The sequence below is a fragment of the Triticum urartu genome, chromosome 4A (genome assembly GCF_056163025.1).
Source record: "Triticum urartu cultivar PI428250 chromosome 4A, HENAU_Tu73, whole genome shotgun sequence".
NCBI lineage: Eukaryota > Viridiplantae > Streptophyta > Magnoliopsida > Poales > Poaceae > Triticum > Triticum urartu.
Window position 1 is genome coordinate 213,251,800 of NC_141876.1, and position 72,089 is coordinate 213,323,888.

A 72,089-nucleotide genomic window follows, 5' to 3' on the forward strand; every position below is an offset into this window, starting at 1 on the left:
AGTTATTCTTTTGCGAACTGCATACAGACGACAAATAGAACTGCATACAAATGACAAGGAGAGACCCATCGGCCTGCAACTATATTTTACTCAGTAGAAAGAATGACTTACTTTGGGTCACTGAGGAACTTGTCGAAGGCGATGCATCTCTTGCCCATTGTAGCGCATACTTGGAAAAGCAGCACTGAGCGATTTTTGTCGATGGAGAGTTGAAATACGGCGGCGGCCCTCTTGTCAGGGGTATACTCGAGGTCCATGCCGACGATCTTCTCGCAGCGCCCCCGGAGAACTTCCTTGTACTTGTCGACGTACCCAGCCATGGCATCCACGTCGTTGGTGTAGACCACCATGAGCACAGTCTTTCCGTGCGCCTCGACATCCTCGAAGACCTTGGTGAATAGCATGGCTGGAAAGAGGAGGAACAGGAGGAGGAAGTGCAATGTTGTGTGTTTTGTGAATGATCAGGGTGATGGAGCACGGAATTTAAAGGGGAGCGGTAGCAACATCTGCCGAGCGCACGATCTCGTCCTCCAACCGGCATGGCGATCGTGTTTGTGTTCGTGGGGATCGTGGGCTTCGCGCGTTTTCCAACCGGCCGGATAGAGGAGCGCTCGCGCGGCGCTTCGCTTTGTCAAGCGATCGTGGGCTCGTATATTTCGGGCAGTTTTAACAAGCATTCTAAAGTGAGGTTTGTTTCTTCGCAGGCGAACCGCTTCGTTGTTTGCAACCGAACTGCATCGTGTTAACCGAGCTGTTTTTTTTCTTTTTGTCTATGACCTGTGGTCCGTGCTCGTAGAGGTGGTTATTTTAATTTGTGCTGCTGACTCATGGGCCCAGTCTTTTAGTCATTAAGCTTCTCTTCTTCTTTGTTTCTCGCCGTCCCCTTCATTCCTCTCTCCCACACGAAAATCCCTTCCTCTCGTGGCAGAGAGCGACGACGCCCGCAACCGCCGCCGTCCGCAGGCGCGCCTCCTCCGCCGTCTCCGTCCGCAGCCTCCTCTTCCAGCTGTCACAGCATCTCACGGTGAGCCCCATATCTTCCCGTCTGCTCCGTCGATTTTGGCACCGGAAATCGCCATGGGCGTTCCCGATCGGGTGCTATGGTTTTTTTTGGAGCCAACATGCTTTTCTTAACTTCATTTTGTATGCTCGAATCGTAATGCCCTATGGATTGAAACTTTTGGTTGTGGTTTTTCGGCCTTCAAAATTTTAGCAATGTGCATCTAGGGTTTTTTTCTCTGTCTGTTTTTAGGTTGCTGTCTAGGGTTTAATTGTTATCCCTTTCTGTTTGCAGATACAACATGTCTTCTCCTACTAGAAGAAGTCCAAGATTTGGAGGGAAATGTAAGCGAACTGCTTTGGTAGTTCTATTATAATGCCGCTCTAGCCTGATACTTTTCTTTTTGTTTGTATCTCCGTTAGATAATACAGCTTCTTCCTCCCCAATTGATGCCTCACTAGTCAGCATGGCTCCCCCATCTGGTAATACATCAAAGTGCACTGCATTTTTTATACACGGTCAATTGCTTGTTGAACGAAATAGTGCACTGCATCATAGATTCCCTTACCAAGGCCCATTTTCAGACATGTGGCAAACTGATATGAACAGCCTCAAGTTAGTTTTTTTTTATTTTTTTGGCATGACATTAAGTTTCTTGTTATGTTTAATTGTTAAACATAAACTGCTAAGAGAGCACTGCATTTGTACATTGCTTTGTATTTTTTTGTCTATCCACATGTGGTTGCCAAATTGATATGAGCTGCATTAAGTTTAGTTTTTCCCTCTCACAGAACTGCATGAATTTGTTTTGTTTTGTATATCAAAGCGCACTTCATTTTATATGTGGTCAATTGCTTACTGAATGAATTAGTGCACTGCATCATATATCCCTTTACCAAGGTCCATTTGAGACACGCGGCAAATTGATATTCAAGTGACATGAACTGCATTAAGTTTTCTGTTATGTTTTAATTGTTAAACATAAACTGCTGAAGAGAGCACTAAATTTGTACATTGTGTGGCCAAATTGATATGAGCTGCATTAAGTTTAGGTCTCCCTCTCGCACACATATTTTCTTATATTTTTCTTACCTACAGTTTTATGTCCTGGTTGGTCCGGGGGTGGTGGTGTTAACTATTTGATTACACGTTATTTCACAGCCGATGTTGTCGGTGGCGGGACATCTGATCAGGGCAGCATTCTACCTGAATTGAGTGAAACCCAGTCGCAATCTGTTGATGGCACAGAACCAGTTACACAGGATTGGATGGTCCCTGATCAGATTGCAGCTGATGTTGAGAAGAAAAGGCAGAAAGCGATTGCGCTCGATAAGACTTTCGAGAAGGCTCATAAGGCGAAGCAAGTAAAGTTTGATGAGGGTAAGGAGATAAGAAGGAGGATTGCAGATTCAAAGAAGTCTGCTAAGTTTGCCTCCGCAAAGAATCCTGTGAAGAGAAAACTCAACACTGTTGCAGAGGAAGGTTTAAGTTCTCCACGGCGGAGCCCGTGTGTTGATTACTCAAACAGGCCTAATTATGCTGAGGTTGATGTGGATGGGATTCAAGGAAAGCGGACACGCGTGGATGATTACTCGGGTGTTGATTTTGAGCGTCCATCTAAGCTGGCACGGGAAAATGCAGTTGGAGAAGCGCTGGACAATGATTCTGATGAGGAGGATGTTGATGTTAGGAAGGTATACGCTATTTATTTATTTTTACTATTTTTTAAGTTGTTTCGCATGAGTTGCTGATGTGAACTGCATTTTTTATTCTTTTTTGTAGATTGCTAAGAGTACCAAGAGGAAGAGGTCTGAAGATGATGTTGCGCATGAATAGCGTTTTAACAAGACTGTTCGGCTGTCCATTCCAAACGTATGAAAAGCTGTTGCCTTGTTGGATGAGCCGCATAGAACTTTGGTGCGGCAAGCAGGTTTTGGCATTGTTTTCGACCTAAAAGTAAAGAAGAATGTTTCTCGTGTTCTCATGTGCAAGCTGATGGGAAAGATCGACCCTGATATGATGAGATTGGACTGCGGGTCAAACAAGGTTCTGGAAATCAATCATGAGGCTGTCCATCACATTTTTTATTTCCCTATGGGTTCTCACACTGCTCCCAGGCCTGCTGACAGCGGCCATGATGATTCGCTGGCTAATCTGAAGGATGAACTTGGTTTCAACCGTACTCGTAGCATAGATGTGAAGGACCTGCTTATTTTACTTCGCACGCTGGCTGCGGACCCTGCGAAGATTAATAAGACTGTGAAGGTTTTTTCTCATTGTTTTCCAGAGCTTGCTTTGCCCCAGCCCTGCAACTCGGTTGTCCAGGGTAGCTGCTATGGTTGAAAACTTGTATTTTGCATCTATGGCTAGCATGGACTTTTGTCAGCTTGTTGTCGACGAGCTGCAGGCTACAGTGTAAAGGTGGAATTCTGAAGGGAGCAAGCAGAGCTGCACTGAGGGTTGCACCATCGTGCCCCTGTTCATGTACCTCGATTCATTGAATCTTCGCACTGCATCGGTTATGCATACACGCACGCCACGTGCTGCAATACTTTCCCAAGAGCAGTTGAAGAAGATTCACAACGCCGACATTATTGTCAAGGGAAGGATACACCTGGACACTTACAAGTTTGGCAAGCTGCCGGTCAGTGCATAGCCAGCCTTTGTGTTTGTTTTATTCCTTTTTTTTTGCCATGCTAAATGTGAACCTCTTATGTACTTACTTGTGAACTGCATCTTTTTTTGTTAATTTGTTCAGTGGAAGGCGGAAGGGGACATTGTGTACAAGCGGACTCCAGCTACTGAACTGCATGCAAGGTTTTGTGAGCCTCTTGCTAGGGGTTCTCCAATTTGATGGTTTCATGGTTTTGCTAGGGCGGCTGCTGGAGGTTTTTATGGCGAGGCTTCTGCTGACGGCAATAAATTTGTTCAGGTCGATGAGCTTCTCGACAGGGTCATCAATTTAACTTCTGATTTCCCAACATCCGGTTCTAGGATGAGGAATATTGCTGGATTGTTTCCTGAAGGCAAAGGCCCTTCTGAAGCAGAAATCGAGGCCGCTCATAACTTTGACCGTGGGCAGCTTGAATTCCTTAAACAGACAGTTACGAATATCAGGTCTTCATTCGTTCAGTTTAAGCAGTCTCAGGATGACAAGTGTGCTAGGTATGAGTAGGAAGCTGAGGCAATTGTGAAGGAAATGAACAGGCATGAACATGTTGTCCGGCCTTCTTTGTCTGACCGCGCAACTGTGGATGTACGTCTTTTTTTCATATGTGAACAGTTTTTTTACCCATTTTGTTATTGACTTTTCTGTGTATTGTGGCATTGACTATTTGTTTTCGCATCCTTTTGTTCTTTTCGCAGTGTGGAGGAGAATCTTCTAATGCTAACGCTTGCCGTGATGATGACCACCACGACCACTACGGTGTTGATTCTGATTTTTTTGTTTGATAGGACATTGTCCCCTGTTGATGAAGCTGCCAAAGACAATCCTCTTGACGAAGGCGTCATCGACAAGGTTTGATTTCTTCCTATTTTTTATAGTGGACTTCATTGTTTAATTTTTTGTAGTGTCCAAAACAAAGAATCATAGTTGCACCAGCAGTGGCAGCGAACTACAGTTTTAACTTTTTTGTAGTGTGCACCAGTAGTGGTAGTGCACTGTAGTTGTTGTTTAGAGAAGAAGCAGCATTTAGCAGTGAACTGCATGATCTGGTGTTGGCTTTGTTATAGAACTGCATTTTGTATAATAGTTTTATTTATGTTTTTGTTTTTTAGGACGGCGAATCAAACGTCGAAATACATGGGAAGGAGGCAGAGGGTGACGCTGACAAGGACGACGAGGCTGACAAGTCTAAAGAGATGGAAGGCGATGCTTCTCTGGTGAGTATAGAGAATTTGCATTTTGTGTTTTATTTTTATTTTTCATGCGAGCCTCATGGTCCGTTTTCTTAGTGAACTGCATTCTCTCTTTGTGTAATGTGTTTTATTTTTAACTCATCAAAACTGCGGATTAAATGTTGAAATCCAAGCGGAGCGCACCATGGAGGATGATAATGTAGAAGGGAGAGAAGGAGAGGAGCCTAATGTGGAGGTTGATAAGGTAGAAGGTAGAGAAGGAGGGGAGTGTTCTATTGATGCTGATAAGGCACAAGAGACAGAAGGAAGGGAGGATATTATGGATGGTGATAAGCATGAAGAGAGAGAAGGAGCTCCTCGTTCTACAGTTGAAATGGCAGAAGAGAGAGAAGGATCTCCTAGAGTTGGATTTGATGCTGCGGGGACATCCGCTGGCATTGATGGTGTTGTTTGGCCTACTGTTTTGTTGCATGGCGATGAGGTGCCTGAGAAATTTTGTGTCGCCCCTCGCGCCCCTGAGCAATCTGATGGCAATCTGGCTTTCCCAGCCGAGACAACCAAAGTTCCAGCTGAGACAGTTTCGATTGGTTTTGAAGAGGAACAGCCAAGACTCTCTCAGGACATGAGCAATCAAGCGTCGCTTGACGATGATATTACCGGGCTGGATCACTTGAGGCTCAGTGAAGATGGATCTGAGCAGCCGCAGGAAGTGTATTCTGAAACAGAAGGTAAGCGAACTACATTATTTTTGTTCTTTCCCGGGCGAATGGATCGTGTTGTTTTATTCTTTGATATCGTTCCCACTCTGTATGCAGATGAGGAATTACCTGTTGTTACTCCTTCGAGCATTGATCCAGCTCTTCTGAGAAGATACAATGAGTTATATGACGCTGTTACGAGGGCTAGGAGGGATAATAAGAAGAAGTATGACATTTTTTATCTTATACCCCGGTTATTTAATATGTTATTTTTTCATGGACACCCATCTTGTCTGAAGGCATCTAGTTGCATTCAAGGACGAGTTTCGTGATATTACTATCGGTCAGGTTGGCGAGTCTTTTTGGTCGTATGGAACGCTGAGCACGCGCCTCGCAAATATTGGCGTCTCTATGTTAGCTGAGAGGTTCAAAGGATCTCAAACGATGATTGTCCCGTACAACCTATGTGTAAGCATTTTCATTAATTTATATTTATCCCTCATCCAAGTTTATTGTGCTATAAGCATTTTCATTAACTCTCTGGTTTTATCTTTTTGGCAGAATTCCATTTGGAACGGCGGTGCCACAAATAGGGCTTTGAAAAAGATGTTTTCTTCAAGCGCAGAGGAACTTGTGGACAAGAAAAACTTGGTAACGCATTTTGACCATTTTTGTCATCTTGAAATAATTTTTCTGTTTTTCTATTTTCTCATCTGGTTTGTTTTATTCTTTTTTAATTCAGATTATGTTTGCAACATTTGATCCTCCTCCCGCAACAATGAAGGACGCGATAGGCCACTAATGCTTGGTTACTTTGAACCTGCGAGAGAAGCGTTTTGAGTTTCTCGACTCATACAACGGCGCCGACAACACTCCTGCAAATCTTGTCTTTAGGAAAATGGTCAGGAACATCAAAAAAGTTTGGAAAGATGCCAGCGCAAGCTGCGATGAGCCGTTGAACCCTCCCACCCTTGACATCTTCGTGCCGACTCATGTTAATGTCCTGCAACAGGGAAACGGGTTTGTACTTGTTCTCCTTTCTTTTTCCTCATTCAGTTTTTTTGTGTAAGTGAGCTGCATTGTTTTTACTAAATTAGAAGCACCTTTCCCTTGAGCGAACTGCATTACTAATGTGTTATTAGTTGTTCTCCCTCGGTTTTGTGTGTAGGGAGCTGCATTGTTTTACTAACATCAGTAGCACTTCATTATTGAGTGAACTGCATTAGTAATGTGTTTATCTTGGTTTTCTTGCAGGCATGATTGTGAATTTTACATGTTCCAATTCATGCAGACCTGGGATGGTGAAACGATTGCCAAGTTTGGGAAGGAGCACATTGGCTACATGGGGAAGGCGATGCTCTATAGTTGGCTGATGACTCGTCGCATTGCTGTCTGGACCTGACATCACTTTTAATTTTTAAAGAAGGTTATTACATTTTTTCAGTCACACACCCTTTTATTAAGTGAACTTCATTGATACAGAAAGGGGAAGTCCACTACTTTTGTTAAGCTTTTAGTAGAACTCCATTTGCATGTTAAAATGACTTTCGTTAGTGAACTTGATGATTCTTTTCATTTTGCTCATTATCCATTTTTTTGTGCAGGCTTTGACGAAGGCGCACACCAAGGTGGTATTTCCTTGTTTGAAACTCAGGTTCACACTCCAACAATTCAGAATTTTCTCCTTGATGAACCCCCTGTTAAGCTTGGAAAAGAACCGGTGTGTAAGAAGTTGAGGAGTGGTGCCGGCCCTTCGAATGAAAAAGATCTTGAGAAATCTCCTGTCAAGGTCAAGCGTGGGAAGAAAGCAGTCAGCCCTCCAAATGCTGAAGATACTGATGATGATTTTGAGAGGCCACCACCAGTGCGTAGGAGGACCAGGAGCGCAGCTGTGGATCGCCCAACCGATAGTGAGGCACTAGTTCTGTCAAATAAGAGGCCTGTGCAGAAGCCATCAAAGTTTAGATCTCCGGTACAGAAGTTGAAGCCTGCGAGTTTCAGCTATCTTGCGGAGATGAGGAAAGTCTTGCAACTCATCATGAGCACACCATTCAGGCAGAAATACAGCGAGTCAGTTCTTTTTTCGTTAGTTTTTTCGCTTTGGTTTTTAATATGTGTAATGTTTGTGTGTTTTTCCTTTGTGTTCCTAATCCCCCCAGCCTCGCCGTTTGTTTTGTGCAGGTCCGCGCTTTTCATGCACAGGAATCCTGTCGAAGTCTACACTGTGAATGTGGACTACATGTTCTTAACTTTCACCAAAGCTAGTTTCATGAACTCGGAATTGATGGATCATATCATTAGGTACTGGAAGAATGACGAGCATATAAATGTGGTTTATCGATCTGGCGAACACGTTCTTCTGTCCCCTTTGTTTATCACGGTATTTCTCTTTTTCCCTTTTTTCTTTTTTCTGCTGGAGTGAACTGTAGTTAATAATGTCTAATAATTTGTTTTAGCAATGTACTGAACTGCATACATTATTGTGTTAACCCATGTATCTTAAATGAAACAAATTGGAGAAGTGTGAACTGCATACTGTTAGAGAAGTGTGATCTGTTATTCATTAAGCGCCAGAGTGAACTTTGAGGGGGAACTACATTAACGTTCTTTTGTGAATTACCCACTCGCAGTATGTGCTTCAAATGAATGATCACGCGGATAGAGATAAAGATGGAAACGTTGTGTTGCCTTTTGTCCACAGCAAGTTTAATGTTGACGATGCAGTAAAGCAGTTCAAAGTTTTTGTTCGTGATGATGAGAATCTTCTTGATTGCAAATTAGTAAGTTATCAGATTTGCTGGTTCAGCCTTATGTACTTATTTTCTCTCCCATTTTTTCCAGTAATCCTTTTTCACTCATCAAACCCATAACAATTTTGATGAAACAAAATCAGATTCTATTACCACGATTGAAAGACCAGCATTACTCGCTATACACGATGAATAGGCACCGCGAGACCCTTGATATTCATGACACTAGGAGGTACAGCGGACCATTTGATCAAACAACGAGGTGCCATAAGTCTGAATACCACAGCGACCGCACTGAAATGGTAAATTTTTTCATTTTTCACCTTCTTCTTCTTTTCATCTGTGCGCATGTCGAACAACAGTTTTGTGATGTGTATTTTTGGTTTTTTTATTTCACCAGATGATCAGGATGACTGCATTGTTGAAGAAGGTTTACGGAGAAAATGAGTACAAGAGAAAGGAGGTGGTAGACTGGGTTGATGTTTCAAAGAAAGCTAGCTTTTTGGGCGCCCCTGAACAGGGCCCCAACGAGTGCGGCTTCTTTGTTCTGAAGATGGCTCAGTTTTACGATGAAAAAAGCTTTGTTGTGAAATTCACAAAGCGTAATGTAAGTATCTTTTTTTAACCCAATAATAATCCCTCATTCTTTGATTTTTTTTGTTAGTTCTTTTTGTAGATGATCTTGTATTTTGTTTTTTTTGCTTCATCGCAGGAAGCTGCTGTTGAGGAATGGAAGGCTGAGTTCTTGTTCCAGATCCTGTTCCACCCTAATAACATGGTCGTAGTCACCGAGTTCCCGGAGGATCTAAGAAATCTCTGCATTTCTCTTGGCCTTCCTCCAAAACTGGATTCACAGGAGCAGGATGAGGCATAGAATGATAGCAGATCTTTTATGTGTGTTGATGTCTTTTTGTGTGTGCTCCAAAACATTCTGTAAACAGTATCTAGGTCGCTGTGTGTAGTTCTCGATCTGCAAAACTTTTTACACCTTGCTGTGTGCTTTTGTATATTCCGGTCTAGTTAGTTTTTTGTTTTTCTTTTGTGGCAGACAGTGACAATGTCAAATATGTACATAATGGAGCTTTCAGCCAATTCCTCCTGTGAATTGTAACATGTTCGTAGCGCACTGCATTCACTCATATGAGTAGCAGCCAAGTTTTTTTAAATATACGTATCCGCACTGCATCTCACCTTATCACATGGGACAGCAAAGAGGAATTCAACGTGTTTGTCGTCGAGGTTCAAAATTTTGGAAAAATTGTATTAGAAGACAAAAAATCAACTGTGTCTGCTAAGTGAGAGCTCAATTTTTACATTTTTGCACTAAGCCCATTGCACTGTATACTCGAAGTGGACTGCATTGTAAGCTTTAAACGCACCACACTGCACTGCACTGTACGTGAAGCCTAGTCTCACTCTATAGATTTTTCTTCTAAATGCATTCTATATTGTTTTTGTCATCTCAGATTCTATACGACGAAGAGAACTGCATTCTCAAAATGACATTCTGATCTCAGGGTTTTCATATAGAAGAGAACTGCATTCTGAGAATGACATTCTCATCTTATTTCTTTCATATAGAAGAGAACTGCATTATATCAAGCATACCCCCGCAGCACATTGATCACAAAGTATATCTGTTTTATGTTATATCTATTCATTTTGAACTTCAATATTACATGTTGAATTCTTTTTTTTGAAATCCACTGAACACAAGCTATATCTCATATACGATACGATATATAAAAGGATGAAGTTAATATATTTAAAAGGTAAAATTGTATATGTGTTGAGCTATGTCCTCTTCTTGTCAAATTCTGCACTACATTTGTTTCAATGGTGGTTGCTGCTTCTGTTTTGTTCTTGTTGTTCGCATTACCTCTCGTAACGCGACCGTGTGACTGTGATGCTTGCCTACGCACTGGATTCTGCATTCTTCCTCTCCCCCTCGATTTTGATGATGGTTCTTCGATGTCTTCATCTTCTTCTTCTTCCTCCTCATCTTCCTCTTCTGCTTCCTCATCTTCCTCTTCAGTTACATTAGCTTCGCTCCCTTCCTCGTTCTCTTCTTTGTCAGTATCTTCTTCGTCATCTTCTTCATCTTTTTCTTCGGTTCTATTTGGACAAGTTCTCGCGTTATGCTTCTCTCTCTTGTTGCAGACGCTACATAGTCTTCTCTTTGTCATATCATCTTGTTGGTCAGATTGGTGATCTGTGGCGGCATTTTCAGCCTGGATTTTTTTAGCCTCTCCTTACATGTTCTTGAGTTGTGTCCCGCAATCTTATTGCATGATTTTCACATCTTTACCCCTAGTGGTCTTCCTTCGCTGTCCAGTTCTGGCTCAGGCCTGCTATTTTTTTCAGGACCTTTTTCATTTGCTGCAGCTTTTTTATTGGCTGATTTGCTCTCTTTCTTTCTCCCTTTTGTGTTTAAAACAGGTGGGGGAAGAATTGTGTCATCCATATTATGAGCTGCACCATCAGCGGCATGTTCGCGCTCCTCTCCTTGTTCTTCACTCAGCGCATCCCTGATGTTCTCTGCTTCTTCTTCTTCGTTTAGTACGTCGACTTCTTGAATGAGTGCTCTCATCCCAGCTAAAGCTCTGTTGTACCCTCTATCCGATTTGACACCCCTGTTTGCCAGGTCCATCACTGTTTCTGCAAGTAGTCTCCTACGGCAGAACATCAAACTCCCATCTAGAGCAGTTTGCTCATAGTCTCTGCGGTCAAAAGTTGCATTTTGGCGCGCGTTCCGTGTGTATCTCTTCAGTATGTACTCTTCAGGTATCTTGTCCACCCGCAGCTGATCGAACATGCAAATGATGTGCACGCAGAACAGGCCTGCAACAAAGAATTTTTTCGGTTGTTCGTGTCAGCAAACTTCACATAAATATGCAACATTCAATTTTGGTTTGTGAACTGCATTATAAATACGTCCTGGTTTTTCTCTTCTAGTGAACTTCACTAAGGTTTTTTTTTGTTTTCATCTCTTGCTACTAGCAATAAGTGAACTTCATTATGTTTTTTGTGTGCTTATTTTTGTTTCTTGTCTCACTGACCTGTGTGTGTCCACAGCTTGCATTCGCATTCGTAGATACCGTTCGTCACATCAGCAACTACCTGGAACTCGTGTCTTGCCCAATCAAAATCATCAGACTGGTTGTAGTGGCGCACCAAATATTTCGTTGGGTTGTCAGGGGACTGCTCTGATCTGAATGCAGTGCTGCGGTAGTGCGTTTGCTTGAAGTCAGCAAAGACCGCCCTGGTGTAAATCTTGGAGAGCTGAACCTCGAAACCAAACTGAGTAGTAGTCTTTATTTTCGTCTATGAAACAAAGAAAACCAGTTAAGTAGTTGTTTTTCACAGAAAAAATCAAGGAAGTGAGTAGTGTTTATTAATTGCTCATCCAGCTTAAAAACTTTGCTCTGGTTATATACCTCGTTAGCTATGATCTCCACGTGCTCGACGCCCTTCCTTGTCTGGATGCACCTGTCCACCTGCGATGCAAAGATGTGTAGGTCATGTCTTTCCTTGACAAAGTTCCTCTTCAAGATCCGGTTCATGCTTTCACTTCTCTGTGTCGACGTCATCCGTGCACAGAACACCTCCTTGTAGTAAGCTGATATCCATTCTTTTTGGTCTGTCCAGAGCGCCTTCATAATTTCATAATTTTGTAGGTTATACTTCTCCATGGGCTCATGCCAAGCGCGATCAAACTCTGATGGCATTAGCGGGTGGTTGAGAACTGAGGTCAGCTCATCTTTGAATGTCTCATACGCTTTGTACAGCAAGGACAGGCGATCCTTGTATTTTTTTTAGTATATGCCAACGGCATAACTTGTGCAGCATGCCTATTAGTGTACTTTTTATCGCGACATCCATGGAGGGGCATTAATCTGCATGTTTTTGAAAAACCAAGCACTGAGTTATTGAGAAAACTGCATATCTTTTTCTGCTTTTGCTGATTTTTCGTTGGATGGAAGAAATGGACTACAAAACTTGGCAGTGAACTGCAGTGTTATTTAAACCCATTCTTTAGCATACCTGTAAGTATGCAGATTGGCCGCTTGTTGTTCATGCAACGCAAGAACGTCCGGAACACCCACTCGAAAGTCGGTATTGTTTCGTCTCTGATGAGAGCCACAGCGAATATTGTACTTTGGAGGTGGTGGTTGACTCCAACGAAGACGGCCAGAGGCATGTGGAACTTGTTGGTCTTGTAGGTCGTGTCAAATGTGACACAATCTCCAAAATCTTCGTAGGATCCCCGGCAGCTCGCGTTCGCCCAGAAGATGTTTCGCACACGGTTATCGACATCTTTGTCGTAATCATAGAAGAACTCCGGGTTTATTTGCTGCATTTTCTCAAAGAAAGCCAGGAGTTTCTTCACATCGTCTTCTGTTTCCTCCCTCGCGAATTGGTGTTTCCTGCAGATCGAAATAATAATATACTTGCAGCATTAAAGGCATAAAGAAATGCACAAGCGAACTGCATGAAATAGACGAGATATCGTTTTTGTTTAGTGAACGTACTTGTTCACCCAGTCACGGCTAGTGCGCCCCATAAAGTGCAGCCCTCCTGACATTCTTGACAGGGTTGACATCATCTGCGTGTGCGTCAGGTTGTCGCTCTGCATGTCCTTCACCAGTTTATCAAGTAACACATCATCCGTCTTATGTGAGTGCATGTGCAGAAGCATAGCCGGGCTCTCAATCATCCTGTGGTTGTGATTGAGCTCAATCTCTGCTATCACAAACACATCCTTGATTTTTTTCACTCTGATTCTCGCCTTGCAGCCAGTCCTCTTTGTTGTTTTCTCTCGCTTTCTGTCATAATCTGTGACAGTTTCCTTGCTTTTGCCTTCCCTTGAGCACGCTATGTATTTGTTTGTTTTGTATCCGCCATTTTTGCGTGTGCCGAAGCCTGCATGCCTCGCATACGTGTTGTAGAAGTTTTGCGCCGCAGCGTATGATGTGAATTGCATACCTTTCACAGGCACAAGTTCTTGGATCATGTTCTCATTCTGCACCACAATATGGAATGTTTTTTTTGTTAATGAGAATGCACAAGTTGAAAGAATGCGTAAGTGAACTGCAGTAGTTAGGCAAGGAAGCTTACATGCGTGTACTGTTTTTTCTGTAACGGTGTTTGCAGCTCACCGATGTTTATTGGGCATGGAGGAGTGACAACAGATATGTGTAATTTAGGATCGTGAGGAGGCAGAAGTGTTGAGAACTTTACTTTTTTGGTTGCTTGTGGCTCTCCTTGATTTTGCTCATGAACTTGCCAAACTTGCTGGGTTTCAACATTGGCTTGTGGAGGTGCTATATCATCCGTTCTGATCTGCTTGCCAAATGTTTCAAAGACACGCGTGTACCTTGGCTGCATAACTGTTATGATTTGCTCTTCATCATCATCCTCCTCATCATCTTTCTACGCATGCTCCCCTATGAAGACCAGATCGTCGTCGTCCTCCTCATCTTGCGCGCTTTTTGCTTCACTGCCTTCTCCATCTCGAGTGATCTTTGGTTCACTGTTTTCATCTTTATCCTCTACATCTTCCTCCACCGAGTACGCAGTTCTGTTTGTTGTGTTAAAGAAATCCCTAGGTATTTCAGGTGTTATCCATCCAGCCATCTCCCACTCTTCTCTTCCAACGCAGTTCAGGGGCTTTGTGTTGTGAATCAATCGAGGTATCTTCTGGTTTGGAGGCATAGTAATTTCCTGCACAGTATTAAGCCAAAGCGTTATGCACGCTAACAGTGAAATGAATTGCATTTTCGTACTATATATCATTATATATGCAACTGGAGAAATTGCACTTCAATTTTTCATTCTATAGCAGGGGCACTGGGAGTTAACATGAAGAAACAATGCACTTCAGTTTTAAGCCATAGAGCTCAACATATGTAAGCCATGGTGGACTGTATTGTTCAGCCATAGCGCAGTTTCATTTTCGAAGTATCTTTCTGTTTTTTACTGGGAGATACATGGCACTGCAGTTGACGCAAGAGGGCACTGCATGGTAATAAAAAGGGCACTACAATTTGAATTTCTCATCAAACACTAGAAAGCAACTGCACTATACTAAACTGGAGGTGGGGGGGTTGGGTATGTGAATTTCTTACATTATCTGCAAGCGTGAATTTCCTCTTGAGAGCAGTTCTCTCCTTCTGCAGATGCATCTCGGCCTGCTATTGTCGCGGGAGAAGGCTGGATGGGCGAAATGACCATTGCAGTTCGCATCCACGACGACTGCGAGGTTGCCGGAGAAGGCATCCTTGCAGTTCTCTTCCCCCTGCCATGCATTACCGAGGCTGGATGCTTCAGCTTGGTGAACGGCGGCAGATCCCCCATGCGAGACGCTCCGATCCGCGGTGGTGCTGCCGCTGGCGATGCTTGAGGAGGCGGCGCACCAGTCATATCGCGGTAGTAGGAGCCCAGAAGCGTGCCGCCGGCGCTGTCCACGCTGATTTCGTGGAGGAGAGGAGCGGCGGCTATTTGGGGGCGATTGGGCGGACGAGAGGGGCGGCGGCACTGATTAGGCGCTGCCCCCGGAGAAGGGTCGCGTGATTCGATCTGCATCCTCCTGGGCCGCTGTACGCCGGCGCTCTGCGCAAGAAGGCGGGGAGGGGAGGGGGTCGCCGCCGGCCGCGGGGGCGCTGCCGCGCTAGAAGGCGGGGTGGGGAGGGGGCCGTCGTCTGCGGGCGCCGCCGCGCTAGAAGGCGGGGTGGGGAGGGGGTTGCTGTCCTCGGGGCGCTGCCGTGCTAGAAACCTGTGTTAAGTGGGGGGGGGGGTGTTATGAGAATAAGGTCTTAAGGGGTGTTATGAGAATAGACCCACCCTATATAATTCGAAATGTAATTTAATTATGAAATAATCGTAAGATTACCTCGGATAAAGAATAACTTATTCTGCAGCCTGGGTTATGAATAGTAACACTATATATATATATATATATATATATATATATATATATATATATATATATAGACACACACACACATTGTAGAAAGGTGGGAGGGATTTGAAGGATAAGACAATAGATGCATGATTTAAACCAATTGTATATCTATGTTTATGCTTATCACCAATGAACTTAATTATTCTTCTAACTATATGCTCATGTTTTTTCACCATATAACTGAAATCCCCGGCTCAGTTCCTTCCTTTTGCATCATTGTAAGGTGCTAACCTTGCTGGCTATTAGTCAGAGGCTTATTCTATAAAATCACACGCTTCTTGCCTCACACCTAAAAATGTAGGGCTCATCATGCCTCGTTTACTGACGTACCTATTTTTTCCTGATGCCCTCCCGCATGCATGTGTGCTTGCTTGAATGGACACAAGAACCAAACATGGAAACATGCTATATATAGATAATGCTAATTAATAGATGGTATTGTTGTTGCTACTAAGCTTCTTCATCCAATTGGATTCCCTCCCTGCGTCCTTCGTCAGGCCTGCCGGCGGTTTGACGTCCATCGTGCTCACACAAGGGAGTGGCACCGGGAACCCCCACGGCGTCGCCCACATTTTTTTGACCTTCATGTGATCCTGGAGCGGCAGTATACTTACATACATGCATGTACATTTTCGTTACTACCCCTTGTTCCAACTCTTCCAAAATTAATTTGAGAGGTACTTCATCCCTTTCTCTTTCTCACTCCTCTATACACTTCAGATTTGGACGCACAGTTTTCCTAGTAAATTTGTACTCATGTATATTGAGATACGGAAAGCACAAAAAAATATTTATGAATGCACATGCTTATTGATGCATATATTCGTATAGGGTGTGCATGTGCATATAAAGATTAAATAATAACCGGGCTTGCAACTACTCTAGAAATTTCATATCAAATCTTCCACATGACTTCTTTCAATGTTTCTAGACTACTTTTTTGTTATAATTCAGTTAGAAAACTATTTTTTATTACACCCTTCAAAAAAAACATCTTTACCAACACAACAAATGAATGTTCTCTATAATAGATATCTCCCAGTGTAGGAGTCGCTTGTTTATGCACAGAAAAATTCCATCATTCCTTTATTGGTTTTCCAAATTATAATTCACATGTTCACCTGCCAATTTTTCCTACCTCATTATTGGATGTCAAGTAGATGGTTCTCAGAGATTTCCTTGTCTTTGACCTTGCAAATTCCTCGACAAACACAATTGTGCCTCCAACCCTGCGATAGAACACTAGATCCATGCCTTTGTGTTATATATGCTTATTTAATAGCATTCCCCTTCCAACAATACGAGACATATGTGCTCATCATTATTGTTCTTCAATCAAAGATTACCTAGTTTATTGTCCTGCAAAAATTATTTGTTTCTCACCGAACAAGAAGCTTTTATTGAATTGAAAGTGGCCTCACAAACTACCAAAAAGAAAGAAAGAAGTTTATCGATCTCATTCCAACAATGAAAAAATAATGTACTGTACGAGCCTTTAATGTAGTATGATGCCACACATGCACATGCTCCCCAAACATGTCATTCTTCATCACGAATTGTATTCCAGGCTAGCCTTAGGCTCCAGCCACCCTTATGTATGTGTTCTTGTGCTTACAGATCAGGTCTACTACATTTCATGTTTGTACTGCGTACGTATACTAATTGATTGAAGGCCAACCAATTAGTTACCACGAACGAAGGTAGTATCGTAGATTGAAGCTTAGAGGACTAGAAGTAAAGAAAATAGCACAATGGGTTCATGTGCTTCTAAGTCAGCTCTTGAGCATCGTCGGACGGAGAGGTACTACACAACAAGGAGGGCTAGAAAAGGGCGCGGCAATCCCCGGCCAGTGATGCCGGACGGGCCCAAGCCACGAATTGTGGATGCAAGAGGGCGCACCACCGACTTCTCAGTGAGCGAGATAGTCCACGTCGAGTCAGCATGCAAGTCGGATCATTCCAAGACGTTCCACCTCACCCAGATGGAGTGGCACCACAGCGAGCGAGATTCAAATGGTTGCTGCAAAGAAGATGCCTGGTTCGACTCTGTTAGCATCCTTGAGGACGATTCTGATGAGGAAGAATTCAAGAGCATAGATGGAGGTATTTCCGCCCTTGAAATTCTACATGTCTTTTTTCTAGTGTTCATTGATTGTTTTCCCTGGTCCATGTCTATCCCATACTGCAGATTTTTCTGACGATGAAGAAGATGAGGAGCAGAAGAAGCGAGACAAGGCATCACATTTTGCTGATGCTCTCTCTCGCATCGGTGAATTATGGCGGGGTGTCCCCATGACATTGTCAATTGAACAATATCTGAAAAGAGACGACGGTACGTATGCAAGTGCCTAAAAGGAAGGTTGAAAACACTAGCACAAAGACTGCATTCTGACATGTGATCTCACATTTAAAGGTGGTGATGATCCTGCACATAGGAGCCAAAGCATGGCGATATGTGCCAGCAAGTGTGTGGCAAGTTCCAAGGACAAAAATGATGTAGAGGACAAGAACAACAAGGATCCTAGCACCCCATCTCGCATACGCAAGCTTCTACATTCCATCAGTTTCAATGAAAAGGTGCAACAACTCACCTGCGTCAGCCCGACGAAGAGGAAGTCTACAGTTATACGGCTCTCCTACAAAAGGACATCATGCGACGAGGACTCCCAATGTGGTGGTGACATCGGTAAGCCACACTTCAGGCCCTCTCAATAGTTTGTTTTGAACAACAAGCTCATGTCATTGATTTATATACGGAAACCTCCTATATATATGAATATAAAGTAGAAGATCTAAAATCTTTAAAAATGTTGGGTTTATGGTCTAAAACCACAACAGAAACAAGGTACTCCGAGTATATGAACTAATTCTAAGATCATTTCTTTACACAAATGGAAACATATGCAACAACAAGAACTAGGATCGTCACATGTCAGGGTGGACGACAGGAGCGGTCTTTCGGACCGGCTCGTGGCCCGCTCGGTTCTGGCCAGCTCGGGCCTAGCCCACTCAAAAAATCAGTCGGTCCAAGCTCAAGAATCAGGCCCGGCAAAGTTTCGGTCCGGTCCGGGTTTTAACCGAGCCGACCGAGCGGACCGAGAAAACGTAGTTACCGCCGCCGCCGCTCCTCGTCGTCGCGGCCACCGGCAGTCCCCGGGTGAACCATCATGTCCCCGAGCTTCCCCTATTCTTCCTTCCTCTCCTCCCCATGCACCATAGCCTCTTGCTGCCACTCGCCATCGCTGCCGTGCTTGCACCGCCGCCAATCTGGAGTTCTCGACCATGGCCATGGCTGTTGTTTGAGCGCAGCTCGCACACTGGCCACCTGCTAGCCCAGGTAGGCGAACGCCTCACCGGCGCCACCAGGATGAACTGGACGGCCTCTTGCATGTGTGGGCGCTTCACCAGGTTCGCCATGATGTACTGCAGCTCTGAGGCCACTGTTTCACTTCATGCACCGACGAACTCGGCACACAAGCCCATGATTTCTCCGTCGGCGAGCCAACGCTGCCGCCTTCAATTGCTACCGTTGTTGTCTTGCAGGACCTAGAGGGCGATGAGCGTGTTCACATTGTTGGCGCCGCCTCTGTCTTCCTCTCTCTCGCTGCACCTCCCGCTCGTTCTCTCTCTGACACAACGAAAAAGAAGATGAAGAAGGAAGAAGGATGCTGGACACAGGTGTTTCCCGGAGCACGTACTCCGCCCGCTGCACGAACGGCATTGTATTCCACAAGCACGAACTCGTTCACCCCAGGCTACATCGCTACAACACCTTGACACACACACCCGCGCTCAGGTTTACATCAATACACGGATGGCTTTTATACCCAGACTTGTGCACACACACACACTACACGCACGCACACATTACCCGGCTACCACACAGCCACTAACCATTGCATGCACGCATCACACCCGGGCACTAACTAACCCACGATCAAACTCCATGCAGCTCCGGCCGCGCGCACGACGTGGCTGCCTCCAACTGACTCCAACGGCCGCTACCAACAGCCGCAGCGCCCAGCCGCCATCTACATGATCAAGATTAATGCTGACAATTTCCCCCCATAATCTTGACATAGATCATCGTCGACCGCCACGGAGAACGCCCTTCTTCATCTTCGGCGACACACGCCGCACCTTCTCTTCCTAGCGCACCAACGGCCTTGATTACCTCGAGCTTGAACTCGACTCCAGGCACTGCCATTACAACATACACGGGGGTTTTATACCCAGGGACGCGCCGGGCACGCACCCACATCCCAGCCCACGTCGAGCGCCAGTCCCGCCCGCTCTGCCCGCGCCCCCTCCAACATGCACGCACACGTTTGGGCACGGCGAGCCCGCGATGGACCAGCTCAACGCGCACACCCCCACTCGTCAACGGCCACCCTACACCACGGTCCCGCCGCGCCTAACACACCCGGCGCGCGCCCATACACGCGCCTGACGCATCTGACACGAGCGCCGTGGCTCCGTGCCACGAGCCTCCATGGTTGTCGCGCCGAGCCGCTGCGACCTCTGTGCCACCACGAAGGTCCTTCGCGACCTCCTCGTCTCCGCGATCGCCGTTCCCTTCGTGTGCACTCCCCACCTCCCCGCGCTCCCGGCCCGCGCTCCCGCCGCGTGCGTACGCGATCTGCGCAACCAGGTCCGGTCGCGCCCGGCTCGCCGCCACGCCTTATTGCCCTGCACCGCTATGGACTCCATGCCGCCATGCAGTGCCTCCATGCCGCCACGCCGTGCTGTGCCGCCGAGCCACCACGCAGCGCCTGGGCGGCCTCCGCGGTCGCCGCACGTACGACGTCACCGCCCGCCGCCTCCACCACGCGCCATGGCAGCCACATCGCCGCCCACCTCCATAGGCCGACACTCGGCCCGGAGCTCCATCGCGCAGCCGCCGGTGAGCGCCGCCATCGCTGCCACGCCTCCGGCACGGCAAGCACGCAAGACACCAAGCTCATGATACCAATTGTTGGCGCCGCCTCTGTCTTCCTCTCTCTCGCTGCACCTCCCGCTCGTTCTCTCTATGAGACAACGAAGAAGAAGATGAAGGAGGAAGAAGGATGCTGGACACAGGTGTTTCCCGGAGCACATACTCCGCCCGCCGCACGAACGGCGTTGTATTCCACGAGCACGAACTCATTCACCCCAGGCTACACCGCTACAACACCTTGACGCACACACCTGCGCTCAGGTTTACATCAATACACAGAGGGCTTTTATACCCAGACTTGTGCACACACACACTACACGCACGCACGCATTACCGGGCTATCACACAGCCACTAACCATAGCATGCACGCATCACACCCGGGCACTAACTAACCCACGATCAAACTCCATGCAGCTCCGGCCGCGCGCACGACGCGGCTGCCTCCAACTGACTCCAACAGCCGCTACCAACAGCCGCAGGCCCAGCCGCCATCTACATGATCAAGATTAATGCTGACACACATACGACGGCGGCTCGCTGTCAGCTTCGTCAGTTTCGTCAAAATTCAGTTTCGTCAGTACGGTCAGTAGTTCAGTTAGCTAGTTTGTCAGTAGATTCAGTTAGATGGTTAGCTAGTTTCACTCGTAGGACCTAAACATCAAGCTAGATGGTTAGCTAGATTCAGTAAATCCTCTCCCTCTCTTTCTCTTGTGCGGCCGGCAGCTATCTGCAGCTAAATAGGACCTAAACGCAGCAAAAAACAGCCTGCCACGCAACATCATTGGTCGGTCCATTCGGTCCTCTTGAGCTTGACCGAGCTGACCCCCAAACGGTCCGGTTGCAGAAAAGCAGCTCGTTGGACAGCTCGGTCCGGTCCGCACCGGACCGCTGGCGGCCGGTCCAAATGACGGCTCGGACCGGGACCGGACCGGCCCGGACCGTGTCCACCATGAGTCACATGCCCTGACAGGCGTTTTGGGTACCGAGCAAAATTTTGTGATCTCACGTGGTTACCGCGTTTACCGTTTCCCCTCGAGAAACACTCGTACCGAGCAAAATATCCCGAATATTTTGAAATTTTTGAATTCAAACCGCGTTTACCGTCTCTTCTATGAGAGCAAGATAGGTAGTGGCTTAGTGGCAAAGGCATTGTTTCCTTACCAGCTAGTCGCGGGTTCGACTCTGCCATCTAGCATTTTTATTCTTTTTTACGAAGCAAAAGTACTAGCCACTACGCCAGGGCATGGCTAGTGAAATTCTAGACTCAAATACGTGTATATATATATATATCTACGTCAAAAATATTTGAATTCAAATTTCAATTTTAAATTTCGTCTGATTTTTTCCGGAATTTCGCGGTTACCGTGGTAACCGCAAATTCGGGTGACCCTCGAGAAAAAAGGTCCGCTTGGGATCCAAAACCTTGGCCCTGACCAGCCTTTAGCGATAGTGACCTATAACATGTTACAATTGTAATGTATGCTATAGTCCATGAAGAATCTTTCGTCCATACCCTACGCGGCATCCCGGGCTCCCTAGAGCCTAATGTTGCACTACATAGTAACATAGATAAGTAAAATATCTGTCACAACACCCGGATGCACCTGAGATAGAGTCTAATCGGAAGAGAGAATCTATACTACTACAATAACATCAACACCATAATTGTACATGCAAAAAAACAAAAGTTAGGGTAAAAACCATGGGACGAAGCCACCCAAACCTTCTTCCACTTTAATAACATGTGGGATACAATAAATCTACTATAGATAGCACTAGAGACTCTAATACATCAAGTTTTCTCTATCTAGCATGACAACAACTTGATTTCAGATAGCCAGAACTCGGGACTGGTAAAATCTAACTAATGAGGGTGGAACCACCACTTGAAGGAGATTATATGGTGGATCTCATATTAATAACTTTGTTAAGAAACTCCCTTTACATGATGGCAATATCTTCCTTCAGTCTCCCTCTCATCCCTTTCTCTCTTGGTTTATTCTTCTCTTTGTGTCGTAGGTGCCAACCTAAAGTTTTCCACACCTCCAAGTGACTATTGGATGGGAGGATGGACATCCCCCTTCCCCGTGTGCAAACTCTAAAGTGATCCTATAACCATAAGGGGTAGTGGTTCTTTGGACAAGTTTGTGCTGCATAAAAAACACTTTAAATGGTCATATCCTCACAATCTGCATGAGGAGGATATCCCAACAAATCTCACGATGGGGCATAGGCATGCCTATTACCTTCCAACATTCTTGTAAATTCTCATTTGGAAATATGTTGGCATCATATCTGAACAATTCTTGTCGGTATGAATCTTGTAAAATTATGAAAACTTGAAATTCGCAACATTATCGCTACATATGGAATCCAATGGTACCTCACATCATTGTGCTTGGCTCAAGAGCGGTAACTTCAATTGTTGCTAATATTAATAGAGCATTTGTAACGCCCTCGATGCGGCTATATCTCCCACGTGTCGAAGCACGACTTAGAGGCATAACCGCACTGAAAGCAATGTCGCAAGTGAGGTAATCTTCACACAACCCATGTAATACATAAGGGAAAAGATACATAGTTGGATTACACTCGCCACTTCACACAATACATGAATAAAGCATTACATCATCCAGATACAATCAGGGTCTGACTACGGAACCAAAATAAAAGAAGACTACCCCAAATGCTACACAGATCCCCGATCGACCCCAACTGGGCTCCACTACTGATCAACTAGAACGAAACGACACAAAGGACAAGATCTTCAACGAGCTCCTCCTTGAGCTTGGTTGCATCACCTGCTCGATAACATCGGCACCTGCAAACTGGTTTTGGAAGTATCTGTGAGTCACGGGGACTCAACAATCTCACACCCTCACGATCAAGACTATTTAAGCTTATAGGGAGGGTAAAAAGTATGAGGTGGAGCTACAGTAAGCGACTAGCATATATGGTGGCTAATATACGCAAATGAGAGCGAGAAAAGAAGGCAAAACTCGGTCGAGAAAGTATGATCAAGAAGTGATCCTAGAACAACCTACGTCAAGCATAACTCCAACACCGTGTTCACTTCCCGAACTCCGTCGGAAAGAGACCATCATGGCTACACACACGGTTGATGTATTTTAATTAAGATAAACTTCAGGTTTTCTACAACCGGACATTAACAAATTCCCATCTGCCCATAACCGCGGGCAGGGCTTTCGAAAGTTCAAAACCCTGCAGGGGTGTCCCAACTTAGCCCTCACAAGCTCTCACGGTCAACGAAGGATATTCCTTCTCCCAAGACAATCCGATCAGGCTCGGCATCCTGGTTACAAGACATCCTCGACAATGGTAAAACAAGTCCAGCAACACCGCACGAATGTGCCGACAAATCCTGATAGGAGCTGCACATATCTCGTTCTCAGGGCACACTCAGATAGGTCAAGCTACGAGTAAAACCAACCCTCGAGATGCCCCGAGGTGGCCCCGCAGGCTGCCCATTTCGGACCAACACTCAGAGGAGCACTGGCCCGGGGGGGTTAAAATAAAGATGACCCTTGAGTCTGCATAACCCAAGGGAAAGAAAAGGCTGGGTGGCAAATGGTAAAACTAATGTTGGGCATTGCTGGAGGAGTTTTATTCAAGGCGAACTGTCAAGGGGTTCCCATTATAACCCAACCGCGTGAGGAACGCAAAATCCGGGAACATAACACCGATATGACGGAAACTAGGGCGGCAAGAGTGGAACAAAACACCAGGCATAAGGCCGAGCCTTCCACCCTTTACCAAGTAATAAATGCATTAATTTAATAAGAGATATTGTGATATCCCAACAATAATATCCATGTTCCAAACATGGAACAAGCTCCAATCTTCATCTGCAACTAACAACGCTATAAGAGGGGCTGAGGAAAGCGGTAACATAGCCATACAACGGTTTTCTAGGACAAGGCAGGTTAGAGGCTTGGCTTAACAATATGGGAGACATGATAAGCAACTGGTAGGTATCACAGCATAGGCATAGCAAAAGAGCGAGCAACTAGCAAGCAAAGATAGAAGTGATTTCGAGGGTATGGTCATCTTGCCTGAAATCCCGCAAGGAAGAAGAACGAGTCCATGAAGAAGATAAACGGTCGAAGTCGAACGAATCCTCACAACACGACGTTATCGGAACCAACCCGAAGAAGCAACACCGGAAAGAAGCAAACAACATAGTAAACAACCACCACATAAACATGGCATGATGCACACCCAAGTATGATGCATGTCTGGTTTAATGAGGCATGGCATGGCAAAATGCATAAACAAAACTACAAGTTAAGTGGAGCTCAATATGCAACGAGTGTCATATTGACGGAACACCACATCAATTATTTAGTTGTCTCTCATTTAGGTACTCAACAATATTCAATGTTGTTAAACATGGCAAGAGGGTGAAGCAAAGTAAAACTACCTATCTAGTCAAGGTTAAATGAGGCCGGAAGCAACGAACAACAATTCTGGTAAATCCCCATATGCATATATTAGGTTTGGTACTGTTCTGCCCTAAACACAATTTTAGAGTTGTTAAACATGCAAAGTGATGCCACCATGTTAAACTAGGCATTTTTCTACCCCATTTACATATAAAGTTTATTAAATTCCGAGTTATGGTTATTTAGTTATGAATTAAACCATTTTAGCAAGTTATTTAAGAAAATTTAAACAAACAACATATTAAACATTTTAAACATGGATGAAAAAGACATATTATGAAACTAGATGAAAAACTAAGCAAGTTTCATATACAAAGTTTTTACATGTGATGCTTAGTTTGTGAGATATTAAATGCATGAAGGCTAGGGGGTTTTCTGTAAATCTGCAAAACCCTGGAAAATAGCTAAATTCGGAGAACCAAAAAAAACATCCATTGGGCCAAAACTGAACTGGCCCAGCAGTAAGAAAAAAAAGGAGCGGGCGCTTGGGGTGGCCTCACCCATGGGCTTCGGCCCGGTTGGCAATGCAGAGGAGGGCCGACGGGGAGCGGGGCCTGCAATCGGGACGAGACCAGGAGGGCGCTGGAAGCGGCCCACGCGGCAGAACGCAGTTCGATGCGTGCGTTGGCTCGGTCGTTGAACCAGAGGGTCAACGAGGGGCACGCCTTGGTCTTCCTCGCGCTCGAATCAGAAGAAGTAGAGGCCGGCAGCGAGGCTTCGGACAACGATGATGAACTTGGCGCACAGCAAAGCTGACGGAGGCCGGCCCAACCTGGCCGTTCCGAGTTCAGGCGGCGGTACTTGTCAAGGCGACGACCTACAGGTGTGGCGGCACCAGATCCGGCTGCGGACGGAACAACGACAACGGCCATGCCGTTCTCTTCTGGTTCGATGAAGAGGAGGCACAGCGGCGCGAGAGAGGCCTGCGGCGCCATGGCTGTAGAACGAGGTGTCGGCTACAGGTTCGACGGGAGCATAGGGGCGGCTTCGGGCAATGCAGGGCGCTGTGGCGGATGGAGCTCGTTCCTGAGCAGAGGACAACGGTGGCCTTGGAGCGGTCCCGGCGATGCGGACGAGGGTCTGCTACGGGAAACGACGGAGCATGGCGCGGGGCAGAGGGAGCACGGGCGGCGGCGTCCTGGTACTGCTCGCCGGAGCAGCGTCGATGAGGAGGAAGACATCGGGTGGCTCAAGACATGCCGAGCACGAGGCGTGACTTGGAGTCCTTGGCGGCGGAGTGCTCTGCTCATAACAGAGAGAGATCGGGAAGTGAGAGAGAGAAAAGGAGGAAGAAAGGGAGAGCAAGGGAGGAGGGCGAGGGAGTCTAGCCTGGCGACTCGGGCAGGGAAGCGCGCGGGAGCTTCGGCGTCCAGATCAGGCACGGAGGATGGCATATGGGGATGATGGGTTGGTCAGGCGGGGCTGTGGTGATTTGCTCGTTGGGGAAAACGAGAGTGGGAGGAATTTTGGATCGGGAGGGGATGCTGCTGGTTCGGTGTGGAATCCGATGAAGAGAGTGGCGGCGGTGGGATGGATCCCTAGAAATTTGGGATTTGGTCTAGGGTTAGACTAGCTATATATAGTAGGTGGGTTGACTTAGGGGTATATCGTCCCTCCGATCGCAATCGAACGATCGCGAATAAAATAGCTAGGAAGTCCAAATAAGAAAATGGTGACGTTTTGTAGACATTTGGGGATGATCTGGATCCAACGGTGACGACTGCCCGGGTCGGGTCCGGGACAATTTCGGACGCGCACGTGAGGGGTTCGATGCACTGTGCAGAGAGGGTTTCGGACCGTGCGGTAGCATCGGACAACTCCGGAAGCGAAGGGGGGAAGGAGGATGGACTAGGTGGGCTGTGGCGAGACTGCGAGGGGGAGAAGAGAGAGAGAGGGCCCGGCATCTGTTTCCGGAGACCGAAAACGTCCGACGTTAGACCGACTATAATGTCGCTATAGTTATCCGTTGGGCTATCAAACGAACTCTGAATGCGATGAAACTTGGCAGGCGGCCTACCTACAACATAACAACACCACATGCCAACTTTCAACCCATTCCGAGAACATTTTCCATCCACTTATCAAATATTATTTCGGACATGCCGCGGGCGCGTGCAAGTGTGTCTAGGCTCAGAACGGACAATGGACGGAACTGGGGGAACCCGGACTAATGCAAGTTTCGAAAACATGATGATGCAATGCACAAGATGACATGACAAGATGCGACACGCTAGCAAAAGACAAGGCAACAACAGCGAATAACTGGAGGACACCTGGCACAATGGTCTCGGGGCGTTACAACACTCCACCACTACGAGAGGATCTCGTCCCGAGATCTAGAATGGAACCGGAGGGACAACAGAGAAAGAGAAGAGGTAAAACTAAGTTGCTCCTTTGACAAACTAGTGAAACCAAAGAACCTTGAAAAAAAGTTAAGCCATTTCGAGAAAAGAATACAACGGAGATAAATAAAGTTGAAAACCTCCGTTAGAAACGAGGAACAAGGAACACCAAAATCCGACAACACTCCGGTTGAAAAGAGATGAAAGACTTGATAAAATTAAAGAGCTTGAGCAAAAGGGACACAACACTCCGGTTAAATGGATAACCAAGAAAAAAACACGATCCTGACAAAACAAGAAGATGGGTTGAAGAGAGCAACATCACAATGCCACCAAAACAAAAGTAAGAATGGAATGAACGAAGGGAAACAAGATCTTGAGAGAGCACACTTACAACAAATGCTAGAACGGAGTTGTTGGAAAACCAACAACGAAAAGAATAAGCTTGATATGGTCTTATGGACTACATCTCAAATTATGAGGTGAAAACCTGCCACTCACGGGAAGCAGAATTGGATTGATATCAACAAGGAGACGAGGAAGTATTTCACCGGGAGGATAAAGAAGAACTTGGGTCCTTTATAAGCACCATAGATAGCAACAAACCTTAGGGAAGGCTTTAGGTGAAATATAACCCAAGATAACTCCAAAGAAGAGATTGATGAATTTAAAATACCTCATTCCTAACAACATGTGAATCATGAAACATGAACCCGAATTATCAAGAATGACATAATGCCACCTCCAATGATATGGAAGAAAGAATTACACTCCGGATTACAATATGAGGAAAACTTGAGCTTCATAGAAAAGAATCTCGATGAACACTTCAAGAAGGAATTAAATCGTTGATGACCCATCATGCTGAACCTCCATGAAGCACTCCATTAAACAAAAGAATGATCAAACGGAAGGAAAGAGAAGTTGAAAACACAAAGTGAAACCTTGTAATGAATTAGAAGGAGCTTTGCGACGAGACAAAGCGGAAAGGCTTGGAACTCCGGAAAAGAAAAGATAAAGACTCTCGAACTGAGAATGTGATGTGATGAACCTCCGGAATAAGGAATTAATCACTTGGATGAAACAAGAATAAGAATTATATTATGCTTATCCTTCATCAATTTAAGGATTAAGATTGATATAGTGCAAACTTGAGAAGGTCTTCAACTATCCACTGGTAGAGTTTGACAGCACAAATGCCATTGATATGATAAACGAAGGAAGAAGAATCTTGGAAGAAGCACCGTAAGAATTGAGAAAGAACGAAGAAAGGATAAAGAAACCCCGGGAAGAATTAGCAAATGAACGAAGATGCTTGAGAGAATTTAGATACATGAGAATGAAGAGATCACGAGCTGATAAGAGAATACTTGAATGATGCACCAGTAAGATTTGGAGAACCATAGCTGAAAGCTGAGAATGAATAAATCTTAGATGATGGGCTCTGGATAATCAAACTGAACAGAATCTTGAATTGCTCCTGATAGGTGAAAAGAATTCTCACAATCGAAAACAATTATGAGAGGATGGTGTCAAGCTTGAACTACGCATCTCTGAGAGAATTTTTAAGATTTTGAGGAAAACTCTACTTCGGTCTTCAAAATTCGAGAATGACGATGAGAAACACCACCATGACTTATTTAGACACTCTGGGAGAATCAAAAGCGAAGAGGTTGAACCAACGATGAAAAGGATTTGAAAGATCTTGGAGGAAAGCATTTGACTGATGACAATTCATTCTTACGTCAAACTTCGAAAAGAATTTGAGGATAGCTCCAGAAAAATAAGAAGAGTCAGGTAAGATCCTGGGAAAAGACTTGTGGGTTAGGGCCCACTCAAAAGAAACATCATAGAACGATTCAAAAGAGAGAAAGCACTGGTTGAATTAAATGACTTGAATGAGGGAACATCCTTGAAAGAGCTTGAACGAAAGCAGAGTGTAAGCACGAATCTTCAGGATATCTTCAGCACTCCGGAACAATTGAATAGCGAGAAATGACTGAATATGAGGTGCACCAGCAAGAGAAGGTATTTTAAATAAGGAAAAGAATATGATCAAACACCAAAATCTTGAATTGAATCCCCCTGAGAAGATAAAAGAACAAAGAATGATAAACTTGAGGCTCTGTTAGAATCTTCATGAGCATCACCGGGTAATAACATTGACGGAGAAGGAATGGAGAGACTTCCCATCAATAAAAGGATAGTTGAGTAAAAATTCTGAGTCCTCGGAGAAAACAAGGGAGGGAGGGCGGGAAAAACAAAGGCAACTTGGGACGGATGAAACAAACAACATTGAGAAGACTTGAGTTGATCTTGCGGATGTTGAAAAATGAACAGATCCACTTGAAGAGGAACACGCCTGTTGAAAAAGAATTAACATGACAACCTCGATGATCAAGAAGGATTAGTATTCACATCGGAGTATCAGAACACCATTTGGGGAAGGTATGGAATCAACATTTGACTTCGAAGCAACTCGAATACCACAACTCAAAACCAAAATGAAGGATTGGCTTGCAGAATAAGCCAGAACAAACATATGATAGAGATTTCGTCCGAAGTTTTTGTGGTGGGGCCTACATGGGCTCGATCATACGGCACCATCATGTACAAGGCAGTGCACATGACATATGAAGCGTCCCCGAGTCAGCATAGCTAAGGACTCTTTAAGACACAATGAGACCACTGTAAAACCAACCGTGAACAGGCGGACCACTAGACGTAGAACCCCAATTTCATATCATATATCCGTCGGAAACATATCCTAGGAGCTACTTGAATTCCCACTTATAAACACCCGAAATTTTCCGGTTATGCAATCAGGTGTTGGGGATACAGGGGAAGCATAATATCTCACCCAAAACTAACAAATCCTACATCCAGCTGTATCCATCCTTCAACACATAACCAAGAAACCTTCGGAAATCATTTACCTCAACCTTCCAAAAGCATCTGTTATACGAGTTATGGCAATACTCCCAAACTCCCGCCCCAGTACTGGGTGGCGTCGAGGTTATCTCACCAACAACTACATAAAAGAGATTTTCGATGTCGGCGAAACTAAACTCAGGTATTCCAGAACTGCAACGATAAAATTGTGATGACAACACCTCGGAGCTCAACTCCCCGGGACACTGCCACAACCCCTAAATGTCAGGAGGCACCAAGAACAATGTTCCCGTCACAAAACCATCGAAACGATTCCAAGATACCCGCGTGATCCCAAATTTTTTTTAGTGAAATTTGAGAAGAGAAGAGTCAAAACTCTACGTAAGGATGCCTCACCAGAGCGACGAAGGGACTGAGGAGTAAAAAGAATTCCTAACTCTCTGATATATATAATCCTAAATGTCTCAAAACATTTTTCTAGACTCAACAACTCCAACGATTCGATCAAACAGGGGGCTCCTAAGGTCGGGGAAGGCTCTGATTACCAACTTGTGACGCCCTCGATGCGGCTATATCTCCCACGTGTCGAAGCACGACTTAGAGGCATAACCACATTGAAAGCAATGTCGCAAGTGAAGTAATCTTCACACAACCCATGTAATACATAAGGGAAAAGATACATAGTTGGCTTACACTCGCCACTTCACACAATACATGAATAAAGCATTACATCATCCAGATACAATCAGGGTCCGACTACGGAACCAAAATAAAAGAAGACTACCCCAAATGCTACACAGATCCCCGATCGACCCCAACTAGGCTCCACTACTGATCAACTAGAACGAAACGACACAAAGAACAAGATCTTCAACGAGCTCCTCCTTGAGCTTGGTTGCGTCACCTGCTCAGTACATTGGCACCTGCAAACTGGTTTTGGAAGTATCTGTGAGTCAAGGGGACTCAGCAATCTCACACCCTCGCAATCAAGACTATTTAAGCTTATAGGAAGGGTAAAAGGTATGAGGTGGAGCTGCAACAAACGACTAGCATATATGGTGGCTAACATACACAAATGAGAGCGAGAAGAGAAGGCAAAGCGCAGTCGAGAAAGTATGATCAAGAAGTGATCCTAGAACAACCTACGTCAAGCATAACTCCAACACCGTGTTCACTTCCCGAACTCCGCTGGAAAGAGACCATCACGGCTACACACGCGGTTGATGTATTTTAATTAAGATAAACTTCAGGTTTTCTACAACCGGACATTAACAAATTCCCATCTGCCCATAACTGCGGGCACGGCTTTCGAAAGTTCAAAACCCTGCAGGGGTGTCCCAACTTAGCCCATCACAAGCTCTCACGGTCAACGAAGGATATTCCTTCTCCCAAGACAATCTGATCAGGCTCGGCATCCTTGTTACAAGACATCCTCGACAATGGTAAAACAAGTCCAGCAACACCGCCCGAATGTGCCGACAAATCCCGATAGGAGTTGGACTATCTCATTCTCAGGGCACACTCAGATAGGTCAAGCTACGAGTAAAACCAACCCTCGAGTTGGCCTGCAGGCTGCCCCGCAGGCTGCCAGGTCACATCGGACAACACCGGAAGCGAAGAGGGGAAGGAGGATGGACTAGGTGGGTTGTGGCGAGACTGCGAGGGGGGGGGGGAAGAGAGAGAGAGGGCCCGGCATCTGTTTCCGGAGACCGAAAACGTCCGACATTAGACCGACTATAATGTCGCTATAGTTATCTGTTGGGCTATCAAACGAACTCCGAATGCGATGAAACTTGGCAGGCGGCCTACCTACAACACAACAACACCACATGCCAACTTTCAACCCATTCCGAGAACATTTTCCGGCCACTTATAAAATACTATTTCAGACATGCCTCGGGCGCGTGCAAGTGTGTCTGGGCTCAGAACGGATAACGGACGGAACTGGGGGAACCCGGACTAATGCAAGTTTCGAAAACATGATGATGCAATGCACATGATGACATGACAAGATGCGACACGCTAGCAAAATACAAGGCAAAAACAGCGAATAACTGGAGGACACCTGGCACAACGGTTTCGGGGCGTTACAGCATTGATTTTTGCAAAATAAAAAATACTTCTCTTGCTTCATGCCCATCTCTTCTAAAAATTTCTCATCCACAACACTGGTTTACAAGCATCAACCTCATATTTGTACTCGGCTTCTATGGTTGTTGCAGAAACACATTTATGTAATTTTGATTGCCATGACACTACTCCCCCTACATAAGTTGTTAGGTATCCAAAGGTTGACCTTCTAGGATCGATGTCAGCACAACAATCTCCATATCCATTGCCTTAGAGTCCAAGATTACAACTTCCAAAGCATGAACACGATGTAGAAGTTCCTTTGAGATACTTGAGAATCCACTTCATTGCTATCTAGTGAGCTTTACATGATTTTGTTATGAAGAGCTAATAAATTTAAAACCGTAGGCAATGTCATACCTAGTGCACGCCATGGCATACATCAAACGCAACATACTGGTACGCACTTAAGTCATTTGTTTTTTCCTTTCTTTCTTGTAGGTTATTGTCCAATAGCCAAATTTTTATGGCTTGCTAGTAGATATTTAAATGATTTTGCATACTTCATATTGAACATTTCAACTACCTTCGCAATGTGTCTTTTATGTGAGAGGCAAATAGGCTTCCTTGATCTATGATGGTGATCTTCATGCCAACTATTTGCATGGTTGGTCCCAAATCCTTCATGGCAGATGATTTACTCATTGCCTTAGTAAGGAGAGCAATCGTCTTGTGCATTTTCAAACACATGTCATTAGCATATAGCAAGATAATAAGAAAATCAGCATGGAAACACCACTTAATGAGGACATAATGCCTAAGTTGTGATTTGTGGTAACCAAAGTCAGTCATAAAAGACTCAAAATTCTTGTACCACTACGCGGAGCTTGCTTCAAGCCATAGAAGGACTTTTTTAATTCCACAAATATGCTCCTTGCCTACAACTATGAATCCTATTGACTGGTCCATATATATCTTGACCTCTATGCCACCATTTAAGAATGCTCCAAGGTGTTAGTATCATATAGAAAATTCATCTCGTCCTATATGGCTTCCAACCATTCATTCTTGTGTGTATCAGACATTGTCCCAGTTGCATCGCTCTTCACCACATATAGATATGGTGGATGCTTGCATGAAGGCACTCAATCTCTCCCACTTCCTTTCTCCTACACTGGTGATGAATCAGGTGAACTGTCATTAGCTTCATCATTCCCATCATTATCAGGATTATTAGAGGCTCCTCATCACTTTGACATATACTTCCTTGGATAGTTGCATGTCCATTGTCTTTAGTGTCATCATCTCGTCCATGATCCCCATGCATGACAAAAAGGGGAATTGGATCCATGTTAAGCTAAGATTTGGTGGTCTTTGGCTTCTCTGGTTTCCCACTAACATTTACTATTTCAATTTTCTCAAACACCATCTTCACTTCTTAGAATCCTTCTATTTGTTAGATCCCTCAAACTATAGCCATACTCCTCACTCGGCTGGCTGAGAAAGCTGCATTTCTTTGTCTTGCTATTAAGATTGAATCTCGCATCCATTGGTATGAGCACAAATGCACTACAACCAAAGACCTTCTGGTGATTGTAATATACCTCTTTCCCTGACCAAATTGTTTGAGGAATATCACCAACAAGAGGAACTAAGCAACATAGGTCAAAAACATAAATAAATTTCATGAATCCTTTAGTGTAATATTAGGTAGTTTAGCACGAGATATTATTAGTACGACTCTTTCCGCAATTGTCCTATTCATTCTCTCCAAAGATCATTGACATAAGATGTTTTTGGTGGACTCTTCTCAAGCATGATGCCATACTTTTTATGGTGCCTTTCTAAATGGCCTTCGTGTCAACACCATTGTATGATACCACACATTGTAGCATCCTACGAGTTTCACTTTCCACTTTGGTAGGAAAATCCTTGAAGATTCTATCACGCAATGACTATTTTCAACACAAAACAAAAAACTTTTCTAGAACGGTCAACAATGAATGTCAAAATGATATTGCTCCACTAATGGGTTTTAAGTCATGGAGCAAACATGCACAATATCAAGAACATTCACACAGGGTTGAGGGATTGTAAATATGCAAGCCTAAGTTGTTTTCCGGAAACACAATGTTCATTGGGTTTCAAGTATATAGCTTTCAATTCAGCAAGGTACTTCCATGCTAGGAAGAAAGTTAATGCCATTCTCACTCATAAGACCAAGCCTATTGCACCAGAAATCAATCGAGATTTCTTTCTCGGCAATGTTCAACACTTATATAGACAACATGGTTTTGGTCATATAGAGAAAACCTTGCCCACTTCCTTGAGCAATAATCAAATAGCCTTTGGTGAGCTTCCACTATCCTTCGCCAAAATATCTAGGATGTTTGATATGACTAAGCTTGCCCACTAATAACAAATTCAAACTTATGTTTTGAACTTTTATAGCATCATTGTTCACCAACTTGCAACATTTTTGTTCCTCAATGCATATAGAGACTTCGCCAATAGCTTTCGGTGAACTACTATTTCCCGTAATCACTTTTTTGTAACATATGTTGTCTAGGATGTGCAATACTCATTTTATATGTAATGTGGGAGGACACACCAAACACATAGCTGAAATCATCGAATATCATGAACATCACTATAGAATGCTTCATCTTTAGTGACTAAGTAGTCTTCAACTAGTGAAGTTATGGCTTAATTGTTCCCAACATTTTTCTCGGTTTTCTTTGTATGTTTACTCTCGACAAACTCTCTTTGTATGTCATGACGTTCCACAATTAAAGCAAGTAATTTCTTTTATCTATTTTGACTCTGATCTCCATCTCAATTTATCTCTACCTTATCGAACTCTTGTGTGACTGCATACTTGATTCTAATTCTTCACATCAATTTGATGCACATACACATTAAAAGAAGCAGTGCCATTCTTTCCCTTTTTCTTCTTTCTGGTATCTCCATTTAGCATATTGTTCTTCACCATCTCCAACGCGAGCTTACAATCTGGAGCTGAATATTTTTGGGATGCAAAAAAGTATAATCCAACTATTAAGGATGGAACCAATTAGCAACAATACTCACACATCATCCTCAAAATTGATCTTAAACATTGAGTGTTGATTTATATGGCATTAGGATGCATTCAGGTGTTCAATCACATTGTTGCCATCTCAGTAGACAAACTTAACAAGTATTTTGATCACCAAAGCCCTATATATATACATATGTCTTCCTCTCATATATATCCTCTAAACTCCGGCACATCTCATACACATTTTTTGATTTGCAACATGGTGGAATATATGGTGGTTAATGTGCGAACCATTCATACCTGTTCGATTTGTATGCATCACTTTCCATTCCACGTATATGACATTGTTGTGTATTTTATCTTTACAATTGGCTCCTTGCAAAAGGATGTCTTTCATAATGGGATACCATAGAGAGAAATGGGAAAAAGCATGGTTTATCATGCCACTTGCTGTGGCGCCTTATTCCATAGAAATTGTGAGCAAGCTCTTCGAGTACAATCAAAGAAATGGGATTAGCAATCTCGACGGTATACCTCTATCAAGAATTAGCATCCATATATGATCTAAACCTATAGTGGAAACAAAGCAATCTTGCACCAATTCTTGTACTAATTCAAGGATATGAGGAAAATAACTCTCACAACACACCAGACACACCACAAACATTGACTTGCATGAGCACCAGTCTTAACTACAGTAGTAATGTTAACAAACTAACACAAGATATTTCCATGGTAAAACCACAAGTTGTGATAAACTCGACGATCCAAAGTGACCCAATCTATTTACACTGTTATCAAGTGCGGTATACAACACTTTCTTCTCCATGTGGCACTAGATGTTCTTATACATGAACATATTTGGTTCTTTGATGACAAAAACAAGATTAGGTACTATGAGAGCTATAGATTGGAACAACTAACCAAACAACAGAGATACACAACTTGAAAGATATAAGGTGGTAGATCTATTCTTCACAACATTTGAGGAGGAATTTCCTTTTCTTGATGGGAAGATATTCCTTCAATCTTCATCTTCTTCGCATACTATCTTCGTTTTATCTTTTACTTCATCAACGGAGGCTAACCTGAAATTCATCACACCTCTTCGTAAACAGTTGTATATGAGGTTGGAAATTACCCTCCCTTGTTGTGCAAAATCCAAACTGACCATCGGTCATAACCCCAACTGGTAGTGGGATCTTGCACAAGTTTTGGCTGCCTACAAAAGCTTTAAATGTTAATTTCCTCGTATCTCACATGAGGAGGATATCCCAGTAGAAACTATAAAGCAACATAATAGATAAAGGAGCAATGCCAGGCAACCACATCGGGCCATACATTCTCAATTCAACATTTTTTTACATAAATAATTGATGGTAAAATTCCTATCTTTGCACCATAACGAACATGCATGCACCTAATAGTGTAAATAATGTAGGTGAATCGAAGAAATATGTCATCCATCCCCAGGGAGGGATGATGATCCCATTTGGAGGGGAAAAGCCCACTCCCGAAAGATGGTCACGGATTGATCCATCTGTCTTCAAGCTAAGGAGTGAAACATTCCTCAGGCATGAAAACCTATAGAGGAAAATCTAGTTGATAAAGGGGATGACCATACCAAACCTCTGATTTTAATTTCTGTTTTTCAGAGATAAGAAGAAATGTCCAGCTCCGAACTATGCCGCGTACTACCCAATAGGTGTTGACTTGTTTGCAAGCCCCAAGAAGGTTTCGCACATCGCCGAACACATTGATCTTCCACAAGTCAAATCACACGACAAGCTCCCATCACTTTTGATCGTCAACATCCAGGTATATCTAATAGGTATATATAGTTTCTCATCTTTGTCGCTCTGATCTTCATTTCCTTTTTTCTACAACCACAGATACCTACCTATCCTGCTGCTATGTTCCTCGGGGACAGCGATGGAGAAGGGTTCAGCCTTTGTTTGTACTTCAAAATCTCAGAGTACTTTGACAAGGAGGTTTCAGAGCATTTCAAGGAATCCATCATGGTGAGTGCCTTCTCAAGTCAACATACTAATGTTGTAATATTATAACTTCTTTATAGTGAGTTCTATTAATGTTTCTTTTGGCAGAGATTTCTTGAGAATGAATGTGAGAAGGTGAAAGGGTTTGCATCAGAATCTACAATGGCATATAGAGATCGTTTGAAAATCATGGCTGGATTGGTTAACCCAGATGATCTTCAGTTGAGTTCCACAGAGAAAAAGCTTGTCCAAGCATACAATGAGAAGCCAGTCCTCTCCCGCCCTCAGCATAGTTTTTATGAGGTTAAGAAACAAATTCCTTTTCATATATTATTAGATGGACACGATTAAATATTATAAATATTATGTGTGTGTATGTGTTTTTATCTTTTTTCAGCCCAAGAAACTAACAAAATAATTCAAAACTAATAAATAATTTCATAACGTAGTAGATTTTCAAATATGCTCAATAGATAGTAAATTTCCTCTTTAAATTTCATAACTGAACATAACCACATAATGATAAATAAGTAAATTGTAGAAACATTATTAGGCGGGTTAAAACCATTTCATTATTCTCTACATTGTTTCAATGTTTGTAAATATAATAATAAATTGGGCATTATACTAGTGTACATGAAATTAAGTGTTTTATCTCTTATAACCAGGGTGAGAACTACTTTGAGGTAGATCTTGATATACACCGGTTTAGCTACATTGCAAGGAGGGGACTGGAATCATTTAGGGAACGCCTCAAGAGTGGCATCCTTGATTTGGGTTTGACAATTCAGGTAAGTTGTTTTTTCCATCTGTAATTACTCCATTTGCTTCAAAACACATGTCATTTTAGTTGACATAGACTACGAGATACAAATTTTATATATTTATAATGGTCGGCAAAATAGAGTCAAACTGCACACTTTTCAGGAGTTCGTCCTTTTAAGAGCGGTTAGCATTGATTAGAGGTTTCACACCTTTCAGACCATTTACTGATGTATTTCATGAATAGTCAAACAAGTTGGTATGTTACCATATGTGGAGAGAGAGAGAAAGAGAGAGAGTACAAGAACACCATGACGCATGTAAACATCAAGATGCAAAGCTATTGATTGGGATACACAACCGTAGCGAGCACTCAAGCTAAAAGTCTAGGGCTAAATTTCGGGAAAGATAGTGACCATGCTGGTTGCCCCACTACGGACATAGAGACGAGCTTTGTTGCCGAGGATCAAAGTGAGTAGGAAGATGGAAGGCTTCTCAAGATTGAATATGGATGCAATGCAATCTGTACAAATCCACCATGCTATTAGGACCACCAGGGAGGAGAGCCCCATGTGGTGGCTAGCCGACGAATTGTTGAAGGTCATAGTCCACTAGTCAATGAACTCTTAGCTATTTTCAGGGGGGGTCTTGGTTGAGCGGCACAAAGACAACATATTTTGACGTACTTGGTGCAATAACAGGCACCCTCTACCACATAACGGAATAGAAGTGACCGGCCAAATCATATCATCACTAACGCACCAGTGAAATGTTAGTAGTTCCGAGTCAGTGATGACTTTGCAATCATTGACGGGCCAAGAGGCCTGTTAGTGATGATGAATACTAGATATGGGCTATCCTGTCAATGGTAACAATCCCAATGCAGCAAGCAGTGGAATATCACCGTCAACCTCTATGTAGAGGCAGACAGTGATGTCAAATTCTGGCTGGCAGTTTTTAGCTGCACTGCTATCATTCTCCTAGAAGTACCACAGTGTTCGTCAGCTACACAACAAGAACAACAAGAACAATAAGAACAACAACAACAACAACAACAACAACAACAACAACAACAACGAAGCCTTTTGTCCCAAACAATTTGGGGTAGGCTAGTGGTGAAACCCATCAGATGTCATGACCAACTCATGGTTCTGGCACATGGATGGCAAGCTTCCCTGAACCCCTTTCCATAGACAGTTTTTTGGTGATACTCCAGTCCTTCAGATCTCTCTTTACGGACTCGTCCCATGTTAAATTCGGTCTACCCCGACCTCTCTTGACATTACCAGCACGCTTTAGCCGTCCACTATGCACTGGAGCGTCGTAACATCAAATACAAAAAATAACATCAAATACAAATTACATATATAAAATCTATTATGTTGCATTTCATGGCATTCACATATATTTCTATCTTCATATACAAATAATTGCATATCATGATAATCACATTAGTAGATTTTCACTTAGAGGATTTTGTATCCTTCGTTTGCTACTTCTCAATAAATTTATGATGTTGCATTCAATATCGAGACTATTGAAGGAAATAATGTATGTTGAATTCCAATTGCCAGATATCAACACCCGTGGTAAAGCACGCTAAAAATATTTTGGAAAAATTTCTATATGTGTGTGTGTGTGAATTAAGTAGAACGATCTAGTTTGGAATAAATATACCATTGTCTTGCTAACAATTGCAGTTTCGAATAAATAGTTGGCGCAGTTGTAACAGGTAATCTTGCGAAGAATCAATATTTTTGTACGTTGCGATAGAAATTGAGAAAGTTCGGTGGCTAGACATTCTGCTTGCACTGTACATAGCACTTGTTAAAAGAACAACATGGTGAACGATGTCTCCCTGTTTGAAAAAAGAGCAAGGTATACTTAGCTAAACACAAATAGAAGACAACACTAATTATTTTTCAAGTATTCTAGCTAAGGAACCGATTGAACAACTCTAGGTAAATAAATATGACCTCCTTTCTCCCTAGCTTCTCCAAGAAGTAGGTGGGTGGCACAAAACAGAGAATACCATGTTGGTTTCGTTAATGTTCTTCATAGGACAAAACCAACAATATGATATTTTTGTGTACTATGATAGAAACAACTATATCTGTTCAAGAAGGAGTCCACATGAGATGAGAAGGAATAAGGTCAGAAGGAATACATTTAATAGTATATACAAACTTGGTGAGAGGATATGATAAAATTCTAACGCAGTCATAGGAAAATTCTTATATTTTCGGATTCTTAGCACAATGACATAGCAATCAGAACATTCATATTTCGTAACTTTTAGAACAATGGCATTATGATATTGAAACTACAACATGATTATTTTTGTAATTGCTCTGTACATTATCCCATAGTGATAGAGGCGAAGCTGTCCTGATGTTCTGATGAGAGGTAGCTATCATTTTTGGTGGAAGTCAACTTTAATGATCAGACTACGAACGTGCGAAGATTTCGTGCCTTAGCAATAGCTAGACCAGTACCGAGGGTTTATTGACCATGGAGGAGCATAAGCAACCTGACCATGAGGGTCTATTTCCTTCACGCAAAGGAAGAAAAAGCAAGAAACTGAGATAGAATCTGGATATTCCGAATTTAAGTGGAAAGCATTAAAGATCCAAGTGGGGTTCTGTGATGTTTTGATCTAGTCGTTTAACACAAATGAAAGTTGTGAGTTGCAAATATGGCGAACTTCTAATCTAAAAAAATCCCAACTATTAATTGACACCCTAAGTGTTTTATTTATAGGGAGGCAAAGGAGAATTTCGTCCACCCTTGGCAAGGTGGAACTAAATTTTGTCCTAAGTCATTTTATCGATTAATACAAACTCTGGAAACAACCTGTTAAATCTATTTCAAAATTAAATGGGCTTGGCCAAAAAATAATGTGGTGTGGCACCTAAAATAAACAAAGGATGATTTTTTTAAAGTCAATCTTGTATATTTCGTCCATGTATTTTTATGTCATCATGGTGGCTACAAAGTGCTGTAAACTCCATTCTTGTTCACTTTGCGCGTGCCTTCATCTCGACACTTGATCATACTCCACTGTTCATCCTTCTTGTCCATGCTAGGCCCTTAATTTGTAAACAAAACAAATGTATCCAATTTAGGCGACATCATATTCTCATGAAATTTAGAATAATTAGTAAGAAAAAAAGTAATTGGTATTTTAATCTGTATGCCTAAGCTCTACTAATTGATCTAACATCGGTAGTAGCAGTGGTTGTGGGTGTAACTGTGGTAGTGATGTCCTCATCACATAGAAATTACAACCCCATGTTTTTTTTAACTCTCACCATATACAATTTAACATGTGCATTGCCATACAGTGATATAGCACAATGACAATTATTCATATTGTTGCCACATTAATATGATGTATAGCACAATTCATATTGGAAACAATATATTCACAAAAAATAGCTTAGGCATTAACACAAAACATATGAGTGTACTGAAATTCACCATCATGGCTATTGTCGCGGACAAAGAACATGGAAGTGATGCCGAAGTGAATGACAACGCACAACGGTGCGAGAGACCTGGCAACACCAGGCGCACACTAGGCCTCTTACGGGTACACATGGGAACACACATGACGAGCACACATGGGCACCAAGGTCATGGCACGTTGATGACGATTCACCATTGATGGTGTGCAGCAATGATGCGGTACCGTAAATTTTGTGGCGAGGAGGTCAGGAGATGGTGCCACCAGGCACCAAGTAGGATAGGGGACAATGTGGCATAGTGGCAGTGATATGGACAATGTGGTGGGGCATACATCACCATTGATGGTGTGCGTCAATGATGCAGTACCGTCAATTTTGTGGCAAGGAGGTGAGGAGATGGTGCCACCGGGCACCAAGTAGGAAAGGGGACAATGTGGCATGGTGGCAGTGATATGGACAATGCGGTGGGGCATACGTCAGTACCAGATATCTCAATAGGGTTAAGTATTTAGAATGGCATTACAATAGTATGAGTATCCGTCCCTCGGCAGTCTTGCTTTGTGGCAGGTTAGTGAGATGGCAGTAGCACTGACTACCACATAAGACTGGTAATTATCAGTGATCTAGGGCATAGGAATTTTAGTTTTCTAATGGTTGAAAATAGTGCCAATACTATTGATTTTAATCTATAGGTTACGTACAAGTTGTTTTTCATCTGATGTTATTATTATTGTAGGTTCTATTCCATGCATGTAAAAATATTTATATATCGGCCATGAGAGGGGGCGGTCTCTTGTGTTTAGAAGTGAGGTGTGTCATTCGATTATGAGAAATTTATGATATTTCGAGGGAAGATTAACCAAACACATTTATTTTCCTCCTCTAGATAATATGGTGTGATTTGAATGCACTTCTTCTTTCATTATCTTTGATCTATAATTCAAAACTCGATGTGTAAATGTAATTTTTGCTGTGAATAATTAATCAGACATACTTGATTGGACTTGAATGAAACTTGGTCGAAATGGATTACACAAAGCGAATATTACAAGATAAAATAAATTAGATCCTTACTAAAAATATCTACTATTTATACTAGGCACTTCTTTTCCTCCACCTTGACACCCACGCCGAAGTCGTGGGCTCTCTCTATTCGGCCCAAGGCCAGTTATACAGTCTCTTGTGACACTACCATCTCAGCTTTAGGCTAACTATAGTTTTCACGGTCGGGGCCTATAGCTGCTTCCACAGAATTGCGGGCCTTCGCATCTATTGATATTGACTCTATGCATAATTTTTCGAGGCTGGCGATTGTGTCATTGCATTGACGAGCTTCCACCTATGGACGCTTGTCCTCCTCCCACTCGACCGTAAAGGCTTCACACGATGCCGACTGCTTGTCCATTGGTCGTCATCTCCGCTAGAGGCTGGTGTGCGTAATGATCTAACTACACGTTAAAGACCAAGAACTTCCTGGTTCATCTAGCCTGTTCGGGCTCTGCGGTGACAAGGCTTGACGTGTCATTAGAAGTGTTGTAGATTAGTTAGAGTAAGGGAAGGAAAAGTGGAGCCTTTGATAATATATCACTTCGATGGGGGGAGAGGCAGTGAGGCAACAAAGATGAGGGGTGATGGAAGTGCCATTACTCCATATATGTATAGTTGGAGACAATGTGGGAATTATCGTTGCTAGTCAAACAGGTGTTGTCACGTCATGAGAATCATCACCTGTTCAATCCTGCACACTAGGTACCCATGTATGCACATATAATTGAGGACACATGAATGCGCCTCCATTCACATCCCAATTGATCAACGTAGGAAGGAGGCCAAACAAATTCTAGAGACACACCAAGACACCAACTAGGAGTTTAGTGATGAGTTAATATAAAGGACCACCAAACAATGGACGGTCATACATGTTAAAATTTAATTCAAGAGAAGCAAACCAAGGTGTAAGATGAACTCACCACTAATCGGCCTTCTCATGAATGGGTATTGTTAACTATCGATCAATGATAGGTGCGAGTGCTATTAAGATTTGAGTAGTTACCTGACGACTAGGTTGTCCATCCTCTTTGCGTGCTGACCATATAGCACGCAACTAGTGGCATGTGGTAGTCCATGAAAAAGAAAGCGGTCAGCAGTCCATCAACACGTCTGAAGGGCTAAATAGATACCAAGTTCACCGATTGAGCTGCCATTGATTCTGATTAGTTGTGTCTGCGAACAATGCCTCATAGCAAGATTGGGCAGGTAGTGTTTGTTGTGCCAGGTAGTAATTTCCCTCAAGTGGATGACATTGAGGTTAACTAAACCAATAAGAACGCTTGAACGTCAATGATTAGTACCTACATAGAACTACGGTACTTGTCTTGGTCCCCCAACGAAAAGAGTGAAATTGTAAATCTCATTGAACGGTGAATAAATTACAGATGTGTATCGACAAAGTTATTTCTATAAATATTACCATACGTGCCATAATTGCACATAGGCATCATTTTCAGACTTATATAGACCATAACCTAACTATATCTATAGCTAATATTCTACCCCAAGACCGATATCTAGTATGCATCTTAAAGGTATTAAATAACACAGAGCATTGCATTAAGCATGATGACATTATATAGATAATATATTGTGTTTACCCCCGTCCACCACCAGGACAACTAATCAACTATGTTTTTATCCTAGGTGGAAACAATACACTACAAAACTTTTCCACTTCCTGTCACTATAGTAAATTACTTGCAAGGTTGAACCCATCTAACGTAGACAACCCCCTCTTGAACATCATTCACCTAAAGATGGAAAGTGCAATAGTCATAGATCCAAGAGCATACATGTCTATAATTTAAGCATCATGGAACTCATATGAACCCAAGAATCAAATATGTATTGATCCTATCATGAAGTGACCGTTCATCACAAAATAAGGAATGGAACACCAAATTACATCATATGGTTCAAAATTATGTAGAGCAGCTTCTGTCATTATTGTATTGAAGAAGAAGAAGAAGACTAAGAAGATAGAGAGAGATTGCAACTAGCTACTGTTAGGTACCATTGTCTAAACATAACTACTCACACCTAGACATGTTTGCACCAACATTGATGTATATGATCTCCACGCGAACCCACCTTGCTACTCCCTCCTAGACCGCACCAACCTATCGCCTAGGGCCTATAGGGGTCCCTAGGTGGGTCCAAGCCGCTCTGACTCTGTTTCTTCCCGCATCTTTGTGACATATATTATTACTTTTTTCTCATGGAAAATTGATATTTCTAGATGTCCAAAATAGGAAAAAAAATAGAAAGTAGCATTGAATTAATATGCTAGTCTAGAAAAAGGGAGAAGATGTTTTCAATACTATGTCATTATGATATAAGTGTAGCATGAAACAAGCAGAAATTGTAGATACATGCAGAACATATCAACATCCCAATCTTAACCCCTGCTCGTCCTTGGGCAGTTAAATGATCACAGAATAATGTTTGGTTGTAGAAATAAACGTACTCTTGCATTTCATGAATTCCTGATCCTATTGCCATATGTTACGAAAGAATGTCAAATTATATTGGAAACATAGGATGACTTGGTTTTCCTTTTATAATAGCAATCTAATCATAAACCAACCCAAGGGAAACCAAGTTACTTTGACCACGTAGTACCGTATCAGCTCATAATAGGTCATGCAATACTTGAGTGCAAGTCTAGCCATATAACTTTTACAACCGAACAAATAATAATAACAGGGGTTTATGAGAAGTCAAAAAGACATAAGAAAGTTTTGCACTACCTTGATTCCGCATGGAGACCTAGATCATTTGAGGAAGCTCATCATTGGAATATACAAGCCATGTTCTATTATTGAAGGAACCCCAACAAGTCTATGAAACATGAACTATATGACAACTCTATATACCAAATTCAATAGAGAAAGAGCTACTTTCAAGCACAAGTGTATACTAAGGAAAGGATAGTAGTGTTGCTCCCTCTCTCAATCGTCCATTTATTTTTTGGCATCCATGTTGTAATTTTTCTATATGTCTCAAGGTAGGAGCAACACTCTACAATGGTATAAAATACACCATAATTTACTTACAACTCAACCATGCCCAGCTAAACTCAACTCAAGTGAGAAAACTAATGATTATCATCATGTAGAAATTCTAATGTATGCCTTTGGTACTGTAACAGTATATCTAGGAATTGCCATAGACTTCCATGGTAGGTAGGTATGGTGGATATTTTGAGGAATATAATTTGTGGGGTTATGTGTTGGCGAACAGGAAGAATCCCTCCCACGAGGTTTGAATGTATCAACAAAGTAAGGACCTAGTCTCGATGTGAGAGTGGTAAATGCTCGATACTGAAGAAGCTAGCCAGATTGAAGGTAAAAGATGTAGTGTGGTATCAATCTCATATTAGTCATAAAGAGCTAAATCATTTATAATGAAAATTATATAGTATTATCATAAATATTGCATCAGTAAGAAACTATCGGGGGCGTTGGTAGTTTGGCGCTGCTTAGGCCCATTTTCGTATCTCAACCTAAACAAAATTGTTGGTTTACTTACAACTGCCCCCCAACTTGGAATTCATCGCAATACTAGAGGTTTCCAACCAACATTCCATTAATTAAGAAAGGTAATGATCCCATATGATCGTACAACAACTCCTCACTATTGTAGTCAACCACTTTTACTAACTCATCCATTTATTACTCCCACTTTACCTCAAAACTATTTCAAAGGATCCTATTTTACCTTTATGACTATACACTTGCCCATGCAACTTATAATCATACCCTTAATGCATACACATTAATGTTATTACCGAGGTATTAATGGCATGCCAATTACCAATTTCTACTCAACTATCTAAACAAATATAAATGAAGCAACAGAGTGTTCAAAATGTGTTTCTAACAAGACTCATGCTTTAACAAGAATAAGTAAAGCAAAGAAGCAATTCTACAATCATATGACCATGCATGGGATCTTACCAAGCATATTTATTCAGGTGTGATGATTTTTTAAGATCAGCATGCAAAATGAAAACAAAATGACACTCCTAGAATAACACATGTCATGTGGATAAATAGAAACATTGGTCGAACCGAGACAAACCGATAGTTGTTGTTGAAGAAAGGGGTCTTCCTTGGGCGTCCCAAAGATTAGATACCTGAGACTTTTTGAATACTTCCTTGAGGAGCCTTTGAAAACCCCAATATTGAGATTAGCCTCTCATTTTTCTCCTTGTATCACTATCTCGCCTGGGTTTTAACAACTTCAGACGCATAGAACTTATAGAGAAATTGTGACATTGGTTATTTATAAATAATACTTAAATAAAACCATTACTTTCCAAAAAAAATTGAAGAAAAATATAATTATCATTATCTACTATGTGGCAAACAATCCTAGCACTCCCATAAAATTGCAAATATAAAAGTTTTTTACTACTATCAAAAGAGTCTATCAAAATAAGGAAATCTATAAATATGCAAACAATATCCATGCTTACTATCTAAAGGATTCACAATTATATTAGAAACTGATGAATTGATCTCACTTTTTAGTAGAAGCAAACATTTGTTTCAACGCTAGAACACAAAAATTTCTAACTGAGAAAGGTAATGACAATTCTTGGCATTTTGTTAAGAAAAATAACAGAAAACAAAGTTGTTACAAAAAAGAACAAGCCCATTGAAAAATAAAAGAAACAAAAATAAAACATAGGTTGCGACCTACAAGCGCTTTTCTGTAATGCCTTTTATCTAGGCGTAATGTTCTCCGTATAATTTTTTGAGTTTTTGTCGGCATTCTTGAAAGAGTCCTTACTAGCAGATGTATTTTTCATAGGAGGTCCTTTCAATATTTTAGTAGCACTCTGACATTTAAGATCCTTTCCTCCATGAAGTTTAAGGTTACGAACTTCTTTCGGTGTGTTGATACAAGTGTGGCGAGTTCTGGCACCAATGGTAGAGAGGGCACTTTCACAACGAGCTTGGTGAAGAGGTGTATACGGCTGATGGATCGATATTGAAAAGTGAATCTGCCTAGGGATTCTTGTATAATGACAGCTTGGTAAAGTCGTTGGAGCCCCATGCCGGTTCATGTCGTAGAACTTTCTTGAACGCCTCACAAAGTCCAATTTTATTATACTCCTTCAACTAACAAGGAACTTGGCGGTGTACCCTTGCACTCGAACTCCACTAGGTCAAAAACCTAGGATCAAGCTCCTGCATTGCAAGGGAGAAATCATGCTCATCTAGCGTCCACAAGAGATGAGATAAATGGGGGAAGAGGACCTACATCATGTTGGCAACATTACACACAATGGACTGGCCAATAATGATTTCTAAGATCCTATTTTTTGTTTATGATGTGATGTAGACAAACAACCAGTTGGTGTCGCCATCCTGAAGCCATGTGAACCACACATGTTTACCTGGCATACTATGACTTAGAGGAAGGCGAGTTCGAGGTAGGTTCCTTTGAGATTTTGTTGGATCCATGCTTGAAAGGCATAGAGTGGTTAGATATATTATGAGGTGTCAAGACAACCAATAATCTCGCGGGATATGAGCAGCTGTAGGGAAACATTTTCGATCTTCTTGGCTCTCCAGGAACAAAGTTGTTGAGTGGTGGTCACGAGTTGGGAGACAATGCAGTAGAATGGGTCCAGCTTAGCAGCCATCGAACTCCATGTTTCTATCACCACTTGATGAATCCCATCAATCGTAGGCTAGTCCTACTCAAAGCGGAAGTGGCATGCATGGTGGTACTATAAGCACAGTTGACGATCCGCTGGCAGTGGTGGGAGAATACCCTTACAAGGGAGTAGATCAGGCTTCGGTGGTGTAGCTCTTCCTAGCTGTAGGTACAATTTGCTTCATTGATGTGCTCAACGGAGGGAGCATAGCACCAGGCAAGCCACCCACCCAAGAGGAGAGGTCATCGTTCTAGATGATAAAAGACGATTGCACCACTTGAAGAGGTAGATCCATAAGACAAGGAAGTCAAACCACCTCTAAGGCGACAAATTGGTAGTGCACAATAGGCTGGAAATAAGGAAGAGTGCACCCACACACTACATGGCTGAAGTGATAACAACTCCTTTACCAGTCGCCTAGCGACCAGAGACATTATGGCGCATGTCGTTGAACGTGTGGCACTCATCGACCGGTGGGTGGGGCGACAATGATTGCGGTTTGTTGCGACTTTCCAGGTGTACTTGGGTTGTTTTCCATCACAGAGGACCGAATGTAATTTAACCTCGGCTATGGATACAGAGTGATCAGAGATGTGTCTGGTGTGTGAGCACCTCCGCCATTAGGGACATAGGGGCATGTCCAATAGTCAGTTTTGGTAGGAGGGCTTATACTATAAGAGCACATAGAAAATGATGATAGAGCCAACACAGCTCCATCAATAGGCTAGTGGGGGTGTGGGATAGCTCCACGGGTTACCATGCGGGATATGTGGGAGGAGGTGGGTTGACACCGAGGCCAAAAGTGGCTACCGACTAGGGCTAGAGTGGCTCCCATGAATGAATTATTCATATGTTTGACATATGGGATATTCAGGTATGTATTTATGAGCACGAAGATTATTATTCCTACAATTGGTACATTACGTAAGGCACAAAGGCATGAAGGATGAAAGAACAGACATCAACAACTTATATGTCCTTCACTCTTTAGTTTGCTCAATTTGAGCATATTATATAGGGCACCGCTAAGTGTCAGCTTAATGTCCACAACCCAAATCGGTTGACCAAAAACCAATGATTAATCCCTGGTGAGAGTTGGATATCTTTCACCACAAACACATAGGATAAATAAATAACTGCCCTATGGGGGACGCATCCCACACAAATAGCGCACCTGGGAAAGTGACACCCTTGTTCTTGGGCAAGAGATGTAGACTCCCATGACGCTCCCCTGACCAATTTGCTCCCAGCAGCCATCCACAATAGTTGCACCACTAATAGCTCCCAATCACCCCCGCCATGTCATCGGGCAACTTAGCCCTTGCCTCGTTGTCGCAGCTTTGTGCATGGCATCTTCGTCCACCAATTTTAGCTCATCGCAGCTACATTCGTCGTATCCACCATGGATGACTGTCTAGTTCCCCGCATTTTGGGTACCGAGTGAAATTTCATGATCCCACGCGGTTACCACGTTTACCGTTTCCCCTCGAGAAACACTCTTACCGAGCAAAATATCTCGAATATTTTGAAATTTTTGAATTCGAACGCTTAATGTCGGATTAAATAGGCGCCATCTCTAGTCGCGGGTTTGAGTCTGCCCTCTAGCATTTCTATTCTTTTTTACGAAGAAAAAGTTCAAAAATGCTGAAGCATCCAGGGATCGAACTCGCGAAGTAGGAGCAAGCGGAAGTTGTGGTGCATTAGCCACTACGCCAGGGCATTTCTAGTGAAACTCTAGAGTCAAATACGTATATATATCAACGTCAAAAATATTTGAATTCAAATTTCAATTTTAAATTTCATCTAATTTTTTTTCGGAATTTCGCGGTTACCGTGGTAACCGCAAATTGCGGTGACCCTCGAGAAAAAAGGTCCGCTTGGGATCCAAAGCCTTGCTAGTTCCTCGCATCAGCTGTCAAAGCTAGATGTAGCACCTAGAGGCACTGGTTCCAGCTTGCAGGCCATCGCTTGAAGCATCGTTGATGTTAGTTTCAACATCGTTTGATGTCGGTTCCAGCACCATCCACCAGCGGTCACATCTTTTGGTGTTGTCGGTTGTAGTATTCGGCGTAGATGGGATCGGAACTCGGAGCCCACTATAAACCCAGTCGCAGCACACCCTACTTCTAGTTCCAACATCCTGCACCAGCCATCACCACCCCTATAGCCATGCGTTCGCAACATGCATCGCTACTGGTTCCATCACCCATGTTGTGTGTTCCAATATACTGAGTTGTCCGATTCAACACCGTCGCTTCCCTTGGTCACCATAGTCACATCTTGGAGGAACCAAGGTTTCATCTTCTGTACTGGCTGGTCAAAAACTATGGTGACGGGGTTTGCAGATTCTTTGTCGAGGCTCATGCTCTACTCAAAATTCCCTTTGAGCTCTGGTCACTTCGAGGCAAAAGGGGGATGCCTAGGTGGGGGAGACTACTAGCGTCCCAGATGGTAAGAGGCAGGGCACACCTTCCCCTCCCCACTTCATCGTCGTCACATCCATCCTCTAGATAGTACCATGAGGGTGGAGCACCACTCCATCATGGTCGCTCTCATTGCGTGTGGGAGGAGGCACAGTAGTAGCGCTTCAATTGGTGGTATTGAAATGGCTCGTGGTCAGCATGGTGGCAAGAGAGCAAAGGATAGGTGTGCTAGGACAGGGCATGCGTGGTGATCAGGAGACAAAGAAGAAAAAGAAAAGTGAGATGGAAGTAAAATTATTGTGTTTCTTGGTGGAGGATAAAGAAAGCAAAGGAAGCTATGCCTCGGACCCACGACGTGGCCCAGATGTGTGCGACTGGCGAGGACGACCTTGCTCAGCCGACATGCAATCTTTTCCTTTTAGACAAGCTCTAAATGATTAAGGATCATATGCTTTACCGCGTGGACACATTATTTTCATGCCTGACCTTTCATAAATAAAACATAGATGACCAATGAACATTGTAAGAGGTGTCTCCATTTAGAAAGTAAAAAATTAGGTAGTTGTCCAAGACAAATATCATATTTCTTTTGTCTGACTTATTTTCATTTCTTTAGTTGATTTTATAATCATACTGCAGGCCCAGAAGCAAGAGGAACTCCCTGAGCAGGTCCTTTGTTGTGTTAGATTGAACAAGATAGACTTTGTCAATCATGGGCAAGTTCCAACGATTGTCGCATTCGATGATAAGTGATATACTGGATTGTAGCGGCTGCCTTGTGCAAGTTGTTGGAAGGCTAGATATGAAGATCTAGAGGAACAAAACAAAAATCAAAATTCCATGAGAATTATGCACCTCACATGTTCATTTATGCCTAATATATTCGCTATGTTGCCTGCTTTCATAGGCATGGATATTTTCTGATAGATAAAATATATAACTATAGCGGTGAAACATGTGAACTTCTCTTGCTTCGGTACTGCTTTGGCAAGATAATTCTTAAACTGTTTTTGTAATGATGCATATGATATACCATCTAGCAAATATTGGTTAGGCACAATATTTTCTTGTAAAACACTTCTGATGTAGGAGGAAACCATAGGTGGAGATCTTATTCACACTTGGTGGTGAGGAAGGAGAAATCAAGAGTAGAATCACATGAGGAACACTTAAAGCAACATCCAAGGTTACACATCTACCAATTCCACATACAGATACAAGATTCAAGATCCAAATCCAACAAAAGGAAATAGCATAGGATAGTTCTTCCCAATCCTGAGAGGAAATGAGATCTTGTTGATCGTCTTCTCCAATCCCTAGGGGAGGAGGTCTGGATATCCACTTTGGGATCTTCTCCTAAAGGAGGCCTTGATCTCCAAAAGGAGAGGTAGATAGGAGAAAAGTTCTCAAGATCTCATAATATGCTTTTCTAACCATACAAGGAGGAGCGGAAGGTCTATTCATAGCCTAGGGTGGAATAGACAGGCTGGTGGAGATATACAAGGCCACATCACCGATCTGCGTGTAGGCAAGGCCGGACGTCCGAGTGGGTGCCCGGATGATCTGGACACTTCGTAGATGATTTGGGTAGTCACCCATATGGTATGGCTATGGTCGTAGTGGCTAAGGACAGCCGGGCGTTCGGGACGCTGTCCAGATGTCCGAGCATCTTCCAAATGATCCGGGTAGGTTGCCGGATGATCCGACTTCGCGTAGAGGCTTTGGGTGTCCTCGGGCTTTGTAGCCGGATTGTCGCGGCTAGAAGCCGGATCATCTGGATGTACGCCGATCATCTAGGACGTTGTCCTAGCGTTCGGGTAAGTGTCAGAATTGCCTAATTTTTTTCTTCTTCACCAAGTTCTTCTTCGGCCATTGCTTGGCCTTGGTCCTTAGCTTCTCCATGGCTAGTCCCTTGGTACTTGAGCATAAAAAATGTCTTCATTTGATGTAGTATCCATGTCTCATGTGATTGAAGTTCAACAAGGAGGGAGTTGAACTCGGTTTCGATAGATCATGCACGAGCCCTAGTCATCGGTCCAATTGGTTTATTGGGTGACACTAGTAGAAAAAGGGTCAAACATGAAGCACATTAGTGCCAGTTTGAATTTGAGCCGGCACTAATGTGTACATTAGTGCCGGTTCTAACGGTGAGCCGGGCCGCTCTCATTAGTACCGGTTCGTGGCAAACCTTTAGCACCGGTTCATGCCACGAACCGGTACTAAAGTGAGTGGTGGCTAGATGTTGTCAGTCCGGGGCCCCTCCAGCTCCTTTAGTACCGGGTCGTATCACGAACCAGTACTAAAGGTCGTCCTACATAGACCCTTCATCCACTCGAGCTCGCTCTGTTCTTCCCCTTTCCCCTCTCCTCTCTGTTCTTTCCCCTCTTCCTCTCAAGCTCATCACACATTTTGCCCATGATTTGAAGGCCCCCATCCATTCAAATGATCACAAAGGTTAGCAACTCTTTCCTTTCATCTCTCATTGCTAGATTAGCTCATGCAATGCTTTATATAGTGATTGATTTTTGAGTTTAGTAATTTGGGAGGAATTATATATATGTGCTAGTATTTGATTTATATGCAATTTGAGGTCAAAAATAACACTTAGTTTTGCATATGTAGGTGTGGTTTACTTAGTACCTTCTAAATCTCCGTCATAACAACCGTCGATCGCTCGCAACGTCCCGTCGCCGGCACCACCTTGTGGTGAGCCTCTTGTTCATGAAGTTTTATATATAAAAATGATGTTTGTGTGATTTGGATATATAGTTACTCGTATAATTATCTTACCCATACGTTGTTTGTTATGCATAGTGCCATGGTTTTGATATCCGTCCCCATCGGCCCTCGTCCGGGTTATGATTCGGATGTGGTATATTCTGTTTTAAAACTATTCATTGCATTTCGTGTTTATGACAAATTATGCCCATCAAGTTGACATAGATATTTGTATGTAGGAGGTAGTTGAACCCGATATTCCAACCGACCCTATTGTCGAGAGGTTAAATTTAGTTGAAAGAGAAAACGAGGATTTGAAGGAAAAATTGAAAAGAATTGAGGGGGAGAAGATGGAATTGGAGTTGCATGTTGCCGATGTCGTCGATGATCACAAGATTAAGATGGAGAAAATGCGCTTGAAGATTAGAAAGATTAGAAAATATGCCATTCATAGTGAGGCTTGGTATCATTATGCTGTTGGATCAATTGTTACCTTAGTTGCGATCTTGATCGCATTTGTTGTTGCATTTAAATTCTTTAGCTAGAGAGTTATTTGTTTGTTGCATTGAAGTGTTGTATGCTCTTTATGTATGAACTTTATGTATGAACTTTATGTATTGTATTAATTTGATGTTTTCGGTGCTGTGTATTGAAGATGAGCCGGCAATGGATGTACGATGACCGATGCTCTCCCGACTTCATTAATGGCGTGCGTACTTTTCTGCTTGCGGCTGACGCAAACAAGCGAGCGGATGGTTTTATGCATTGTCCATGTGCTGGCTGTAAGAATGGTCGCAATTACTCTACATCAAGAACCATTCACGTCCACCTGTTTGAGTCCGGTTTCATGCCCCACTATAATGTTTGGACAAAGCATGGAGAAAGAGGGGTTATGATGGAAAACAATGAAGAAGAAGAGGACGACGACAGCTATCCTGGCCATGGGTTCCCTGAATACGATGATACAACAATGAGGGAAGAAGCTGAGCCGGTAATGCGGGAAGAAGCTGAGCCGGCAATGCGGGAAGAAGCTGAAGAAGAGGCATCAGATGAGCCCGTTGATGATCTAGGTCGGGCCATTGCCGATGCAAAGAGAAACTGCGCAAGTGATTTGGAGAAGAAGAAGTTGCAGCGCATGCTAGAGGATCACAAAAAATTGTTGTACCCAAATTGCGAAGGTGACAAGAAAAAGCTAGGCACCACACTGGAATTGCTGCAACGGAAGGCAGAGAATGGTGTATCTGACAAGGGATTTGGAAAGTTGCTGGTAATGATAAAGGATATGCTTCCAAAGGACAACGAATTGCCCGAGAGGACGTACCAAGCAAAGAAGGCTGTCTTCCCTCTAGTGTTAGAGGTGCAGAAGATACATGCATGCCCTAATGATTGCATCCTCTACCGCCGTGAGTACGAGGATTTGAATGCTTGCCCAGTATGCGGTGCATTGCGCTATAAGATCAGCCGCGATGACCCTGGTGATGTCGAGGGCGAGCACCCCAGGAAGAAGATTCCTGCCAAGGTGATGTGGTATGCTCCTATAATACCACGGTTAAAACGTTTGTTCCAAAACAAAGAGCATGCCAAGGGGATGCGATGGCACAGAGAAGACCGTAAGAAAGACGGAAAGTTGAGAGTACCCGCTAACGGGTCGCAGTGGAGAAAAATTGAAAGAAAGTACGGGAAGGAGTTTGCAGATGACGCAAGGAACGTATGGTTTGGTCTAAGCGCAGATGGAATTAATCCTTTTGGGGAGCAGAGCAGCAACCATAGCACCTGGCCTCTGACTCTATGTTTGTATAACCTTCCTCCTTGGTTGTGCATGAAGCGGAAGTTCATTATGATGCCAGTGCTCATCCAAGGCCCTAAGCAACCCGGCAACGACATTGATGTGTACCTAAGGCCATTAGTTGAAGAACTCTTACAACTGTGGAATGGAACAGGTGGACGTGCGTGGGATGAGCACATGGGGGGAGAATTTGACCTAAAGGCGTTGCTGTTCGTGACCATCAATGATTGGCCTGCTCTGAGTAACCTTTCAGGACAGACAAACAAGGGATACCGCGCATGCACGCACTGTTTGGACGATACCGACAATATATATTTGGCTAATTGTAAGAAGAATGTGTACCTGGGACATCGTCGATTTCTTCTGAGTAGGCATCCCGTAAGAAAGAAAGGCAAGCATTTCTCCGGTGAGGCGGATCACTGGACGAAGCCTCGCCACCGTACTGGTGCTGATGTACATGATATGGTCAAGGATTTGAAGGTGGTCTTTGGAAAGGGTCCTGGTGGACAACCTGTTCCAAATGACGCTGACGGACGTGCACCCATGTGGAAGAAGAAATCTATAATTTGGGACCTGCCCTATTGGAAAGACCTAGAAGTCCGCTCCGCAATCGACGTGATGCACGTGATGAAGAATCATTGTGTGACCCTGCTTGGCTTCTTGGCCGTGTATGGGAAGACAAAAGATACACCTGAGGCACGGGAGGACCAGCAACGTATGCACGGAAAAGACGGCATACATCAGGGTCATGCAAGCTACACTCTTACCAAAGAAGAGAAGGATATCTTCTTTGAATGCCTGCTTAGTATTAAGGTACCGTCTGGCTTCTCGTCGAATATAAAGGGAATAATAAACATGGCAGAGAAGAAGTTCCAGAACCTAAAGTCTCATGACTACCACGTGATTATGATGCAACTGCTTCCGGTTGCATTGAGGGGGCTTCTACCAGAAAACGTTCGATTAGCCATTGTGAAGCTATGTGCATTTCTCAATGCAATCTCTCAGAAGGTAATCGATCCAGAAATCATACCAAGGTTAGAGAATGATTTGGTGCAATGTCTTGTCAGTTTCGAGTTGGTGTTCCCACCATCCTTCTTCAACATCATGACACACGTCCTAGTTCACCTACGCGAAGAGATTAACGTTTTGGGTCCTGTATTTCTACACAATATGTTCCCCTTTGAGAGGTTCATGGGAGTCTTAAAGAAATATGTTCATAACCGTGCTAGGCCAGAAGGAAGCATCTCCAAAGGCCATGAAAATGAGGAGGTCATTGAGTTTTGTATTGACTTTATTCCTGACCTTAAGCCGATTGGTGTTCCTGAATCGCGGCATAAGGGCAGACTGGATGGAAAAGGCATGCTAGGAGGGGAACAAATAATATGTATGGACGGACATTCTCTCACTGAAGCACACTACACAATTCTATAGAATTCCGCCTTGGTGGCTCCGTATATGGATGAACACAAGAATTTGATATGCTCCAAACACCCGGAGCGTCTGATGACTAGATTACACGTGAACAAACCAGGAGTTTCGCCAGCTGGTTGCAGACACGTACCATGCATGACACCTCTATTGAAGATGACCTGTACTTGTTGTCCTAGTTACCATCTTCGAATATAATGACTTTCAAAGGGTACGAGATAAATGGTAATACATTTTACACGATCGCCCAATATAAGAAGAGCACCCACCAAAACAGTGGTGTCCGTTTTGATGCAGAAACCAAGACAGGAAAGGAAACATATTATGGTTATATAGAGGACATATGGGAACTTGACTATCGATGTGGTTTGAAGGTCCCTTTGTTTCGGTGCAAATGGGTCAATATGACACGAGGCGGGGTAACAGAAGACCCGCAGTATGGAATGACAATAGTGGATCTCAACAATCTTGCGTATGCAGAGGAACCATTCGTCCTAGCCAATGATGTGGCACAGGTTTTCTATGTGAAGAACATGTCTACCAAGCCAAGAAAAAGAAAAGATAAGGAAGCGAATGCATCGTACGATGAGCCAAAGCGGCACATAGTTCTTTCTGGGAAGAGAAACATCATGGGAGTGGATGAAAAGACAGACATGTTAGAAGATTATGAAAAGTTTGATGAAATTGCTCCATTCACAGTGAATATTGATCCGAGCATCCCGTTAAATGATGAAGATTTTCCATGGTTATGGTGCAAAGGGACACACGCGAAGAAAAAGTTTCACACCCAAAGATCTGGGATGTGATCGGCTTCACTATCATCACTTTCTTCTGTGTTTCACACCCAGGAGGGAATCTCTGTAATAGTTAGGGTAGTTATGTGTTTTGGCATTTGAAACGCGAAGAAATTTTATGTGCAAACAAATTCTTTCATGCCTTTACTGATTTTTTTAAGCTAAATGACCCTGAAATTGAAAAGCATTTCAAAGGAACTCAGAAAAGGTTGAAAGTTGGCATGGTATCATAATTTCACCCACATAGCATGTGCAAAAAAGTAGAGAGGGTTACTGCAAAAACTGGATGCACTTCGTGTACTAAATGGACAATCTCTTTTGAAGTATCAAGGTTTCGGACGAAAACTCATCCGTTACAAAAGGCATTTCATTTTTTTAAATAACCTAAGCATTACCAAATTGAATATAATGATAAAACACACTAATATTAAACATAAGAAAAAAGAATCACTGAAAAATCTATTCTCAAAGTTAAGTTATTCACAAACTAGTGATTCACACAAATTTCAAATAAATCAAAATTTAAAATATTCAAATTTGTAAACAACCGGTACTAACATAAAGTTTGTAATTTTTTGTACCTAAAGCAAAAATATTCACAAAGAAACTCTAAATACAGAAAAAAACAACTCAAACAAAAATAAATAAAGCAAAAAAATAAGAAAAAAAAGCCCACCTACTGCGCCACAGCGGCCTGCATACGACTAGAAACCCAACCTATTGTTGGGCCAGGATGTAGGCCCGCAAAGGCCCAGTAGGCCCACAGGGCAGCACAGAACATTTAGGCCCGGTAGGCCTGCTTTGGAGAGGAGCTCGAGGGAGCTACCGCACTGGGGCTTATAAACCAGTGCGGACGCCCCTCGGCTAGTGAGGTGGGACTAAACATTTCGCACCGCACCTGCGCCAGTGCACCCCCTTTAGTGCCGGGTGGTAGCATCAATCGGTACTAAAGGGGGGGCCTTTAGTACTGGTTGGAGCCACCACCCGGCACTAAAGGGGGTGCGGTTCCCGCCGCTTGGCCTGCCCAAAACAGGCCTTTAGTACCGGTTGGTGGCTCCAACCGGTACTAAAGGTCCATCCTATATAACAAAACACTTCAAAAATTTCAGTTTCTCCTCTACTTCTTCTCCTCTACCCCATCGCCCGCCGCCCCCGTCTCCATAACCCTCGTCGCCGCCCCCGTCCCCGTCGTCGCCACCACGTCGTCACCGCCGCGCCATCCCGGCCCGTCCCGCGTCGTCCCCGTCCCCGTCGTCACCGCCGCGCCGTCCCGGCCCGTCCCGCGTCGTCCCCGTCCCCGTCATCGCCGCCCCGGCCCGTCCACGTCGTCGCCGCCCCGTCCCTGTCCCCGTCGTCGCCGCGCCCGTCGCCGTCCCGGTCGCCGCCCCCCGTCGCCTCTCGCCTCGCCGGTGAGCACACACACACGTAGCATTGTTAGAAATTTTTCTTTTTTTAGTTATAGAAATAGTTAGTTATATAGCATTGTTAGAAATGTTAGAATTGTTAGAAATTTTTCTATTTTTTAGTTATAGAAATAGCTAGAATTGTTAGAAATTTTTCTGTTTTTTAGTTATAGAAATAGTTATAAAAAAGTTAGAAATTTTTCTTTTTTTTAGTTATAGAAATATTATAAATGTTATACAAATGTTAGTTATATATATAGAAATGTTATAATTTTTTTCTTCTGTTTTTTAGTTATAGAAATATTAGAAATGTTATAGAAATGTTAGTTATATAGCATTGTTAGAAATGTTATAGGAATGTTAGTTATATAGAAATGTTAGAAATTTTAGTTATCAAAATCCAATCATTAAAAATGTTACTTTTTGCGGGCATATAGCTAGTATTTGTTCTCGACGATGCCCGGCCAGCATCCGCCGTCGACCCGTCCGCGACGATGTCCGGCTGACCCATGTCCGGGACTGGGTTCCGCCGGGCTGGCACTGGGAGGTGCTGCCTGGAGGGGCGCGCCGCTTGATGAGGAACCCGGCCCCGGGCCCCGTCGTCGACCCTGATCTCGTTTGGTGGCGTTTGCGTGGGCCAGTGTCGGTGCGGAGGGAGCCGGCCCCGCCGGAGGTGGTAAGTCGCCGTGTCAGGGAGGAGGACGAGCACGTCCATCGCTATGTGGTTGCGTTAGAGGGCGGCAGGTTCTCCAATACCTGGCAGTTTCTTCAGGGATCTCACTTCAGCTATAATCCTGTGAGGGTTCCTTCTCTTTGGGTGTCCACCGCCCGCGCCGCAGGAACCGCGAGTGTCCTAGATTCTTCTGTAGTATTCAATCTTTATTAGCTACCTAGCCAGTGATGTACTCGATATATAATATTTGAGACGATGTATTCGAGATTATATATTATTCGAGACGATGTATTCGAGATTATATCTATTATTCGAGACTATGTATTCGAGATTATATCTATTATTCGAGATGATGTATTCGAGATTATATCTATTATTCGAGACGACGTATTCGAGATTATATTCGATGATGCTTATTATGTACTATGATTGATTCAGTTTTTCCTTATTAATTGATTGCATCCATGCATTGTAATTTGAATATATTTCTTTTGGATTAGTTAAACAAAACGTATGGCCGACAATACCAGCAGAGAGAGAGAAGAGGCCCTGTTCAATATCATACGCAATCCTCGCGGGCGAGATGATGATCAGAATGAAGAAGATTATGACGGCTCCGAATATCTAAACAACACCGGGGAGGGTGATATGATGTTCGATCACGATGACTGAATTGATGAAGTCGTGAACTATGAACATGACGAAGAAAATGTTGATCTTGAAACAACAAAGACCGGCGAGGTATATATATTTATATAAGCAGGCATCTGGTGATCATCACATGTTTTATATGACTTGAAGATATATTAACGAATCGATCTTTCTTCTTTCAGCCATCCGGATCGAGCAAATCTTCAGGCAACAGGACGAAACGAGGCCCGAACAAAAAGTTGAAGGAGGGCGTAAAGTACAATATCGAGGCAATCAGACCTAATGGCGAACCATTCGCGCCTAAGAAGATTGCGGACAAGTTCGTTCGTCAGTGCGGAGTTCTTGTGAGGGACCAACTCCCGATCTCCCTTCAAGAATGGAGAGAGCCATCAAAGCCACGTCCAGGAGTTACTTCTGTCGACGACAGACAAAAACAGTTTCTTTGGGAAACGCTCATGGAACATTTCACCCTACCAGATCATTTCACAAATGCAGATGTGGAGGAAGTCAAGGACGCTTCTCTTAGGAAGATGGCGGTTGCATTCAAGAACCACAAGATTCGTGAATGGGCCAAGTACGTCAACGGAGGAAGGAAGACTCCAGTATTCGAGGGAACACTAGAGAACCAAAGTGCTCATTGGGACGATTTCGTGAAATTCAAGGATTCGGAATTATCTAAGGAACGGTCGAGAATAAACAAGGCCAATGCCGCAAAAAAGGATAAGTTCCATAAGCTGGGGCTAGGTGGCTATGCGGTGGGATTTCCTAAGTGGGATAAGTCTGAGAAAGAGATGCTGGATGCAGGTGTCACTCCAGAAACATTGCGCTGGCCCCCCAGGTGCAGGACTTGGTTCTATGCGCATGGGGGGGAGTTGGACCCGAAGAAAGGCAAAGTTTGCAAGAAGGCATGTCTAGACGGAGCCGAAGATAAGCTACTTGTTGCAATAGAAGAGGCTCCATCTGGGTTGTTCGAGCCCAACAGAGAGAACGACGAGCTTACACGTGCCCTGGGAAATCTTGAACACCCGGGAAGAACACGAGGCATGGGCGCTATTCCGTGGTATGAGGGGTTTTCGGACTGGAACGCCGACTACAGAACCCGTGCGAGAAAGAAGATTGCGGAGGAGAAGAAGAGGAAGATGGAGGAGGAGCAGAGGAAGCTAGAATATGAACGCCTTCAAGGCCTAGAATCAGCGCACGCGGACTTGGCAATCAAATTCCAGTGGCAGCAGGAGCAGATCGACTCACTTAGCCAGCAGAGGGGGTCTCAGCAGCTAGCAGATGATCCACCAATGGATAGCACCGTCCCATCCATGCCGAGAAGCAGCGTGGGTTCCGCCCTGGGTGACGCATTGCTGGATAGCTACCCAGTGGATGACATCATGGAGAACACTAACTGCGAGCTACACTTCAAAATGAAGAACATATCCATGAAGTTGGCGGACGCCCTTGCTTTTACAAATCCCCCTGAGGCAACCTTCCATTGCAACCCTATTCCAGCGGGCTATGCTCGTGTCTTGGTTGATGAGGTGGTGGACCAATATTCGGGGCTAGAGCTTGACATTCCTGGAGGTGACAATGAGCACACACTAGGAGAGGCCAACCATCGTATCATCCCATGGATAAAGGATTGTATCATCTTTCGAATGCCACCGACACCGCGTCATCCGACTCCTCGTCGCAGTCCGCCACCGAGTCAGCAGACTCCCGCTCCTCTAAGTCCACCAACGCGTCAGGCCACTCCTCCTCCAAGTCCGGCACAGCTTCAGGCCACTCCTCCTCCTCCAACTCAGCCACGTCAGCCGTCTTTGCCGCCTCAGCAATAACGGAAGAGAGCCGCCTCAGCTATGGTGCGTAGCGGTACAAGTCGAGGTAGTACTGCAGGTACAGGCGGAGGCAAGCGATTTCAATATGGTCCAAGCCTCGTGCCTCTTCCGCAGAGGCCTTACGACAAGTCCGAGGCGGAAAACGTAGCCATATCGAAGGCCGAGGTGGAAGCCCATTTCGCACTGAAACCGCCACCGCCGCCAAGGGAGAAAGTGCCTGTGGAAAAGATTGACCACTTCATTCGTATGGCTAAACCACCAGCTCCCAAGCCTGTTGACACAGACTATGAGCGCCACCTCAGGAAGTTAAATCGAGCACGTCTACAGAAAGAGGCGAGCTCGAGCAAATCAGCTGGCAAAAGGAGCGGTAAAACTGTTCCCCAGTTGGGAGAACAGGCTGCGCAATCAATCCCCCCGCTTGTTGTGCCAACAACACATGAGAGTAGGCGTGCCCAATATTATTGTGGGCAAACCGTTAACGTTCCCGGGGTGGGCGATGTGGTAATAACAGAGGAGCATATTACGCAGGCTCAATCGATCAGGATCACTGTTGGACAACTCCTCGATATCGAGCCCATGTCTCCGACTAGAGAGGAGGAAATAAAACGAAAATATGCCCAGGGCCAACCTTTGGTCGAGCCAGAGGAGGTCAATAAGCTCCCAACAAGAATGTATGAATTGCATCAATGGTACATGGACATTACCAAGATTTCCAATCGAGAGTCCCTCATGGTGAATGTCAATGAGGAGCATTACTACCATAAGAAAGCTGTGACTGTTGAGTATTCAGAACTTTTTCAGCTATACAATAAAGACGCACTTGACAAATCTATCGTCAGTTGCTATTGTCTGTAAGTGATTCCTTTCTATAATTTAAGTCTCAAGCTAGCTGATCATTTTGATCAATCATTACCTGTAATTATCCTCACTATATTCTTTTCTGTGGTATTATGCAGGATGAAGATTTATGAAATGAAAAAAGGTGGACGCTATGGCATTGGGTTCATTGACACAAATACCATTAATGAATACACATGGAAATTAGATCCATATCACGCATAATGTGTAGAGGAAAGCATGCTACAGTTCTTCAAGGAACTCAAATACAATGAAGATATACTACTTCCTTACAACTTCCACTGAGTCACACTGTCTTGTACTACAAATTCTGTTTTTCCCTACTAGCTATAGCTACATGTTTTTGCTTACATATGCCCGCTTAATTAAGACATGCAAACGTGTGTGCATGCAGATATCACTGGATCTTGTTAATCATTAAAGTTGATGAAGGAACAGTTGAAGTACTAGACTCGCTACTTAAGAAAGCAAGTGACTACACCATCGTGAACGGGATAGTCAATAGGTAATTTCAATCATTATTAACTATATCTCGGCCTATTTAATTATTTCGTCATTTCCTGATAACAACTATTTAATAACCCATTTATTCATTTTCTTTGTCGGCGGGCAGGGCTTGGGCAAAGTTCATCAGGGTCACTGCAGGCCCATGGAAACAAAGTCTGAAATGGTATCGACCCAAGGTAAGTAATTAAGTAGTACTAGCTAGCTGCCATCTCTTTAATTATCATGTTTGATTAATTATTATCTGATCAAAATTCCATTCTTGTAAAGGCCCTGAGGCAGGCGCCGGGGAATGATCTATGTGCATACTACATTTGCGAGAACATTCGCATGATGGCGTCCGAAAGGAGCAAATCTCAAAGACAGGAGTGGGTACGATATCGATTGTCAGAACACCATTCAAATTTTTTACACCATTATCGATATCTAGTCACACAACTAATACACATGCATATTGATCTCCTTCTTAACAGTTCAAAGAGGTGCGGGAAAAGCTCCTAGCACAGGACCGCATAGAAGAAATTCAAGAGGAAATAGCTGGATTTTTGCTCGACCAGGTCATAGATCCCAAAGGAGAATACTATTACCCGCTACCGCCCCCATTAACCACTTCCAATTGTTATCGTGCTCCGAAGGCACCAATTAGCTAGGCTAATGCCACTGGCTCCGAAGGCACCAATTAGGAGAAATTGTATATATATACATGTGTGTATATATGTGTGAATTAATTAATGGTGGTTGTGAGACATTCGATGATATATATATATTATGATCGGTTCTACTAGAAAATCTATTTGTATATATGCATAACATGTACAATATGTAGTATCGTAAAATACCAGCAAACGAAAAAGAATTAAATGGAAAACACAAAATTAAATGAAAAAGAAATCATAAACCCAACCCCCCCCCCCACATTTTAATACCGGTTGGTGACACCAACCGGTACTAAAGGGCTCCCTGCCCCCGAAGCTGGCTCGTGCCACGTGGTTGCCCTTTCACACCGGTCCGTGCTGAACCGGTACTAAAGGGGGGGGGGCTTTAGTGCCTACATTTTAGCGCCGGTTACCAAACCGGCACTAAAGGGCCTGATGAACCGGTGCTATTGCCCGGTTCTTCACTAGTGTGATGATGTCATGTCCATGGGGATGGCCGCACAATGCTCCACATCATTGCCTCCTCTTGGGAAATATCCACTGTCAGATCGATATCCTCATCACAATGGATGGGAGATAGGTCCTTGACATTGAAGTTGGCTCATGTTGTACTTGTCGTGAGGGATGTCGACCTTGTAGTAATTGTCATTGTAGCGTGCCAACACTTTGAATGGTTCATCGACTCGAGGTGGGCGCTTGGACTTCCGCTTGCTGGGGAATCTCTCCTTGCGAACTTGTACCCACACAAGGTCACCATTGTTGAACACCATAGGATGCATGTTGGCGTTGATCTTGGAGTTGAGGCATTGGAGATGGTTCATCGACTCGAGGTGGGCGCTTGGACTTGGCGCTCGATCACGAGTCTTTTATCTTCATGCATCTTCTTGATGAAGGTTGCTCTTGCAATCGCATCCACGTTGGTTCTCTCTTGTAGTGGGAGTGGAAGGATGTACAATGGGGACAACAGGTTGAAGCCGTACACGAACTCAAAGGGAGTGTTGCTGATTGTAGAGTCTCATGCTCGATTGCAGGCGCACTCGGTGATCGGAAAACATTCTTCCCATTCCGTGGTGTTTTGGTCGATCAACACATAGTGTGGAGAGCAACTTGTTGGTGACATCTGTTTGGCAGTCGGTATGTGGGCGATATGCCGATGAGAAGAGGAGCTTGATTCCAAACTTAGTGTTTAAGATCTTCCAAAAGTAGCTTAGCAACTTGACGTATCGGTCTGACATAATTGTCTTGGGCACTCCATGCAATACCAAAATGTCCCTACAAAAGAGATATGTAACATGTGAAGTATCATCTACTTTATTGCATGGGATTAAATGTGCTATATTTAATATGGAATCTTTGCCATTTCTAGTTCTAGGCAAACAAAGAATGAAATTCATGCCTATATCTTCCCAAGGTGCATATGGTACGGGAAGAGACATGTGTAAACCATGGGACTGAGCTTTGGACATAGCTTTGCGGCACGTGGAGAAAGGGATGATATAGCGTGCCTCATCACGGAACATCTTGGTCCAAAAGTACTTGTTTGAGAGCATTGCAAATGTCTTGCCGCATCCAAAGTGCCCCATAAGTCCTCCAGTGTGAGCATCTTGCAGAAGTAACAAACGAAGAGAAGACTCGGGGATACAGAGCTTGTTAGCATGCATAAAATATCCATCCTTCATGTAATATCTCTCCAACAATTGTTAGCTTGGCACTTTGCATATGGAATCGCAAACAAGGCATCATGTTCATACAAGTCTTTGATATACTCAAAATGGATCACATTCAATTCAACTTGAGTAACTAACATGCACTTGCGGGAAAGAGTATCTAACACTACATTCTATTTACCCTTAATGTACTTAATGACATAAGGAAAAGACTCAACGAATTCACTCCATTTGGCATACCTTTTATTCAACTTGACTTGAACTTTAAGGTATATGAGGGTCTCATGATTAGTATGTACAGAAAACTCACGTGGCCTAAGGTAATGATCCCACACACGCCAAACTCTCACCAAAGCATATAATTCCTTACCTTATGTGGTGTAATTCAGTTGAGCTCTGAAAATTTTCTCACTAAAATATGCAATGGGACATCCCTAGAATGATTACACCCACAAACCCTGCTGCAACATATACTAAACCAATTACTAGTGGTCATGCACGCTAATTAAGTTACCATGTACTTTCGTTTCTTGGTAATGATTCCAATGTTCATAAGAATATGATGCCGCCTAAATTGGACATTTGTTTTGCTTATAAATGAAGTGCCCACCATGGACAAGAATGATGAACATTGGAGCATCATCAAGCATGCAGGGGATGGCGTGCGCAAGGCAAACAAGAATAGCGTTTTTGGTGGAGTTTTTAGCACTTCGGATCCACATGGTGATATATTATGACATGGACAAAACATACAAGATTGCCTGTCATCAATTTCCTCCATGGCTTAATATAGGTGTTGTGATAGCTGATTTTTGTGCCAAACCCATGTAATTTCAAAATATACTTAATAGGCTGGTTTTAGAGTTTGTATTAGTAGGGAAAATGGCTGAGGACAAAATTTAGTCCCACCTTGCCAAGGGTAGATGAAATTCCCCTCTGTCTTCATACAAATACAACCCTTAGGCATCATTTTAGACTTGGGTTTTTTAGGTTAACGTTCGACATAGCAACAACTCACGTCCTTTGTATGTGTTCAACGACTAGACCAAGACGTCATAGAACCCCACCGTGTTCAATATAGCTTTCCGCTTAAATTCACAATATCTAGATTGCAATCTCTGTTTCTTTCTTGTTCCTTGTTTGCTTGCAGGAAATAGACAGTCGTGGTTAGGTTGATCGTCCTCCGGTGTGGTCAATAACCTCTCGGAGTTGGTTTAGCGATTGCTAAGGTGTGACGCCTTCGCACATTGATAGTCGGATCGTCAAAGTCAACTTCCACCAAAAATGATAGCTACCTCTCATCAAAACACCGGGACACCTTTGCCTCTATCAACTTATCCATATTTTCATAAAGTTGGTCTTTTCTTAAAAACATGTAAGACTTCTTTAATATGGTTCATGTGTTCCTTAAATGCTTTGCTAAATACGAGGATATCATCAAAGTAGAACACAACACAATAACCAATGAGATGTCTAAGAACATAAGCATCATGCACACGAATGTGCTAGGCGCTTGAGATAATCTGAAAGGCATGACTAACCATTCATCAAGGTCAATTTTTGTTTTGAAATCTTTTTTCCACTCATCGCCTTCTTGCATCCAAATATGGCAATAACCACTTTTAATACCGTTTTTTGAGAAAATGGTGGCACCACTAAGATCATCAAACATGTCATCAGGGTGTGGAATGGGGTGTCAATACCAAAGGGCGATATCATTAATGGGATGGAAAGAAGAACACATACGCCAACCACCATCTTTCTTAGGCACAAGAATAACCGGAACCACACGTGTTAAAGCTCTTGCGTACATACCCATTTTCAAGTAGGTGTTGGACTTGACACTAAGTCTCTTTGTTCTCCTCGGGGTTGACGTAGTAGGGTGGTTTGTTTGCTAATGGTGTGTCGAGGATGAGGTCAATGCGGTGTTTGATGCCGCCAAGTGGAGGTAGTCCCGAAGGTAGCTCATCAGGAAACACAGCCACGAGTTCTTGCAATAAATGAGACAACAACAAAGGTAGATGTTGTGATGTTGTAGTGCTCATGGTCTGATCTTTGCACACAAGTACAAAGCGTAGGACACTCGATGGGATCTCACTCACAACCATCAAGTCTCTTTTGGTGGCTAGTAGAACTAGGTTTTTCTTGTCTCTCATTGCTGAGGCATTCTGATGTAGGGCAAACCCTATGGTGCCATGATCTTCATGAATTGGAGGTGGATTCGAGGAAGAACACGAGGGGACACACCAGAGGAACCACAAAACAACACATATAGTGGAACAAAAGATACACATGGATAGATCCATGATCCAAATCATCCAAAGAGATAGATGGAGCAAGGTAGTTCTTCCCCAAGTCCTAGAACAAGGAGGGCTTGATGATTCTATAATGGGAATCCTTCTCCACATGTGGAGGTCTTGATAACCATGAATGGTTCTTCTCGTAAGAGGTCATCCCCATTGGAGAGGTAGATCCCACCATCAGGTACATGAGCTATGACTTATAGTACAAGGGCCAAGAGAGGGATGCATGGGTCGTGGCCCTTACACAGCACATGTGCAAGGCCGTTGTACCTCTTGCTCAAGAGGTTGTGCCGCTTGGAGCGGTTGTACCTCTCACATGACCGGTTGTACATCTCCTCCTAGTCTGATGGCGCATGTTGAAGTTGTGGGCAGTAGTAGCGGATGAAGTACCGGTTGTACTGCTTATTTTACCATTACATGGAGTACCGCAGCAGTATCGGCCTTGTATCGCCTCAAAACCAGAGAAGAATCAAGGTGGAGTGATAGTTGGATTGGTGGTTTGGGCGGTTGTATCGCTGATGCGGTTGTACCTCTCATGTGAGAGGTTCTACCGCTTGGGTGTTTGTACCTCTCAAAAGAGCATTTGTACCTTTCCTCCTTGACTAGGTACAGTTCTCTCCATGTTCTTGATGTCCCTCTTCTGCCATGGTTTGGCCTTGATGTCCTACTTCCATCATGGTACCTAAGCATGCCAAGAGTCTCCACTTCAGGTAGTAGCCATGTTGTCGGTACCGTGAATGGTTAGTTCATGAGATCAAATACGCACGGGCCACAACTGGCTCTCCCTTCAGTCAGACAAATCAAGACTAAAAGACCCTGGAACAAAACCTCCGGCAATGAGGATGATTTCTTACCCCAGAAGGAATCCAAACTAGGTGGTTCTGCGTGTGGCACAGTATCTCTGCCTCATCGGAACCAATGTGAGAAGTTGCAAGCTTGCAACTTGGTCAGTGAAGATGCATTTGTAACTAGGGATCAGTCATCAGCTCACCTTCCACAAGGGTGACACCTACACTGGTGCATGGCGCCACTAGACTAGGGCACCACCCTCGGTGGTGGTGACAAGATGAACGTTCATTCCTGACAAACGAAAGACATCAACACATCCTCAATGCGCATACCTACCAAGTCAGCTCAGGGTGGTTCCTTATCAACTATGCCATTGTGGTACCTGTTGATATACAAATGGAGGACCGGGCAATAGAAAACAAGGTTGGACACTTGATAGAACACAAGAGCACACAATATTTCTCATTCCTAGGAAGGACTTGTAGCTCATGGACCACCAAGATAAACACAATAAAGCGGGAGTATGGTATTACACATCCATACAGCCCAAACCTGGGTAAATCATCATGTCCATTTTGTGCATTTCATTATTTTAGTACCTCACCTTCGTGCCCCATTCCTGAACAATAAACATGACGTCTCTAGTTCATGGTGTCACGCGTGTGTTCTGCACATGCCCGCCGAAATCTGGCCCATTACACAAGGGGGGTGCTCATGCGGATCTTCATCGACCAAGCTGCCGGTGTCTCTGATGACACCATACTCGCCACTCCCATCACCGACATCTTAACCAACATGCAGTTCTGCGAAGGGCAAGGGCAAGAAGAAGAAAGCTCAACCATAGCCTCAAGGGCAAGAAGAAGAAAGCTCAACCATAGCCTTTGATAGGAGTCAAAGGTGTCCCATCATTTGATGAGATGGTGGTTATCATTTTTAGTGGAGTAGACTTTGACGTTTCGACTACGAACATGCGGAAATCTCATGATTTAGCAATCACTAAACCAATACTGAGAGGTTATGGACTGCACCGGAGAATGATCAACTTGTCCACGAGGGTCTATTTCCTGTAGCATAACGAAGAACAAGTAAGAAACCGATATTGTCATATGGATATTGAGAATATAAGATGAAAGCTTTACTGATGAAAGTGTGGTTCTGTGATGTCCTGGTCTAGTAGTTGAATACAAATAAAGGACGCGGGTGGAAGCTATGGCAAACTTTAATCTAGACAAAACCCAAGTCTAGATGACGCCCCAAGGGCTGTATTTATAGGGAGACATAGGGGAATTTTGTCCACCCTTAGCAAGGTGGGACTAAATTCTATCCTACGTCATCTTCCCTATTAATACAGACTCTAAAAACAGCCTATGAAGTGTATTTCGAAATTACATGGGCCTGTCCCAAAAATAAGGTGGCGCAACACCTATATTAAGCTATGGACGAATTATATGAAACACCATCTTGCATATTTCGTCCATGTCCTTGTATGTCGTCATGGTGCCTCCAAGGTGTTGAAAGCTCCACCAGAAACTCCGTTCTTGTTCCCCTTCTGCGTGCCATCCTCTCCATGCTTGATCGTGCTCCAATGCTCATCATTCTTGCCCATGTTGGGCCCTTCATTTGTAAGCAAAACAAATGTATCCAATTTAGGAGCATCATATAATCTAATAACATTCAAATCATTACTAAGAAACGAAAGTACCTAGTAATTTAATTCGCGTGCGCGAGCTCTAGTAATTGGTCTAGTATATGTAATAGTAGGGGTAGTGGGTGTAACTGTGTTAGTGATGTCCTCATCATCCTCGCCTTCTTGAATTTAAGTTGTCCTCGACGGAAGATCATGTTCCTCGCCCAAATAAGGCTTCAAATCTGCAATGTTAAAAGTGTAACTAACCCCAAAATCTGCAGGCAGCTCAAGTTTGCATGCATTATCATTTATTTTCTCTAACACCTTGAAAGGATTGTCAGCATGTGGCATAAGCTTTGACTTGTGCAAATCAGGAAACCTATCTTTGAGTAAACGTAGCCAAACAAGATCTCAAGGTGCAAAGACGACATGTTTTCTAGACTTATCTCCAACAAGTTTGGATTTAGCATTCATGCGCTCAATGTTTTCCTTGGTTAACTCATGCATTTTCAAGATCAATTTAGCCTGTTGTTTAGCATGAAGATTAACATTCTTCGGAGATGGAAGAGGTAGCAAATCAATGGGTGCACGAGGTACGAAAGCATATACAATTTCAAAAGGGCAGATCTTAATAGTAGAGTGCAATGAACAATTATAAGCAAATTCAATATGAGACAATCATTCCTCCCATATTTTTAGGTAATTCTTCAACCCTAAGCATAGTAGACAATGTTCTATTGACTACTTTAGTTTATCCATTAGTTTGGGGGTGACATGTTACTAAAAAGTAGTTTAGTCCCCAACTTAGCACACAAGCATCTCCAAAAGTGGCTAAGAAATTTAGTATCACGATCTTCAACAATAGTATTTGGCACAACATGAAAGCGAATAATTTCATGCAAAAAAAATCAGCGACATTAGCATCATCTTTGCTTTTATGACATGGTATAAAGTGTGTCAAAGAACTCGTAGAACACGAGGGGAAACACCGGGAAATCACGAGAGGAAGACTCAAGAACAAGTCCAATCACACATCCACTAGACTATAAAACACACGATGGACATGGTACATGAACAACAAAGGGAAAGATACAAGATAAAGTTCATCTCCAAGAGGAGGTCTTGATGATATCCTAGATGGATCTTCCCATTAGGGGCCTTGATGATATCCCGCAGTATCTTCTCACATGGAGATCTTGAAGTCCATGGGAGTGGTAGTCTCTCTCTCTCTCCCTCAAGAGTAGAGGTAGGTAGTAGCAAAGCTCACATACAAATGAGCTATCATATTTGCTAACACCAGAAAGGAGGTGGAGGTGGTCTATTTATAGTCTAAGCCACGAAAGGGTATGTGGGAGACGTGTAAAAGGCCAAAGGCCCGTCTGCGCACTGGCATGCGTCGGACGTCTGAGGGACGTCGGTCATCCAGAGGCTTGCGGGGGTCCGTACGTCCGGAGGGTGTCGGACTTCCGACGTTTCCGCTCTGTTGAGGTGGCATCGGATTTCCGGACGTTGTCACTCGTCTGGTTACTTATTGTTGTTGAACGTATGGTCTTGGTCGGCTGTTCGGCCATTGTAGTGTGCCTCGGCTGTAGTCGGTCTAGCTGGAGGAATCTCCCGGCGTTGGACGTCCGGAGATCATAGGTCGTCCGGAGGCCGTCGGACGTTTGAGAGCTGTAACTTGTAGCAGCTCCGTTTCTTCCGTCTTCTCTTCCATGCTTCCATCGTGGATGGTGTAGTTGTTCCTTGCTGCTTGCACTCCTCCTTCTTGTCCCTGAAGCTCTGACAATACCTGTGCATGCACACGAGTGGAGTGTCAAGTAGTATACCATCCTCGAAGGGGTCAAGTGAACACATGTCATGGAGATGGTTCACCTTTATGTATGTGAAGTAGATGTCGCACCTGTCACTAGCCAAACGAGCTCTTTGTAACGCCCAAGATCTATATCTCCCATGTGTCGAGGCACGACTTAGAGGCATAACCGCATTTTGGTTTTGTCGCAAGAAGGGTCATCTTCA

General features: G+C 43.6%; 1 protein-coding gene across 13 annotated transcripts; it reads left to right on the forward strand.

Annotated features, from left to right (window-relative positions):
* The first annotated feature begins 15,741 nt into the window (after window positions 1–15,741).
* On the forward strand, window positions 15,742–53,740 carry LOC125553805 (uncharacterized). 13 transcript variants are annotated; one of them, XR_015600736.1, is made up of 14 exons: window positions 15,745–15,950; window positions 16,891–17,376; window positions 17,462–17,605; window positions 17,687–17,959; window positions 32,386–32,436; window positions 33,059–33,166; window positions 36,459–36,591; window positions 36,673–36,835; window positions 36,910–37,038; window positions 37,123–37,317; window positions 37,683–37,805; window positions 53,013–53,096; window positions 53,205–53,262; window positions 53,348–53,740. XR_015600736.1 is itself a non-coding variant. In XM_087518144.1 (12 exons), the coding sequence occupies exons 2-12, from the start codon at window positions 17,025–17,027 to the stop codon at window positions 47,296–47,298; spliced, it is 1,797 nt and encodes a 598-aa protein (XP_087374270.1). In that variant the 5' UTR covers window positions 15,742–15,897; window positions 16,891–17,024; the 3' UTR covers window positions 47,299–50,971. The 13 variants fall into 13 exon arrangements, 10 of the variants coding, with proteins under 10 accessions (XP_087374270.1, XP_087374268.1, XP_087374272.1 ...); XR_015600737.1 differs by lacking the exon at window positions 53,205–53,262 and having other exon boundaries at window positions 53,348–53,739; XR_015600735.1 differs by lacking the exons at window positions 53,013–53,096; window positions 53,205–53,262; window positions 53,348–53,740 and adding exons at window positions 45,540–45,643; window positions 51,030–51,406.
* The last annotated feature ends 18,349 nt before the right edge of the window (window positions 53,741–72,089 follow it).

Bases quoted from the DNA above. Each gene is read 5' to 3' on its own strand.
- LOC125553805 (XM_087518144.1), top strand. From the start codon at position 17,025: ATGGGTTCATGTGCTTCTAAGTCAGCTCTTGAGCATCGTCGGACGGAG. The intron at 17,377-17,461 runs GTATTTCCGCCC...CCCATACTGCAG, and splicing joins ATTCAAGAGCATAGATGGAG to ATTTTTCTGACGATGAAGAA. The intron at 36,836-36,909 runs GTATATCTAATA...CTACAACCACAG, and splicing joins TTTTGATCGTCAACATCCAG to ATACCTACCTATCCTGCTGC.